Below are 72,089 nucleotides of genomic sequence, written 5' to 3'. Positions count from 1 at the left end.
GTTGCTCCTGTAGATTTGATATTTCTCTAGTCCGCTTCTCTTCGTTGCCTTTAAGAGTGGCTTTCAAATTTGAAACTTCCATCTTAAGAGCTTGTTTTTCAGCTGTGTGTTGATCTTGTTCGTCAACACGCACAGTTTGAATACCAGGCAACCTATAGAAAGGTGCGGATCCTCACGAGACGATACATATTTGTTGTATGGGTCCGGAGACCACTCAATCTTGAGAGTTTATCATTGTGAAAAGATGTTTTCTCCTTAAATAGGATAAAAAAACCTCATAATCACTTTATCTGTTACTGCCAAAAAAAAATGTTTAGGAAAACTGTACTCTTCCGTAGAACTAAAATCACTTGATTTTGGTGCAGTATGGATGGACAATTTGATGTTTAACCTTGTAACACGTAAATCCGAGTTAAAGGAATATATAAACAACTGAGGATCTGTATACCAAGACATGGTATAAAATCTAATTTTGATAGAAATCTGGGGTGGAAGGAAGAGCAAAAAGAGATGTTAATTAATAAAAAAGGGTGCGACTGAATTGAAATAATGAGTGTTATATGAAGATTTCCTTAACAATGATCAAATATTACGAGATATGTATATAGATAGAGTTGGAATAATTCATATTGGATTTATATCCAGAAGATAGTGTTTATAGTTTTCACAACTGTGAATATCTTGTTTATTCTTATTGATATATATAGTGAAGTTACAACAAAATAGGTTACAACAAAATAGAGATATTCTAGGAAAGAACTATATTTACCTAAGACTAAGTTTAGGAAAGACCTAGTAAACTGGGAAACCTAATAGACTAAGGAAACATGAGTAACAAGAATATATTTTCTCTAACACCCCCCCCCCCCCCAAGTTGGAGGATTCGAGCCGAATACCTAACTTGCTAACCAAATGTTGAAATTGCTTGACACCTAAAGGTTTTGTGAATAAATATGCAAGCTGTTCAGAAGACGGTAGATGTTGTGGTTTAATTAAGCCGTTGAGCAGTTTCTCCCGTACGAAATAACAATCAATTTCGATGTGCTTCGTCCTCTCGTGAAATACTTGATTTTGAGCAATGTGAATAGCTGCCTGACTGTCACAGGAAACAACTATTGGAAGAATACAAGGAATTCTTAAATCCTGAAACAAATAACGAAGCCATTGTAGTTCTGCAGTTAAATGTGCAAGAGCACGATATTCAGCCTCCGCCGAAGAACGAGCAACCGTGGGTTGCTTTTGATTTCCAGGAAACTGGGCTGTTACCTATAGTAACAAGGTATCCAGTAGTGGATCGGCGGGTCATTGGGCAGCCTGCCCAATCAGAGTCGGTATATCCTTTGAGTATCAAAGGAGTGGAAGAGGCCAGAAAAATTCCATGACCAATAATACCTTTAAGGTATCGTAAAACATGATTAGCAGCATCCAGATGTGAAGAATGAGGACGTTGCATAAATTGGCTTAAATAATTCACTGCATAAGTGATATCTGGTCGTGTGACTGTAAGGTATAAAAGACGACCAATTAAGCGCCGATAAATACTAGGATCTGGCAAAGGTGTACCAGCCTCGGATGTCAGTTTTAGATGTGCATCCATAGGAAAAAAAGAGGTGCGCGTTCCAGTGAGTCCAGAATCCTTTAGGATATCCAGAATGTACTTTCTTTGACAAAGAAAAATTCCTTTAGAAGAACGAGAAACTTCGATGCCCAAGAAGTATTGTAATTTTCCCAAATCTTTGATTGAGAAATAGGACGCAAGTCTGGATTTGAGAGAGTTGATGAAAATATTATCAGTAACGGTGATAATGATATCATCAACATAAATGAGGACAAAAATGGATTTATTTCCTTTATGATATGTGAAGAGAGAATTATCACATAATGATTTTTGGAAACCTTCAGCAAGTAATACCGAAGAAAAATTGGCAAACCATTTCCTTGAAGCTTGTTTCAGCTCATATAAAGATTTTTTTAATCTTAGAACTTTGGAGGGACCCTCAGAACCTAAACCAGGGGGTAATTTCATGTATATTTCTTCATCAAGATCGCCTTGAAGGAATGCATTATTGACATCAAGTTGATGAAGGGACCATCCTCGAATGGCGGCAATGGATAATAGCACACGCATAGTGACGAGTTTAGCAACCGGAGCAAAAGTATCACAAAAATCAATTCCTTCTTGTTGAGTATATCCTTTTGCCACTAGGCGAGCCTTATATCGTTCCACTGTACCATCGGCATGAAATTTAATTTTAAACACCCATTTACAGCCTATTGCCACTTTACCCGGTGGAAGATCAACCTGAATCCAAGTGTCGTTGGCTTGCAGAGCGAGAATTTCTTTGGCCATAGTGCTCTCCATTTAGGGCATAGTTTGGCCTGGGAGTATGTTTTGGGTTCCTCCGTAAGAAGCACCTGAGCTAGGAAAGCTTTATGAGCTGGAGAAAATTTATCAAACGATAAATATTCAGTCATTGGATAAACTGAAGTGGAATTGCATTTCGGAAGATTGCAGTGATAATCCTTCAAGTACGAAGGTGCGGACTTTGTACGAATTGGCCGTGAGGATGATATATCCGGCACAGGAGAAGCTGGTGATGATGGAGTAGAAGAATGATGGCAGTGTGCGAATTAGAGGAATTGGTTTGCATCACAGAATTATCTTGCGATGGCATTTCGGCGGAAGAGAAGTGATGTTGAGAATTTATAAGGGGGTCCTGCGCCCTGGGGCCGGGGATGTTTGTGAAATAGTAGAGTGTTGAGTAGAGTTATCTCCATGTGGAAGTAGAATGGAGTCATAGAACGCAAGATCAGAGTCGCGTGCATGATTGGCGATAGTTGAATGCGGAAGAGAGCCAATATCATGAAAGGGAAAAATTGTTTCATGAAACACAACATCTCTGGATATGTAAATTGTCTTGGAATCAAGGTCATATATTTTGTAGCCTTTCTGGTTGTAAGGATAGCCAACAAAAATGCCCGGTCTAGCACGAGCATCGAATTTGTGAGACGGACGTGGATTGCGGCCAAAACAAAGGCAACCAAAAACCCGTAAATGAGAATAAGACGGTAATGTGGACAATAGCATTTCATGAGGAGATTTGTGGGATAAGACTGGGGTCGGCATTTTGTTGATTAAATATGCCGCAGTCAATATGCATTCACCCCAAAATTGTAAAGGAACATTAGATGAAAACGTAAAGCACGAGCTACATTAAGGAGATGTCTATGTTTACGTTCGACAATTCCATTTTGTTGAGGTGTGTATACACAACTTGTTTGATGTAAAATACCATTCTGATGAAACCAAGACTGGAGTTCTTTAGATTTAAATTCAGAACCATTATCAGAACGAAAAGTTTGAAGTTGAGGAATGAATGTAGTATGAGTACCAGAAGTTATGGTAGCAATTTTGTGACCATATTGTCGAATCCCAAATTGGAAATTTTTTGTAAACATATTAGAGTTTCTGATTTGGCAACCATGAGATAAACCCAAGTGCATCTAGTATAATCATCAACTAAAGTGAGAAAATATCTGGCACCCGTAGAGGATGCCACGGAAAATGGTCCCCAAAGATCAGCATGAATTAGCTGGAAAGCATAAGAAGAAGAAGAAGTACTTTTATTAAATGGTAACCTTGTTTGTTTAGCCAAGGGACACACAATACAAGAGTGAATATTCTTGGAGTCAATGCAATTAAAAGTGCGAGATAAGAAACGAAAACAATCCTCACTGGGATGGCCTAAACGGCAATGCCACATATCCATTGGCCTCTTATTTGCAATAAAAGAAAAAACAGAAGGACGGAAGCTAAAATGATATAGGCCTGCAATGCGCCTACTCCATCCAATCTCCTTGTTCGTTTGAAGGTCCTGGAAGACACACGAATCATGAGAGAATTTAATACAACAATTGGTTGTTTTTGTTAATTGACTGACCGATATGAGATTGAACTTAAAACTGGGAACATGAAGAACGTTTAGTAATTTGATTTGAGGTGATAAATCAATATTACCAACATGACTCACAGAGGTAAACGATCCATCTGGCAATTGAACTTCAATTGGTTTATCAACCAACGCATAAGTAGTGAAATACGATAAAGAAGAGCATATATGGTGCGTAGCACCACTGTCGACAATCCAAGTAGATAAAGAACAAGCAAATAGTCTTGGCAAAGAAGAAATAGACGGTAAAGTGGAGGCACAGCTGCAAATTGTAGCAATATGTGGAAATAATGAAGCACAGTCACCAGCGAAATTGGCAGAGAACAAAGAAGGAATTTTGGCAGAGAACTCATCCACGAAATTGGCTGCTGGAGAGGAAATATCGCCGCTGTTTGGAGGGGCTAGCAGGTTGATAAGTTGCTGGTACTGTTCGGCAGTGATGGTGGGTGCAGCTGGGAGCGTGTCAGAGACGTTGCAGTGCTGTCCAGGAGGAGCGACAGCAGCCAGGGCATGACTGGCAGCAACAGCAGCAGCTTTGGAGGGTTCGTTGCCGCTGCTGTTAGGGTAACCATGAAGCTTCCATCACACCGGACGTGTATGGCCATGCTGATTACAATGATCGCAAAAGGGTCGTGGACGTTTGTTGCTGTTGGAGTGGCTGTTGACAAAGCGAAACTGGGACGAAGTGCGATAGCTCTTATTGTCTGTGCGAGCAGCAGACAAGGCCGCAGAGTCAAGAAGAGGAACAGCAGCAGAGTTGAGGCCTTGTTGCTCTTTCTCTTGCCTGACGAGATAGTTTCGCTGCTGACGGCAATGGCTCGATGACCAGAAGTTGACTGCGCAAGGAAGAGAAGCGCTCCTGAAGACCCTGTAAAAACTCCATAACACGATCTTGGTTATGGTGTTCAAGGATGGACTTACCAGCATTACAGATGCAAGAAGTGGGAGGCCGAAAGGAATCCAATCGATCCCAAAGAGTTTTGAGTTGTGTGTAATATTGAGCAACATTTTGGTGTTCTTGTTTCAAGGTTGAAATGGACTGTTTGATGGCATATAACTTTGTTGCATTGGACTGAGCAAAACGGCTCTGTAAATCCATCCACATCTCATGAGCAGTTTCGAAAGACATCACACTACGACCAATTGCTGGTTCACAAGAATTGCAAACCCAACCGCCAACAAGATCATCGCAGCGTTGCCAGTACGGTATATCGGCTGAAATTTCTGGCTTAACAATTGTCCCATCGATGTAGCCAAGCTTGGCCTTGGCACTTAAGGCCTTACGAAAACCACGAACCCAAGTGACATAGTTTTCACTTGTGAGAACGGGTTGATAAAGAATAGTTGTAGGATTGTCTGCTGGATGAACATAATAAGGACTAGAAGGATGAAGGTGAGGATTAGAATCAATACCAGTGTTGTTGTTGCCTGTCGATGAATCATTGTTGTCTCCAATTGATGCTGTTGGAAGAAGAACGAAGGTGCTCGGTAAAGAAGAAAAAAAAAATAACGTCTGGGAAGAATTTTTTTTTTTTTTTTGTTTTTGATTTGATAAAACCTAGCACGAAGATACCATATTGGATTTATATCCAGAAGACAGTGTTTATAGTTTTCACAACTGTGAATATCTTGTTTATTCTTATTGATATATATAGTGAAGTTACAACAAAATAGGTTACAACAAAATAGAGATATTCTAGGAAAGAACTATATTTACGTAAGACTAAGTTTAGGAAAGACTTAGTAAACTGGGAAACCTAATAGACTAAGGAAACATGAGTAACAAGAATATATTTTCTCTAACAATTCACCAAATGATCTTTTTAATCTACCTCTAGTAGATCTTTTGTACATTCCTCTATCTTTAATACATCTTCTCTTCTTATCAAAAAAAGTTGGAATAATTCACCAAATGAAGGCACCAGCTATGCAGCTCAATAGTTAATAAAAATAATGTGATTACCTAATAATTATGTGAAGTCTACCAAAAGATTTTATGTATTCAGATGGAGCGTTGTAACAATATGTATATAGATAAATATTGTTGACATTGTATAGGTATACTTTATTTGGTTGTTGAGCAGTATATATAACGTGGTGATGACTAAGCTTGTCGACTATGGTACACCAACTTCTCATATATCTAAATTCTAGTCCAAGATCGTACGTACGCCTTGATATAACTCAGACAGGATTAGTGTTGACCCAAGCCGCTACCAACTGAAACATGTAAAAGTTAAACAGTCCAGTTTTATTCAATGTGCCATTGTATAATAGATCACATGTAGTTAGTTGACTTGGTATCCTGAGTTTCCTTTTTCATATTTTTACCGAAAATTAAATGTTTTATCTGCCATCTCCTTTAGAGCTGTAAATCCGGCTGTACCAGCACGAGCACAATCCACACCCATTAAAATTTAAGTACATCCCAGCACCATAAATGACTTAGCCCAATACATCCTAGCAGTTAGTTTAGTGGGATGCTTTGGACTAGTCTAAATGGGACAGTAGCATAACACATGAACACATGACACACCACGTCACATCACGACACGTTAAGAAAGCGCGTCGTAATATGCATGAAATGTTACAAAATACATCGCATTTTGTGTATATGTTTCATAGTGTTTATTCTAATTGACTTCTGATATTTTATCATTGTTATATCGACTTATTTTTATAACAACTCATAGAATACCTAAATTTTAAAAATATTTATCTTGAAAAATATAATATTGCCGACCAACATAGCATGGCATAGTATATTTATTTTTTCGGCACATCACAGTATAACACGTTATCTGACACGACACCACACAATTCGGGTTGGGTTGTGTTGTCCGACATGTTTTACACCTTTAATCTCCTAATTACGACTTTTTTTTTATTAGGAGATGAGACCGAGAAAGGTAAAGAAATTAATTTATTGCTCTTTTAAATGATAGATGATGGCTGTCCACGTAGTAACACAGTAGTGTACATAAACTATTATTGTTGACGTTATGCAGAAAAGTATACTTTATTCGGGTGTTGAGATCTATATAATTAGATACATCTTCCTGAAATATCAAGATTACGGAGTTGCGGGATTAAACTAAGATCCATCTTGTTGATGTCTAAGCTTCCTGACAGTTGTATTACATCTAAGGCCTTCAATATTAAAGATTATTATTGTTGACGTCGGATATGTTGGTATACTTTATTTTGATTGTGGAAGGTCACTAACGCGGTAAGATGCTGACAACATGGGATGAGTAAGCTTGCTGACACAAATTTTCATATTCTTTATTGTTACTCAAAGGAAAGCATATTGTAAAGTTCAAACTCCGAAGCAAGCCTCTAGATATATTTTTGAAATGATCGCTGAGACTAAATAATGAATTCGTCAAATCCTATTTTGTGCTACTCAACACAATTATAGTAAAGGAAACAAAACAATAGACGAGCTAGCAAACTATGCGATAGATGGTAGACAATTCGGAAACTGCTCAACAACGATATGGACCACGCGAACCCATCTTTTATAAACCAAATTCTTTTAAGCGATTCCAGGGGAGTCACCTTTTAACGTGTTATAACAACTAGAGAATGTAAGTGCGACAATTGTTAGAGCATAGCTCGGTTGAACCCACCAAGCGTTGGTATGTCAAGTTTGGTTGTCATAATTTAGTGAATCAAAACTCATCTGAGAGTCACTTGATTATATACTAGAGACAACTTCGTATAAGTTAGACTAGAAAGTCTAAAAATATTGAGACATACAGGTAATAATCGAAGACCTAAAGAACGTAAAGAAGTAACGAGCTACAACGACGATATCATCCTTCCTCTTGAGGTTAGTAATATTAACTTGAACTGTTTCATTCCTAAAACATCTTTCAAGTCGTGCTATATTGAAAACATAATTGCAAATCTGTGAATGGATATTTTACTCTAGTAGTGAGACATGATCATTTAATCATAGTATGAAGGAATTAGACTACAAAGTATAACTTTATGTTTTGAACTTTGTTAATATGACATCGACATAATCTTATAAATGTTGTTTAATGGATAAAGGTGAAGATTTCATCTTAGGAAACAATGTTTTACATTCGCTTAAAGGAAGTACATTAATGAACTTGTTTTATGAATCAAATGGGAAATCACTAGGCTTATTGGTATTGTTATTCATTGCATATCTTTGGATTACCAACATGTGTGAGTTGGTAGAACCGATCATAACTTTGTTATGTATCTTGGTACAACTAATCACAATGCTTGACTTATGATTTGGTATGACTAGTTTTTACTAGTTTAACCGATCTTAAGCAATCACCTGAGATGGTATGATCAATATTTGTAATTGTTGTGGCCGATCCTAGTAATTGGTGTGACTGATCACAAAAGAGTTGTGTAGTCGATCCTTGTAATTGGGGTAACCGGCCCTAGTAATTAGTGTAACCGAAACTAGTGACAGGTGTGGCCAATCACAAGTATTCCATATTAAGGTATAACTGATCCCTGTGATTGGTAGAACCGTGAACCCATAGTTGTCGTGGAATAAACATGAACCAATTGTAAAATGGTTTGGAAGTGTGGTAAAATTTATTCCAAGATTGTAAATGTAAAAGGGGATTTACAAAGAAAAAATGTCAATATACTTTAAACACAATCAGTAACTCTTATCTTTTATTGTTCAAAGATATTCCTTATTACTCAAGGAGATCCTATTCCGAAATAAATTAAGAATATTTTAATTAAGGTTGATAGTTTTATATGCTTTAATTAACATCAATAAATGCATATCTCTAGAGAATATAAATTAGTAATGTTCATTTACTAATTAGAGATTTTCTATTGAGAAATTTCGAAAATTTTGGACAAACATTTATTGGAATTAGGAAAACCGAATTTTGTTATTCATTGCATATCTTGAGAATATTTTTGTTTTTGGAAATTCCTTGGTGTCCAAACATACTTGGCCTATACGTACCTAAGTTTGTATTTCTAGCAAACTAATCTAATATCCAGGAAAACTTCATCTTTTTGTTGTTTCTGGTGGATCCATCTATCCGGAGAGGAAAATACCCTAATTAGGCGAAATCTCTTATGACCGTTCGTTCCGTGGGATCAATAAGCTCTACGAATACCTTTGGTGGGAACCTAGATAATTGCAGTGCTATTAATTTCCAATTTGATTTGATTTACTAACAATTGTTGAACTTTGATTGCAACAAGTTTTTTTATTCTTGAGAATCTTCTCTTCTGATATAAGATTTACTCAAACTAGATCGACACGTTGACGGGATATTTAGAATTGTTTGTAGATCAAAAGACACCTTATGATAATCCATAGTTAACAGACTCCGTTATGTGCATGATTGATCACGATAGATTCAAATGGTGTTGTTCAGGTATAATTCAAAATTAAATTTTTTTTGAAGACAAAGAAGATTTCTTATTGGTTTCTCATATCTTTGTGTTGCATAAACCTTGATCGGTTGGGATCCAACTAATATCAGGTTTATTGGATTGATTAGTTGCGTGATACCGGTAACACATAATAGTTTCTTTCTAGATCTATTTTGATTGTTATAAATCCAAATCTTATTACTTTGGGAATAGAGATTGTATTGATCTTAATAGGCAATGGAGTTTATTAGATTAAATGGAAGAGCCTTTTCATATGACTTGAGATATCTTATCTTAAAGAGTCAATAGAGTTGTTACCAAAAAAAATTGTTGTTCCTTTACTCTTTGGAATACAATCCAAAGGAATTGTTCCAGTGCGTGCAATCATTCAACTTCATAAGCGCATGGATATTGAGGAAACTAAGTGAACTAGGGGTAGTTGTATGGTCTCAACTAAAATAAGTTGGTTTAGATTTTGTATAGCGGCTTAATTATGAGAGTATTCAATTCTTGACTAGGTCCCGAAGTTTTACTTCATTTGCGGTTTCCTCATTAAGAAAATCTTCCCGTGTCATTTACTTTTACTTTCAGCAATTATAACTGTTGTTATTATAATTTAAAGTAAAATACACAAACGTTAACTGCACTTTACTTGATAGTGATTATATAGAGTTTGGTTAAGTCCGAACCTATTATAAAGGAAACATACTTTGATTGTTGTATTGTGTAGATCTCTTATCCATAGACAATCAAACAAAGTTTCAATACCGATTTTTCGTATTGTCTCGACTTTGTACATACACAATCACTTTCGGTAAGAGGACTTATAGGTGGATATTTTAAATATTGTGGTGTATTTTGGTACCCTCATCATTTCAATTGGTATCAGAGCAGGCAAACACGAAAATATCTACCGATCTGTGTTTGGTGCGATCCAACCTATAAGAATTGAATCAAAGAATGGATGCAGCCGAGCCTGTAAATGTTTCAGTTAAAATTTCCATGATGAAGAACCAACATCTAATAATGCCATATCTTGTGAATCTACTGAACAACTTGTCTATATAATAAGATTTTGATCACGGGATGACTTTCCTAGAAAAAAAACTTGATGAAATTTCTGAAGATGGTGACTCAAAAATTGAGTGCAGTTTCTACAAAAAGGATGTGTACTCAGATGTGGTTGGGCTTCTTGCTCCTCTTTACAGAGAAAATAGAAAATTCAGAAAAATATTCTTTGGTTTCTACCTAACAAGAGCAACAACACTAAAACATGATTATGTTCAACAATATCACTACTATGCTACATGCCTAATTGCTAACTCAAGTTGACTAAAATTTTGACTCAAGAGTGTGACCCTTCATTTGCACTAAACCACTTCAAATCAAACTAACACCTCTAATCAAAACCAAGGTAGCCAACGAAAAAGCAAGCTTTCGGCCAGCAGTGAGCAGACTAGCTAGTCAGTACTCACTGTTGCCGAGTAGTAAATTTCTTTAGATTAGGACAAGTTATGATCAAAATCAACTACTCCATCATAAAGCATATCACTGACTCAATGTACATGAACACAATTTAATTTCTCAGTAGACCATCTGATGATATATGATACCCATAAATATCAGTCATTTCTTTTGCTAAATCAGACCATAACTAATCCTAACTCTAATACATGATCCATAGACTAGATTCTAACTCAAACCCAAAAATTATCATGCAAATCAAATAAAATCAGATATACATGATGAAATTTCTGAACTACAACTTAAGCTGTTGAGATCTACCTGAAATCAACCAATAAAGCAGTAATGGTTAAACCCCATGAACAAATTTGACCAGTAAAAGAAACAAAATAAAACTTGAATCCAAAATCCTAACTTTACCTGAGGAAGATATGAACTACAACTAAAGATCTTGAGATTTACCTGTAATCCACCAATAAAACAATTATTGTTAAACCCCCATGAAGAAAATCAACAAGTAAAAGAAAAGAAGAAAAATAAAACTTCAATTAAAAACCCTAATTGTACCTGTGATGATTTCGAAAAATTAAACCCAACGAGAGATGTAAAAGGTTAATCTTAGTTAGGGTTTGTGATTTAAATGCTTAATTAAGTTTCCATGGTGGAGTTCTGAGAGAGGAGAAGAAATTTGGGTGGTCTGTAATTTTTCTCTTCTGTGAATGAACTTATGGAGAGAGAGAGGATGCGAAGGAGATAATATAGCACTGATAATAAGGAGGTGGTAAATGGAGGGAAACAAGTGAGATATCCCGCCAAAAAAAAATAACATTGATTCAACTAGGTTCATCAGTCGCGGTGTGGGTTAATGAATCGAGACATAATCGTAATTAATTTTTTATATACAATGATTGTTTTAACATTCTGGAATGTGCGCCGAAAATTTATCACAACTATGAACGTCTTGACCGGTCTACGGTCCGTTGACCATTAATGAGGGTCGAGGCTATGGGTCATTTTAACCCCCATTTCCACTAGTGAGTGGATGATTCTAAGATAAAAGAAATTGTTGATTAGACGGTTCCAACTTCTTTACGTGAAATCCGCAGTATTCATGGATTTACATCTTTCTACAGAAGATTTATGAGAAATTGTAGTACTATCACAGCTGGTTTTTTGGAAGATTATTTTAGAGCTGTCAATTTATAACCCGGCTTGCGGGTTGACCCTAACCCGGCTTGTTTCAACCCTAACCCGGCTTGTTTCAACCCGACCCTACTAGAAAACAAGCCGGGCTAGGTCCAACCCGCGGGTTACCCGTCAACCCGTCAAAATTAATAAATATATCCCTTAATCCCACCAACTCTTTAAAATCCATGATTTGCAAACATATATTAGAATTAGTTAATTTTAAATCAATAAATAAAGCTAATTTTGGATCTACCCAAACAAATATAACAATTTTTAGATTTTAAATAATCAATCAATTAATTAAATTACAACTTAGATTCATCAATCACATATTTATTCGGGATGTCCTAAATTGATAAAAGGACTAGCATAATTTAAACATTGAGTTAGTCTTACTCACATTAATTTAAACTTATAAAATGATAAAAAAAAATAAAAATGCTTAGTTGATGTCAGGGTTCTCTGCCTAAGAAAACTAAAGCGCCGTAACCGGCTATATCGTTGATTAACTAGCAATAAAAACGTCCACTTTACAACTCAGTGGTGGGGCTTCTAGTTAAACACCAAATTGACCTAGGTTCGACCTTTACTAAATGAATAATCCTAAACAATCCTAAATTTTAAATTTAATTTTTAAATTGATAACATTAACAAGACAACCCGCCAACCCGTCAGGGTTGACCCGTCTAGGGCTAGGGTTGGGGTTTTGAGCTTGTTCGTGAATAGTACTAGGGCTAGGGTTGACCCTAACCCTAGTACGGGTTGGCAAGCTAGGGCCAGGTTGACCCTAGCTTGCCCGTTTGACAGCTCTAGATTATTTGAAGCGTGAAACTTTTGAATGGACTAAAGAAGTTGATAAAAGCTTCTGATAAGTCTTCATATCTTAGTTTGATAACTTCTGATGATGATATGCATGTTATATTTATCGTTGATAATCATCAAGCTTTTGATCAAGTGGATACACGAATGGTATTGCATGCAAACCCTGACAAGGTTCAACTGATGGAACTAGCTCAGCAGAATTCTTTTGTGTTATCTGATATATCTATCCATGTGTGTGACCAATTATCTTCGAAATATATTTATATAGAAGGTTATACGGGTAGACAATCTTTAGCTAAAAAGCTACTTTGGGATTTTGAGAACTCAAGTTTACAGCATAGCATATCCAAATGCTGATATTCACATTAAAAAAACGTTTGTGCTATGGTCCACACCAAAAGGTATTGGGTGGAGGAATATATCTCTTTCACCTGTAGTTGAAGACCTAGGAACCACAAGAGATCCACCATATTTTATTATGTCAATAAAACATATGTCCTATCATATGATTTATGGAACTGTACTTCACATCACTATATGGATGAGTAAACACCTGAGAATAGAGTTTGAGTGAGCACTTGTTGGGACGAATGTGCCAGTTGCTGATGTTACGATAGATCGACAAGATATTTTCCTGACTATTGATAATACCATACTTACATAAATTGTTCAGTCAAGTCACTTTGATGCAGCATCATTATCCTTCCTTGAGTATTTTCATTCGTGTGGCATGAAGTACGCTGTTCTCTCTGACCATGGAGTCGGTATTCATGAATCATATGGTGTATTACAACGAGAAACGGCTGATGATGTTTTTATGAAGTTCAACGACAAATCTTTCTTTGCTTTGATATGCCTGGGTCCTGTATATTTCTCACATTATGGTAAATCTTTGCTCGGCACGGAGACTGCTGTTTGGTGGTCTAATGCATTCAAGCGTTTCGGTGAAGTTGTACAGGTAGTTGGACATTGGACTGAAAAGGTAGCTATCATGGCGTGGACTGATATGAGGTGTTACTTGAGTTACGCACTTCCAAAGATAATTGGAAGGGAAGATTCTCTTTCCAAGATATTTGGAGTTCAGATGGCTTTTATAGAATGTGTGATGCTTTATGGCTTTTTCGAGCTCTCTTCGTCAATCCTTGTGCACGCAGAGAATATTCTACTCTTCTTCATGACTAGAATATGGTATTTCTTCTTAGAGTTGCTGTGTACATACCAAAATTGGAAGAAAAGTTCCACGAATTTGCGTGTGGATACCAACAATTAATGGTCGTGGAAACCTGGTGGACATGCATTCAGTACTCTATTTTACATTTTGGACAGGTATTGATAAAGTTCATCAGTACTGGACTTCGATGAATGAATATTCAAAAGAGGCTATGGAAATATTTAGAGTGTTTCTGAGACCACGTATGAAAGATGTTGTTTTACTGTATAATGCATGGCCAGTTTTCTTTAGAAAAAATAGTACGGTGGAGTTTCTTGAATCCTTACGAATTAACTGAAGGTTATCGATACAACATTGTCACTTATGATTCAGTGATTGCTAGCAGTAGAAGTTGGAATTTTAGTGTATATGGAGATGCAGTGGTAATGGGCCCATGGTGCCGAGCTGAATGTCATACCGATTTCAAAGTTAACCTGGTTTCTACTCCTCTTACACATGACATTCTCATACGTCTTGGAAAAGATTATTGGTATTTTGGTTTTGTAGTTACTTTACTGGTCATTAAACTCTTATTTTATTATCAAAACTTAAGTTATTTTACAAGATGATAGAAATATTGCAACACTATTAATTGCTCTTAGATTTATTTTTTCTCTCCTGATTTCTTGTCTAACACTCACTAAAAAATGGTATGACTCGAGTTTTTATTATTGGTATGACTTCCGTTCATCTCTTTTTTAGACGGAGCCAGTAACAATGGTAATTATTACGAGAGAGGCAAAGGTATGTAAAAAATCAAAGTTAAGTGTGAAATATTATTGGCTTGGTATCTTAGCTCATCAACAAGTGTTGTAGTTGCTGGAAATCCTACAACCATATCCATATAGTAATTCAAGCGGTTATCTAAGTAATCATAGTAGAAATCATAAAATCATTCATTAAGATCCTCTAATTGGATATAAAGTGATATGAAAATCCTAACTTGCTCTCCAATTAAACTTTCTCTCTCCTAAATTTCTTATCTCAACTCTCCCAAAAGATCCCTCTCTTTACATGGTTGCTCTGCCCCTTATAGTGGATGACAGCTAATAAAGCCCTATTTTCGGATCTGGCATGCGTTACTAACGCACACTTACATTGATTCTTCACGCACACACTCTAAGCTTCACACTTTACTCATGACTAATATGGCGTCATCTGGTACATCATCGCAAATAAGCTAAATGCGAAATCCTTCGCTCATGCTTGATTACCGTTACTTCGCTCATTTGATGAACGTGCTATTTTTTACCTACAATTGCACTCCAAGTGAGAGGTGCATCAGAAGAGCTTGGCCTTGGTCCATTTTATTCGTTAAGGGCAGAGAAGTTCTATTACTCTCTACGGCAGCTGTAGCTAGAGAAAATTGAACACTCGTTGGTGAATATTTTGGTGGCTACCGCAACTGGTGAACAAGTACTTGGCAAATAACCTGAGCGAAACCATGTAGATGGATTTATATAAATTGCGATTTTGATTAGTAAAGTCAATCAAATAAACCAAATAAGTTCCGAAGTCCTTGATTCCTCCTGGCTAGTTCATACCCCTACCTTTAACTTAGAGAACACCAAAGAAAGGATTAATGATGGCTGAATTGAGCTCCGATCCAGCTGAATTCAACACTACCATGTCCCCCTTGTCCCTGGGAAGAAACATAACCCTCCCCCCCCTCTTCAATCTTCTCAAATCCCCCAACACCTCGACAAATTAAACTCCTCCTATCAAGCTACCTACCCTATCCTGGAAAGATTGATCAGTGAGTCGAATTTTTCGGAATTTCTCCACATCTGTTTTTTTTGCAACATTTCCCACATAGGTAAGGAGAGTTTGGAATGCTCTCTTAACTTTAGCATCGTCATCCTTGTGATTTTGCTTCAGAGCTCGCAACCACTCCCTCCTTTTCTCTACCTTTGTAACAGGGTTGATAGGAAGAAAAGTATTCTTTTCCTCACCACAGGAACTGCTGCTGGCCTTGAGACTGTAGGGTCTTCTGGGAGAAATCCGAGCCCACGCCTTCTTCGTGCCTTATCTTCCTCCACTTTCTGACAAATATTTTCCCTAGCTCTTTTCTCTTCTTCCTTCTCTACTTTTCGCAATGCAATTATACGTTTTCTTTTGTTATCTCCTCGATTCTCTTTGCTTCAAGGAGTTCCTTACCTGATCGAATTATTTCCTTCTCCTTTTCTCGTTCCATTCCATTCTCTTCTCTTCCTCTTCTTTTTTCTTACGGGCTCGTTCTCTTAGTTCTTGTGCTTTGATTTTCATTTCCTCTGGAGTGAGAGATGGCTTGCGGCATTGTTGTTCACAGGTACCATGGGAATTTCATCAATATCTGGGTCATTCTCATGTTCCACAATCCAATTTACAGCAGCCTCGAGGCCAGCATTAGCAGCATTACCAATTTACGGCTTCAGTAGATTCAGCGAAATTCGAATGAGATGTTAATTTATCGTGTTCTTGAGCTTCTTCTACGGATTTCAATAGTACTCCACAATCTCCACATTCTAGAGATATCCCCGCCATTTACGATTTGATTTTTAATTCACTCCGATTGAACTGTTTAACTCCGACGGATTTTGAATTGACAGGTAGCACAGATAAGTTGGAAGCAAATTAGTTGCTGTAGGTTAAGGATAGGTTTAACTTTCTGACGTAACTTAATAAAGTTTGATTCAAGGACCAAGACTTTAGGGTATGATAATAAACCTGATTGATTAATAAAATTGATAATAATATCTGTTCTTGTAAACAAGAGACCTAGCCGTTATATAGACTTACATGAAACGATAAAAGAAAAGAGTTTTACGTATAAACAAGAGATCTAGATTTTATATAGGCTTACATGAAACGATAAAAGGAAAAACTTTTACGTATAAACAAGAGACCTAGCCTTTATATAGGCTTACATGAAATGATAAAAGGAAAGAATTTTATGTAAACTAGAAAAGGAAAGACTTGCAAAATAAATAAACTTAAACAGACGTAAGGGATCACTTGTTTGAGTTGATACGTACGTAAGGGATCCTGTTACAGTAAAAAGATGTCCTACATTATTGGAATATATGACACATATATTGGAGTGCTCATGTGCAGTGAGCGTGTGTGCACGTGAAGAATAAATCAAACATCTAGAAGATATGTGTAATCTTTTAATTTCCTAGATAAGTATATTCTGATATTAATTAGGAATATATTTTTCATCTTCTCAACTCTATAAATAGAGTACATATGTAACTGTAAAACCATCTCAGAATGTTCTGACGATCATCAATATAATTCACCCTTATGGGTTTCTCCGTGGATGTAGGTCGAGATGACCGAACCACGTAATATCGTTGTCTCCATTATCATTTCGGTATGTAGTTCAATTTCTTTATGTTTTCCTTATTTTATCATTGAGTAATAATTTTATTGTTTGTCAAATCAATGATATCCATGTTAGCTTTGATCTACATATCAAAATTTAACATGGTATCAGAGCAGAAATGCTCTTGATCCAATCGCTTCCGCTTTCTTATTTTTTAAATTTTGAAAATCTTTATCATTTCCGTTTTCGATTTGATATCTGCAAGACCGATCCAAGTTTTCATCATCAAACTTTTGGTCTTTATAGAAATCCTTTTCTTTTTAATTTTTCAATTTTGAAAATCCCTATCATTTTTGTTTTCCATTTGATATCTGCAAGACCGATCCAAGGTTTCATCGTCAAACTTTTGGTCTTTATATAAATCTTTTTAGTTTCAGATAGAAAGAAAATCAACTTTTGGTCTTTAACAAATTTTCAATCTTTGTTTTTCTTGTATCTGATCTGGTTTCATCAATATGCTCTTGTTAGTCTCCAAGAGTAAGCACTTTCTCTATTGATGACTTTTAGCTCGGTTTATTTGGGTTCCTATCATATGACTCATTCTAGACCTATTATGCTTGTGAATAATATTGTTGTCTGTTTATTCACGTACAAGACTTGGTTCTTACCTCAGGCTCATATCACCATGTCCATGGTTTATGAAAATTTGTCCTTCTATCAAAAGATGTATCTCAAGTCAACTGTTTTTATCGTTGTACTGGATCACAAGAGATTTTTTTCATTTGATTTCCTTATATCTTATCCAAAATAAAGGATTTATGCATCAAAATCGGTTCGCATGAGCTAACCGGAGATCTTTCTGCCATATCCGGCATTTTTCTGTTCACTGTATCACATCAGCGTGAACTCGTCAACAATGTTTACCATTTTCTCAATTTTCTGTTCCTTCCTTTTGTGGAGGACATTCACTGCAATTCAATTCCGAAAATACATCCAATTTTCATTCAATAAATATGTTTTAAGAAAATATTTTCATTTCCAAATGATAAACGTCCTTTTGGATTTCATTTCCAAAATTAGTTTCATTCCAGAAAACTATCTTTCACGTCTATATATGTTTTTCAATTTAGACGATTTCTATAAAAATCACGTTATATATATATATATTGTTATTTGTTGACAAGGCTCATTCCATGCAGCAAATTGCATTTGTTATCTTTGTGCCATGTTCATTCGGCACTTTCGCTTAATCAATCAAATTGATCTCATTTGATTCAATTCGAAAATTCATTTTGAATTTCTGCCAATTAATCCTGTTAAACATGAAACAAACTTCCTTGTTTCCCTCCATTTTTTTTCTTATCCGAGTTGTTGACTCTAAGTTATCATTTATGATGTAAATCAAATACAATTTCTTGATCACTACATCGTTTGTGTCCATGAGGTTTAATCAGAATCTATTTTCTTAGAGTTTTTGTCCCAGTCCATATGGTTCCCATCTTGCTCCAATATTTATGAGCTTTATGGATTTCACCATTTTATTCTCTACATCTTTATTGTTTATCAAAGATGTTTCATTCTTGTCATTAAGAATATTCAATCAAATAGAATGATGTCTCCCATTCTAAATATCTTGCCATTTTCGGTAATCAAATATTTTCCATAAATCTGAAAATATTTTCCATAAATCTGAAAATATTTTCAGTTAAATAAATCTGAAAATATTTTCCATAATATACGACACGTAATCCAATATTGGAATAATATTTTCTATCAAAATATTTTCTTTCTAATCAAATATTTTCCATATTTCGGAATCCATAATATCGATCTATTTTCCATCTTTATCAATGTTAATTAAAGATGAATTCTTCCATTTCTGATAACATTCCCCCCCCCCCCCCGAAAACATCAACCAGTTACAGTCTATATGGAAGACTGTTTGTTCCACATCGTTCTTTTTACACAAGTGTACGTATCTTGATGCTACGAAGTCTGCTATGAAGATCATTTTGATGCTTCATTTACTATGTCTCACGAGTTTATTCATCTATCGTTGTAATTGAAGTTCAAGTGCTTGCAGTAAGAAATTAAGTTCATGTTACAAGATTATTCTCAAGAGATTGGTCAAGTTGAACACTTCAAATGTTTTTCGTGTCCAACTTGAGGGGGGGGGTATTGGAATATGTGGCACGTATATTGGAGTGATCATGTGCAGTGAGCGTGTGCGTACGTGAAAAATAAATGAAACATCTATAAGATATGTGTAATCTTTTAATTTCCTAGATAAGTATATTTTGATATTAATTAGGAATATATTTTTCATCTTCTCAACTCTATAAATAGAGTACATATGTAACTGTAAAACCATCTCAGAGTGTTCCGACGATCATCAATATAATTCACCCTTATGGGTTTCTCCGTGGATGTAGGTCGAGATGACCGAACCACGTAATATCGTTGTCTCCATTATCATTTTGGTATGTAGTTCAATTTCTTTATGTTTTCCTTATTTTATCATTAAGTAATAATTTTATTGTTTGTCAAATCAATGATATCCATGTTAGCTTTGATCTACATATCAAAATTTAACATACATCACCTAAATTAGTCATAGAACAGGAAATGGTGCGATTAATATTGTTGCTTGCACTGGTTTGTCTCAGGTTTCTCTTGAGTGCAAAGGAAACTCTTATACGAACCAGATTCAGAAAAACTAGTTGGTCAGGTTGAGTAATAAAAAAAGATATATTTTTACATTGTGTTCATACTACCCCGTGGAATCGAATTAAAATATAAATTGTCCATCTTCGTTGTGCATTGGTAACTGCTGGTAATAAGTTCAGTGTGTGAAATCTATATGCATCACCTGCCGAAGTGATGGATTTTACTTGTCAAGTGTCCATTGTGGAAATTTGGGTAACACAGGTATTGGTTTCTCACACAACAGTGTGAAGGTTGATGATTTTATTTTGTATATATACTGATTGTTGTTACATAACACGAGTAAAGATCCTAATACTATAAATATATCAAAGGAATTAAATATAATTACAACATATTCTTAATCACATATAATCTTCTCTGCATGCATTGATCTGCTTTCTATATTCTTATTTGCATGACATTAATCACGTATTACCTTGCATGTACTACTCTTCCTTCTATGTTTAGGTTGCATGTACTAATCTTCTTTCCCTGTTTAGAGCATTGAGTAATGGTAGTGATTGATATTATCTTTCTTTCTATAAATATGTATAGTGAACAAATTTATCAAGGGACTGATAAATCTAATATCCATTCTGTCAAGATATCGCTCGTACCTCTGTTCCGAATTTCAGAGCAGAAAACCTATACACCCTGGAAATCACCATATGTCTGCATCCCTGTCAGTATAGAGAGCTCCACCCAATTCCCTTAGAGTATCAAGCAACGAACATTTGGTTGTACAAACTTAATTATTCATTGACTTCAGATCCCAGTTGCTCCTCCGAACATTGTCTTCCATAATTACTAGGTACAGTTTTCCTATCATGATGTTATTCTATTGCTAAAATTTTTTTCCATCCCTTGAAAAGATTACATTTTTCCGTCCTTCATGATAATGTCTTATTACTACATGTTCCAGTGACATGAGTACTTGTTTTCATCCTAAATTAATTGGAGAAACCAATGCCTCTTAACTTCCCAATGTTGTCACTGAGAACTTCAAATAAAGATTTGACTAAGCTCTTTATTTTTCTTAATTGTTTTTGGTTTACATTACTCGTCTGTTCTTTGATTGTAGACTCATGACTTCGCTTGATTGTTCACCTCAAGTTTCGACTCAATCCAATAAACCATTAGGTGAGGAGGAATCTCCATGACTCTCCTCTACTGTGGTAGTGAATGTTGATTTGTATTGGTTCCAGTAAGATGATGAATTGAATACCACCGGATTAACCAGTGGCAAGGTCAACTCTTCATTTATTCAGTTTTTTGATTATAGATTTGTTAGTACTACCTATGCCCTTTATGGTTGAAATGATGTAGATCTTGAGCTTAAAATTAGATTGTTGTGTGAAATGTATAGGTATTTCGTCGTTTTTTTTAATTAATCCGCTGATTTTGTGTTCGAGTTTTTATTCAGTTGATGTTCTGATATGCGCAATTCTAAAAAGGTTTTAAGCACTTTAATATGATATTGTGATCGAAATTGTATGCCTTTTTCTTGATTGTTTAGTTTAGGGTAATCACTGAAGGATATGCATTTTGATTGACTAGTCTTTTCTCATTGACATAACATGTCTTAACATTTAGTTGGTGTAGTCAACAGCTTCCTGACAACCACATTCCACTACAACTATGATCAATGTTAAGTAATCATCATTAAACTCTTATTTTATTATCAAAATTTAAGTCGGTTTACAAGATGGATACAAGTATTATAACAATATTACTTGCTCCCAGATTTACTTTCTCTCTCCTGATTTCTTGTCTAACACTCACTAAAAGATCCCTCCCACATATGGAGACTTCCTCCTTTTAAAAAGGATTATTTATAATGGATGACAGCTAAGAGAACCATTATTTTCGGAATCACTGCGCGTTACATTCACTCATATATATTCACCCACTCTATCACAGATTATGCTTCACATAGAACATCATGCTTTACTCGTGACTTTGTTGAAGTCACCTAATTCGTCATCTTGAGTTTTGTTGTGCGCGATAGTCTTCGCACGGAACATTTCTATTTCGCATTCACATCGTTATGTGCGATATTATACTCCTACTTTTTTCCTGTTCTCATTTCGCTTATAATGTTGAGTGAGTGATATGAGAAATCTCTATTTTTTAATACCACACAAGCCTATCTCTTCGTATTCCATCTTGCCGACACTTCTCCAGAATTCCTGTTTTCTTTAATTACACGTGTATTCTTAACCACCTATTGTCTGACACGTCTTTTTAACTGCTTATTCTTATCCGTTTATGCTTCGCATTAATGAAATCAAATCTCGAAAAACGGGACTGATTTTTAATTTTCCCTTTATATTTTCGTTTTTCTTCTTCTTCTTTTCCTCTTTTTACTTTCTGCTTTTATCTTCTCTGTTACTGATCTTAATCTTCATTAGTCAATCAATCGATTTTATCTCAATCATCTTCATTTCCATTCTTTAATGTCTCATATTGGTAAAAAGATGGAAGCAGAATTTAACAGACTAAAGAATGAACTTCAAACAAAGGGTTACTCAATTTGTCTTCTTTCATCGTCTTCTTACTCATCCAAGCTCAATTTGGATCTGATCAATTCTGAACAGTGGAACAATCAAAAGATTATTGTTTCACCGGGTCAGATGCAAATTCTTCCAATTCCATTGTTTAATACAGAAACTCCTCTCTTTTATGAAATTCTTGCTGATAAAAGATTCGCACGGGGAGTTTTTCAGTTGAGTGGTGATGCGATTAGAATATTACTAGAATATTCTCTTCGTGTAACTGGATTAGGGACCTCTTACTCTTATGATGTGCGAAACAAACTGTACCGTGATAAAGCCATTGATTCTAGTGAGTATACTCTTGATAATTTCTTCAAGAATTACTACATTGCGATTATGAAAAACGTTCATTCAAAATGGGTTGTTCGTTTAAGAAGAAAAGATGGTGTTGCTGAAGATAACAGGATTACGCGAGATGTTGATTGGAATGATAAGTCCAATAATAGTTCTCGCGGATCTAATGATACAAGTTGGCTTAATTGCCCTGTTATTTTAGAAGGTCATTACATCTCTGGCGATGGCCTGATGTTCTTATTCCTGATAAATTTTCGTCCTATCAACCTTGGAAGCTCGCATTGTCTGAAGTTGAGATGAAAAAAGTTGTACGAGAATTTCGCACACTTACATTTATATTTCACATAAATTTCTTTCAAAAAATTCAATTCTGACTTGTTTACTTATTTCTTTTCAGGTTATTAAGAGAAGCAATACTTCGCACAACGCATCGTATTTGCATATTAATCAAGTAAGAAACATTCTTTCCGTTTTAACAATATTGTTGTCCCTGCTTCTTTTCTGTATTATTCGCGTAGGTGAAATCCCTGGGTGCCACGATTTCGGGTAAGGGTAAGAAACTGACATCTAAAATCTCATCTAAGAAGGCTACCGCGATGGATGAACTCTCAAAAAAGGGCAAAAGATGCGATTCTTATTCAAGTTCAGAGTCTGGTGAAGAGGACATTTAAAAGATTTATCCGATCTTTTTGCTGGAGATATTTTGGCTATTGCTGGCAATGACAACCTTAATCGTGCTTTTAAAATGGTTTCCAAGATCTGTGATGCCCCTATTTTGGATGATCCATCTCTTCGCGGGGATTGCTCTACGATAAGTCCGAATCTCCAGTTTACTCTTGGTTCTTTGGTGATATTTTTAACCTTTTGTTTTGTCTTTTCCTTTAGTTTTACTTTACTTCTAATTATAATATTTTGATTCTTCTTAGCAGGGTGTTCGTGTGGCTTATATAATCTCCTTAGATTACCAAAGGAAAATCTTTAAACTTGATCAAGAGAATGTCAAGTTTAAAGATGAAAGATCTTAACTTAAAGACGAGAATTCCAAGCTTAAGGATGAGAATTCCAAGCTTAAGGATGAAAACTCAATTAATCAAAAACTGGTTCGCAAAGCTCGAGAAAGAATAATGAACTTATTAGTATGTATTCCTTATCCTCCTTATTCTTATACTCGTATGCGATAATTTTCATTTCTTATTTTATTATATTTTCAGACCTTTACAATATTTGTGATGAAGCTTCTGATCTCCCTGCTGATGAAATCCTCCTTGAACATCTTAATTCTTCTTTAAATAATTACCTTGATCAAGGATTGGAAGATCTGAGCTTGGAAGACTTCAGATCAAGATATAGTACTCTTAGAAGAAGTAATAGATCCACATTAATTTCGTTTAATAACTTTAAACAACGCCTTCATAAAAGTCAAGAGGAAGTTCAGCCTTTAGAAGCGAAAAGGAATAAACTTATCTCTGAAAAAGATGACAGAGCTCTTAAGGGTGCGAAGGCACTAGAAAAATTCCAAGAATACATTCTTGAGGTTCAAAAAGAGCGCGATTTAGCCTTAAACTAGAAGAGTGCACTTGTCAAACAAAGAAACTTAATTCGCTCTCAATTTCTCATAGAGAGCGAAGATGAATTTAGCTGGGCTGCTAAGGTTTTGGATAATGCTAGAAATGAACTAGCTGTAAATGTTAGTCTTGACGGTGAACATTCTACAATTGTTAAGGTCATACGTTGCTCTGTTAATTCTTGTTTCTTATTTGGGAATAACATCTTCTTGTATTTTAACTTACTTGTTCAAACTTAGCAGAGAAAGGGAAGGATTATCTTAACCAGATTGACGATTTTAAGATTCGCTTGGCTTCTAAAGAAGAAGAATTGTCTGTCCATAACTCCAAATATATCCAAATGAAGAAGAGTTCGTTACAATGGTTCAAAATGACAGTAATTACGCTAATCGTGCTCGTGAGTCTTATTTTAAGAAGGTTTACCTTGAGAAGAATATCCCTCTTTCAAAGTATAAATTTCCAGAAATTACCAATAACGAGCCCATTCCTGAGATCTTGGATAGCAAAGGAGAGATTGAAGATTCTGAGGAAGAAATAAGCGACTCTGAAGTTGAGCGAGATTAATAATCTTCCTTGTTGTAATTTTCTTGTAATTATTTTGACCTTTTGCAATGAAAATTTTCTTTATATGCGCTCATGCTTAAGATGTCATTCTTTTTCGCATATGTTATCAGGCTATCAAATGAGCCAAGTAACGTTTCTTTTGCATTCCCATTCTTGGCTCTGTTAATTGACACATTTGATAGACTGAATATGATTTCATAATAAATCATTAGCTTCTATATTTACGTGAAGGACTTATTTTTCCTTCTTATGTAGAGGTGTTATGTTGCCTTATTTTTATGCGATGAGATTGCAGGCGGTCTTTACACCTTAATGTATCGACCCATTGATCTCATTTTATCTATTTATCGTGTTATTTCCTCGTCAGTATTTTTTTGCATAAATATGATAAGTCTTAATACTCCCATGAGTAAAAAGTCTTATGACATATACGTCTTTTGACACAATTAAGCTCCCTAATGGAGGATGTCGTCCTTATCTTACCCCTGGTTAAGATTATGTCTCTTCCCATCCGGAATTTCAACAACCAGTTGATTTTACAATCTCACATTCCACTACCGATATGGTTTATGTATGCGAGATCGCACCCTAAGTGGGGTATCTTCGGACCGAGTGCATCATAGTCAGGACTTGTCAATAGTGGTAAAGAAGATCCAACGCCTCCAGCACTCTTGAGTCAAACGTGTACTTCGGCGCCCTGATCGAGTTTTTGCACCCCTTAGGAGAGACTTTCTCACCTTAGTCTCTCAATCTAAGAGTTTTCACTTAGACTGAAAATTTAAGGCACCTCTCCCGGATGGGCATTATCGTTTTTTCTTACCGAAAATTCTCCATGACTCAAGTTCCAGGGTCGGTGTTTCTTTCCCTTGAGTCATGCACTATAGGTTTTTCCAGCTATGACGTGTGATAGGTCTTACTATTTTTCCTCTGTCACGTCATATTTGGATTCCTAGTCAATCTGATAATAAATATCATTTCTGGTGCCTTTTGTTAAGGTCTTATTTTTAATTTTTGCTATGTTTTCCACACATGAAATTTGAATGTTTCATTCTGTTTTTTCAATGTTTGAGTTGATATAGTTCTATTTCAGACAAGAGGAAACCTTAATCTTGTGATCCTATAATTTTTCTTTGACAGGCACTGCTTAATTTCTTTCATACTATTCCTTTACTCATTGTATATTTTTTATTTCCTTAAGCTCATAAATGCTTCTCAAGATGTTATCTCGCATGTATCTTGTTTGCGATTCAATAGTTCCTCTGTGTGATAACCATTGTATTCCTCATTAATTTTTCACTTACACTCCATCTGCCTCTACATTCATTCATTTTTTGTAGAATAAACATTTCTGGTTCTCTATCATTCGCATTGGACCTCCATATTCTGCTTATCTTTATTGTCGATCTTGTATACCTCATCCACCATTAATCTTTCTGCTCTTTGGTTGTATGTAATATGCTTCTTTCACTGTCTTCGTTTTCCTTCTCTTTCTTTGCATCAATCAACGTCGATTGCCTGAAAGTTTCTACCTTCAACTGTATCTCCTCTTATTATTCCAATACCTTGCGGTAAAGGAAATTTGATGCATTGGTAAAATATCCATTCCACACCCAAAATACTATGTGACAAAGTTCTTCCGATTAGAGAATTATAGGGCGACTCGACATCTACAACACGGAAAACAATTTCCATTGGCAAGTCTTGAAGAAGAATTCTTATTGTCACTTTCTCCCTTTGGCTTATGTGCAGTTTCATTGAATCCATAGATCTTATATTTTGAAGGAATTAATTCATCATCTCTTCCACCCATAATTTTGTATGTAGGATAGAACAGAATGTCAACAGAACTTCCCAGATATATAAATATTATGTTTACTGCGAAAGTGTTCGCTTCATCTTCTTCTTCATCCTCCACTTTTGGTTTTGGATTAATCCCTAGTTTCACAATTAATAGACATTCATGTGATTCTCCTCAACCTGGTGTTTCTTCCGCACTAAATGATATTACTTGTTTTTGTCAGTCCTTTAAACTGCTAAACTTTAGTAAGATTTAAAATTTCTTTTCCATCAACATCCCTCACATACACCCGACTTAAAGTTTTATCATGGAAATCCTCTATGTTCTTGAAGGAATGTATAATTGAATTACAACATAGATTCTTTGCTTTCGCACCTACCTCAATTACATGTACAGTTTTTTCCGTTTCCTTTTCATGTATTTTACCTTCTTGTGGGGGTGGTTTTTTTTTCGTGCTAAAAAATGGTCCAACTTTCCCTCTTCAATCATTCGCAAATATGATTTTCATTACATTTATGAAATTACTTGTTGTATGACCATGAAAACGATGATGAACACAAAATTCTTTACTTCTTATTCCTTGTGGTAGTTGTTGTCCTACATTGTGCGGCTCGGGGATTTCTTCCATTAAAATGATAGCTTCCCATACTTTATCTATCGTAGTGTTTTATATAGTATTAATTTTGCGGTAAATAAGAATTCGTTGCTCGGACTTGTAAAGATTTAAAAATAAAAATATATACACAATATTTGTCACAGGATCAAGAGACACTAGGACAAAGGATTCCACCATTAATCATTCACACAATTCATATATTTATTCGAAACAATTATAGCTCAAATCATAAGAACTCTCATTCTTTCCAAGGTATATTTTTAGAATATTTATTGTATATCATTAGCATGACGCATCAAAAGCACTACGACCATGCATACATCATCATACGATATCACAACCAATTAAGAAAAATCATGAATCGATTAATAAAAAGTGCAAGTAGTCAAAAAAGAATTAATGTAATTATCATATGCGTAAAGAAGGGCTTCCTCCATCATCCCAGTGTTGGGGTTTAGCTAATCATAATAATCATGTTCTCAAAATATATATTTGAAGCTCGAAGTATGATTAAAAGAGTCAAAAGTTATAAAACAGCGGTTCTGAGACTCATAAAACACGTCCAGAAAGAAACGATACCATAAAACTGCCGCTAAACTGCGACACTTCTCCACTGCTGTTGGAACTGTTGAAAAACGACGGTCTTTGGCCGTCCGTTCTTCGTGTTCTTGAGCTCCTCCTTCTTCTTCAGCAGCAGCAGGTGAACAATCCTGCAAGTCCCGATTTCTCGCTCCTCTCGGCTCTGGCTCGACCCCCATTCTTGATCACTAAAATCACTTGCATTCGGCCTGTTTAGCCTTAATAGTCTTAGCCCAATAATTTCCAGCGATTGAATCTCGCTCAAAGATGCCCAGAAATCAAATCAAAATCATGCAGACGTGCATGGAAAATTCCCACCAAAATTCTATTTTGAACTCGTGAAGAAAAGGGGTGCCCCTAATCCAAATGATGGGTGCCAAAATCAATTTCTCTTGGGTGCCTTTGGTAATTTTTTTGGGACATTTTTCGCACTTTTCGAGGTTCCTCCGGGGTATTTCTGGGGTACTTCCGGTGCACTTCCGGTACACTGTCAACGGAGCTCCAAACGCCGCATTTTTAACCAATTTCGCTGCAAAAGATTATTTTTCGAAAAACACCTATAAATAAATAAAACACCATAATAAGTACAAAAATGGACACTAACAGTATATACAAATGAGATATATTAGACCCATAAATGCGTCTATCAGTGTTCAACTTTGCTTCTGTTCCATTTATACATAGTTTCGTCCTTGATTTCCTTGCGAAACATTCCTAGTCGAATTTCGCATTCTTGGTAGTAAACTGGCATTTTCCCCTTTTGCATCTGTTGCCGCCATTCTTCAAGCGCTATGTAATCTTCTTGAAATTCGCCCAACTCCATCATTGTTGTTGTATCCTTTATTCTGAATATTTGTGTGTACAATAAATCTGTAAGGAAAAGAGCATTAATAAATGCCATAATCAAGTATCGTTCATCTACGCATCTTGCCATTTTACTACAAATTGTTCTCCAACGAGTTGTCAGATGCCGTAAAATTTCATTGACCATTCTGCGAAGTCCAAATATTGTTTCAATACCCGGTCTTGCCATATTATTGCTTATATATTATCCTAAGAAGATGTTTTGCAGCTGATGAAATGAATCAATGGTCTCTACTTGTAATTCTTCAAACCGTTTCAAAGCTTCTCCTGCGAAAATAGCAGCAAAATATTCACACATCACTGTATCATTGTTTTCCCACTGCAATAAGGATCGAGTGTAAGCTTTCAAATGTTGTATCGCACAGGCACTGCCATCTAATATGATGGTGAACACGGGTAAATTCCACTTTGGTGGTATGGATGTTATTTGAATTCTCCTTGTAAATGGAGTCTTTCCCGGTTTTCCACTGCTTCTTCTAATTGTTTCCTATCACCATTTTTTCTCGCAGTCATCATTTCCTCAACTCCGCCATTTCTTTGAGAAGTTCTACATTCAAAGCTTGTTCTGGTTCTTCTCGCATAGACCTCTCTAATATGGATTGCCTCAACCTATTCGCATGATTATTCTGACGGATTGCCTCTTGTATTTCATATCCTTCAACTTCTTCTCTTACGCATATCAATGTTCGCACCCGTCTATGCATCCTCATTTTTTCCTCTTTGAATGTGAGATGATATCGATGTCTTGTCCTTCCTCTTTCTTGTGGTATAATCCTACCCTTATTCGTATCATCTATGCGATAGTGCTATCGCTGCCTTAGTCGTTTATCATTTTGACGCAATGTTTCCTCCAATTCTCTTTCGTTAATGTCTTCTCTTCGTTGTCTATCTCTTTCTCTCAAAAGTTCTCCTCCATGAAATATCATTTGTCCCATCCTTGTTTCCTCTTCTTCTCTTTCAAAGTTATTTTGTGCGCGACGAAAAAGTTCACGCGGATGTACAAATCTGTTAGTTCCCAAATGCTGAGCTATATTTCTTCCCTCACGTTGGTCTTGTAGGTTGTCACCTTTTTGTAGATTTTCTTCCATATTTTCCATGCGATCTCTTCGTCTAACATCCCTTTGATTAGATCGGTTTGCTCTTGACCAAATTCTGCTTTCCGATCTCTGTTCTCTCAATCTAAGATTCTCCTCTCTTAATCCTTAATTATGACATATCAAATTTTCACGTTCTTCCTCCTATCTTTGACGTTATTCTATTAATCTTTTCCTAAATTCCGTGATTGTCATGTTCTCATCATTCTCAGTTCCTTGCACTTCCTCCTCAGTTGAATTTGATCTCTACGTATAAACACCCCCTCTATCAATATCATGATTTCACTCTTGTTCTGTTTAACATTCAATTGGAACCTAATTTTCTTGACTTTCTTCAATTGTTCTATCTTGTTCTTCTGGATCTGTATTTCTCCTTCGTGCCACAACTCTGTTACTCCTTCTTGCTGGTACTCCTTGTTCATCAATAGGTCCGAGTCTCACCATCTTTAATTTCTAGGTCTCAATTTCGTCAAGATCCTATGAATTATCTATTAGGATTTATCATCCAAAAGTTGTTTCTAGCGCCAAAAATGTAGTTACCAGTTTCCCGACAACCACATTCCACTATAACTATGACCAATGTTAAGTAATCATCATTAAAATCTTATTTTATTATCAAAACTTATGTCGGTTTACAAGATGGATACAAGTATTACAATAATATTACTTGCTTCCGGATTTACTTTCTCTCTCCTGATGTCTTGTCTAACACTCACTAAAAGATCCCTCACACATATGGTGACTTCCTCCTTTTATATAGGATCATGTATAATGAATGAAAGCTAAGAGACCCATTATTTTCGGAATCACCGTGCGTTACATTCGCTCATATACATTCACTCACTCTCGCACAAATTATGCTTTGCATAGAACATCATGCTTTACTCGTGACTTTGCTGAGGTCATCTAATTCGTCATCTTGAGTTTTGTTGTGCGCGATAGTCTTCGCACGGAACATTTCTATTTCGAATTCACATTGTTATGTGCGATATTATACTCCTACAGCTGGAATCATTTGAATTTGAATTCCAGAACCCTATAGTAATGAGTTTATCCCGAGATACCAAAGAAACTTTTGGATGTCAGCAACAGGGAGTGGGAGAAAAAATGATGGAGAATGTTTACAGTTTCATGTTGAACCTCTGCAGCCATTTTTCAAACAGTCTGATGAAACTTTTCAAACCAAAGCCAATTATGGTTAGTCTTCAAGCGGACTGAAAGAAACCAACGTTTGTTCAAGGGTAAATTATGAGAGTTGTGCTGTCACTAATGGTGCAAGGTCAATGCTTCTCTACTGGGTGGCTATTCTCAAACCATATACCACTGATACACTTGTTAGATACGCGTATTTATGAATTTGTTTCTTGGTTCTTTTTCTATCTTATCTCTTTGTTTCTTTTGCATTGCCTTTTTTATCTCCACGCTGATCGATCTATTCAGCCATATCCTTGTGGGATGTATCATGGTTGGCACCCTCGTGTAATTTTCACTAACATGGTATATGGCTTGGTATAGAGCTGCAGTAAATGCCTTAATTTCCCTACCTTAGGTAGTTTAGGCTTTCCTACGAGAAGCCATAATTTTTGTTGGATTAAACTCCATTCTAAATAGTAGGCAAGTTTCGGTGCAAAGATTCAAAGCCTCAGCGAATTCCTCAATGGTAAAACTGATGGTGGATCCATAATGACATTTTCTACTAGGGACAACCATTATAGACATAGTACCTTCTTCAGTGGTAAACACATGTCCCCTTATCATGTGTCAAGGTGTCTTAATGTAACTAGCTAGTACACTAATTAATTAATTCCGTGACAATATAATCGAGCAAAAAGGTGTTTAAAATTACCAGGATATAACCCAACAAATCCAGTTTTAGTGTGATATATTAATAACAGAGAACAAATTGATAGACTCCGCGTAAAGTTAATAGCAGATTCAAAGTATTAGTAGAATCCTCATAACTAAGATAAATAGATCGTGCTAACGGACAACTCCAAAACCAAAGAAGCAATACATAGAATAGAAGAAGAATAAGAAAAACAAACAAATAAACAAGAGACCCATAGCACATTCAAAATTCTCATTCTTTTCAACCTTGTTTGGGCTGCTCTTCTCATCTTTTAACTCGTCTTTCGCCGTACAAGTTATCTCAACTGTTATGACACAAGTATCATCCACGAGATATCCTTTGTCAGGGTCATGAAGTTCGCTAAGAAGCATAAACCGAGAGCAACCCCAACCTTTAATACAATCAACAGGGAATTCTTTTCTTAATTCTGCACATCCAAAGATATAATAAGTTAACAAACTGGGATTAATTAACTAATATTTTTTGTTAGCAATATACAATTAATGGTAGTGTAAGGTAATCAAGATTTTACCCCTTTTCACGTTGTTGTTGGGATCAGTTTGACTAGTAACTGTAAAACTATAATTTGTGTCCACCGATTCTGTCAAGTCGATAGGGCAAAGGAACAGTGATAATTGATCATACCCTCTGCGGTTTCCCTTTGGATAGATATGTGCTTTCCTATATAATCTATAATTTATTAAAACTTGAGGGTTTAACTGATCAAAACAACAATAAAGAAACTAATTTAAGTAAATCGTGTAGAACGGCTACGTACCACTCGAAATCACCAACGAAGAAAACATCAGAAAAAGTTCCACCTTGAGCATTCAACTTTGAGAAGTTTTCAATCCTCCAATTAAATTTACAAGAATCAGAAAAATCTGCAATTTTAGTTACCATATTTTACTAAAGATGGGAAGACTAACTTGTTTTTTTCTTTGAAAACAGTACACACAATTCGGGTATTTATAAGAAGCTTGGTCTATAACCCTTTCCTTAATTTAACTAGGATTCTTCACTTCGTAGCTAGCTAACCTTTTCCTTCCCAAAGAAGGAAAAAAAAAAAGAGTGGGAACTTGGGATACTTACAAGACATACATGTCTTTTGGAGGGCTAAAGCGCTTTTCTGATGCTACCGGTCTCGGATTCTAGGCCAACATGATTTTACGTACAAGGATTGAAATTCTTTCAATCTGTAAAATATTAAGGCTGTTCATGTCCGGATGTAAAAAACTAACGTTGATCATGTCGGGATGAATTTGTTAATTTACATTACTTAGATATACTTCGTCAAGTATGATTTATGTCAATATATTCGTTGATAAGCCGATAACTTTCAGGGTATTTTTTTTTTCCTAACAAGTGTTTGGAACCGAGCGCCACCTGACTTGGTATGAGGAAAATGACAGGTTGGCAACATCAAAGGAAACATGGTTAGAAACTGTCTGGAAACGGCTTATCAACGAAAGTGAATTATCGTTGGTCCTCAAGTGGACTGAAAGAAACCAACGTTTGCTCAAGGAAAAATCATGAGAGTTTTGTGCTGTTACTAATTGTGCAAGGAGGATACATCTCTCGTGGGTGGCTATTCTAAAACCTATAGATACCACCGATACACTTGCTAGATATGCCCATCTGATTGGCGTACTCTATTGTTGTAATCCAGGCTATTCCTGATTTCTTTCTTGGTTCTTTTTCTTTCTGATCTCTTTTACTTCTCGTTGAATTGTTATTTTTTGTACTTTCGCCTCTCTAGCCTCTTCTTTAATAATAAAAGGTCACGTGTCTCTTTCTGCATTGGCTTTTTTATTACCCCGCTCCATCCATTCAACCATATCCTTGTGGGGTGTAGCCGGTTTTTCAAGTATATGTGTATCATGGTACGTACCATCATCGTGTTATTTGCACCCACATGGTATGTGGCTTGGTATATAGCTCATGATGCAGTATGTGCCTTAATTTCCCGAGAAATTGGGTTAACTGACCAAATATTTTTAAAATATGGTTCTAATGGACGAGTAAAAATTAATATGGATGAAATTGACACCAAAAGAATATCAAGAATGAATATGGATTCATGCTGGTTTAAACTTAAAAGATATCGAGGACGAAACTGGATGCATCCTGATGATAATTAAAAATAAAAAAAATATTTGAAAATCGGTAGGATGAAACTGTTCACGCCCCGACTATCATTTAAATAGTATCAAATTTTACATGTCTTTTTTATCCAAAAAAATGTCTTTACTGGGTTATTTGACCAATTTTGGGTAATTTCCCTACTTTAGCAAGGTAGTTCAGACTTTCCCACGAGAAACCGTAAATTTTTCTTTCAAAAAAAAAAAAGAAACCATAATTTTTGTCGGATTGAAGTCCAGTCTAATAGCAAGCAAGTCTCGTGCAAAAATGCAAAGATGAATTTCAGCCCATGCGATATACGCATATTCCTTGCACCAAGTCCCTCTTCTACTCGGATTTATTTTTGGCGAAATTTCTTTAGGAAATTAATTCCAAAAATATTTTTTAAGAGTTTTATTTATGGGATTGCAAGCATCTTGTCCTGTAAATACAACTCGAAATTTTGTTTAAAAAAAAAGAAGAAAAAAAAAAGCTGACCATCTTTCCATCTTCTTTTTATCATCTTCTTTCTTTTGTGAGTTTGCGGTGTTTTACTTTCCATCCCCGTTGCTGAGTATGAAGAGAGGGTAACTTGCATTGTGCTAATTCAAGTTATATCAGGCAGTCTTATCCTGGACACATCTTTGTTGTGAGGGGTTTAGCATTACTGGACTCGAGTATACCCGCAAACTAATGTGTTAAGGACAACTTGTTGAACCTGTGATTCTGCCTTCGTCAAATTATTTCGGTAGAGTTGTTTCGGATTAGTTCTTTACATATTATTTTGATACGTCTAACGTGTTGTTCATTGTTGTAAGATTCCAACATACATTCCCAAATCCCAGAATAATGGTGGACAACCAAGGGATCCAGCATGTCCGTACGTTAAATGTTCAGAACATTGATATTGTTTTTCGGCATAAAAAATCCATCGGAAATGTGAAGCCGGAGACTAATATCTGAAGATATTCTTCATGAGCAAAAAAAAAACAAACAAATAGGTAATGAAGACTTTGAGATCCAGAATGAACAAATCAAAAACTTGCTTTTGATGGAAATAGAGAAATCAATGAACCTGATCAATGGGTATCCCAAAGAATTCCCAATGCTTCCTTAATTACCCACTTCGACAAAAAATGGAATAAAGGGAATCATCCATGAAGAATTATACTATAACACATAAAATCCCGACGGAGATTTCTTACGGCTTCACAATTAATGGATTGAACGTTGCCTACGTCTGTGAAAGAGGCAGTTAAAGGGAAAAAAGAGGGAGCATTTTTCGTATTTTGAAGTAGCGGGACGAGAAAAACTCATTTATTCAATATGTTCGCAGCGGGATTAAGATCGAGGCCAAAATATGTTTTAGCAGTGGCTTCGTCAAGAATAGCACCACTTTCAATGTCCGGGGGGAGGAAAGCACATTTAGGATAACTAGATTTTGTACCCGTGTTACACACAGGGCGGACCCTAGAACCATCTACCATCATTTTTTACTTTTAATCATATTTTTGGAGTGGTGTGATGTGGCTTTGCTTCACCCATCGTACATTTTATTTGGTGTCGCGGGCCTTCGCTCCGCCCAATCATTTAGGATTTTTGATTTGCTGTGACTCGGCTTCGCCTCGCCCTGTTCCGATGCATGCCTAGGATATTAGATTGGTGTGGTCCCATCCTGATGCATACTTAAGAGTTTTGATTTGGTGTGGATTGGTTTCACCTCCTCCGTCGTGATGCAACTTTTATTCGTGTGGTGTGGCTTTGCCTCGCCCCATCGCTTAGGATTTTTTATTTGGTGTGCCTCGGCCTCGAGATGCATGTCCTATGCATCGGGCATATTTAACCTGTGATACGAACTGGTTTGATGAGAATTTTTATTTGGTGTGGCGGAGCTTCGCACCGCCCAGTCTCGTCTATGTATACGTGCCTATCAATATGTCCTCTACGAAGAAACTTGATAAGATTTATGGACGTAAGAGTTAGTATTGCCACTTTCTTATTTCCAGCAAAACTTTTCCCATCCATTTCTTTGGAAATTTCTTCCCCGGGAAAATTTTCATATTCTGACATAGTTTCTGGGATTGGTTTAACAAGGTTTGAACCCCCGAAATCCACGCAGCAATCATGCGATGACTTGACTTGCTAGCATTGCTCGCAACCTACCAAAAGAAAATTTCACTTGGATGCGTTAGCTTACTCTGGCACACATCGATAGGCGAATATATATAGCATTTAGCAAATATCAAGGATTACTCTGGCACTAACATTCAATAGTATTTTCCTCTCTCAAAATTCCAAGAGCTTTAGACTTCAGAGTTACTGTATCACCAAGTCCACCAGATGCCACAACACCACCACCACTCTTCCTTCTTTTTCACGTTCTCAATTTACTCTTCAGTAGTTTTATTCAGCCATGGAAAACAACACTACATAGCAATATGCCTAAACAATCAATACATTAGAATTTCAGGGTTTCAAAATTATGGATGAGATCTTGGTACTACAGAGAATAAAGCATAATTAAGTTATTGTTATAAAATCATTTTGATACTAAAGGAACGTGTTATGTGAAGCTGATGTAAGAACTAAATTAGTAGATAGTGGAACCGTAGTTATAAAGCATACCAAGTGTAAGTATTTGGTGAAAACATATAAGAGCATCTCCAAGAGAACTCTCTTCCACAATAGTATCTCCAGGAGAGGCCTCTTTTCTAGAGAGTATCTTTTTAACGTAGATAGACTCTCTAGTGAAGTTTAAATTAGAGTGCTGAATTCGGGTGACAATTAACAGGCTACAATGTTTACCAAGTTATATCTATTATGCATTTTCCAATTAAGTTTGGATGCCTATGATTGAACATTTATTTATTAGTATACGTTGAACAAAAATTAATGAAAAATCCACTACTAACTGATGGGAGTATTATTTGCACATATTTCAGTTGATAGTGTAGCTGCCAAACCCTGCAACTCTGGTTGATCATGCTGCATAACCATTCAATGTTATGTTAAATCCCTATACAACCTACACTTGTTCTTCTATTAACAAACCATATAATTAGTAGCAATGAGAACACTTACAAAGGCGAGAAAGAAAGTGAAATCACACAAAACTTCCAAATGCATGGTTTCATTTTTTCTATGCTACACAAAAACAACAATTCATACATTTTTTGTCCTTTTAGAAGTAAAGAACATCACGCTTTACCTGAATATGTGGCAAGTAAAATCTCGTACCACAATAAGCGTTGTTATATAGGAAAACATTTCGTGTTTTAACTTATTCGGTGTGAAGAGATCTTGCATATTGTTTCCTTTTACTAACCAAAGATACCAAAGGACCTAATCTAATTATAATCATCTCTATGGATCTAACCAATATTTCAATATTTAAACCTGAATTACGTGCAAGTCCAAAATGTTACTGATTTTTTTCATGATCTTCATAAAACCACAGTTAATAAAACAACGTAGTAGTTGCAACAAACACATGAAAATTGATATTTGGGAATATGGGGATTACCGGAGTAAGCCCCTTTGGATTCCGGTATTCGTCATCTCAACAGTACTGGCATTTAGAAACCACACCTGTTATTGAAATCTAGAACTCTTATACAAATACAAAATTTAAACTCAATCGACCTAAATATGTACAAATTTTTGCAAGCTAAAGTTGTGGAGGGAAGATTAAATGAACCTGCATCAAGCATGCTTTCTTTTCTCAGTACAAAGGTTCTTTTCTTCTCATGGTCTATGATGGCAATCTTTGTAGGCGTGCTCAAATACACTCGATCAACCTGTTTCATGGTAAATTATTCATAAAATATTCTAATACGAAAGACTTGAAATGCCTCGGAGTAGTCAAAATATAAGAAATGGGAAAGCTTAAACACTTAAACAGAATGCTAAGTGACACAAAAAGGATTTCATCACAACTTAACTAATTAAGCCTTGCATAAAAACTGACACAAAAAGGATGCTAGTAAAGTAGTACCTCGCCAACAAAAATTATGACATCTGCCTGCTCAGTAAGCATTCTCTCTGCCAAAAACAACTCCGCCTACTACCCATACCATGTCCTCCAACTGATGAAAACATTTGACACCATCAGAACCCATTAAACCCCTCATTCAATCGGTAACAGCAGCCTTACAGTAGCACAAAAGCTAACCAATTCATTTAGGCATTTTAGCAAACACCGCTTCTGTACTCTGTTGGTTCTGATTTTTGAAGCATTACAACTCCTTCCCTGCACAGCAATCAAATTCACATAAACCCATATTGAATCCTAATTCATTACAGAGACCAAATCAACCATCAATCATTCAGCGCCATTTATCACCACAGTCAAACAACGAAACCAAATTTCCTCCTATTTAATCAACCAACCTATCAGGTGTAACTCCTCTTCTTCGAACCCGCGATAAATTGAAACTCTATAGTCGACTGGAAGATATAGAGAGCAAAAATTCAGAAGTTTCTTTAAAATACTAAGCAGGGAGTATGTTACCTGTGAAATCACAGGAAGAACCATGGTTTGTTTAAGAAGAAAAATACCGCAGTTGTTTCTTTTTTTTGAAGCATACCGCAGCTGTTTTTGTTCGATTATGATTAACCTATATAGCAGAAGAAAAAAAGCGCTTGGAGCAGACGGCTGTGTTGTACACCTATGTGGCGTTTGTAACGTATTTGGTGTAAACCAAGTGTAAGTATGGAATTAGCTGTAAATACTCATATAAGTATCGTGTACTCATGTTTTTGCCAACGGTGTTTCTAAAGGCCAGTTAAATACAGGATATAAACGAAGTGTAATTCAAATTTTAATGCTCACGACTAATAGAATCCCGCCACTTGTCCTCCCCAGAATTGCTATAGTTCAAAGATTTTATCTCATTTAATTTGTGGGGATGTCATACTCACCGTGTGACGTGGGGCTCATCCGACTTAGTGTTTTAAATGAGGGGAGATACCCCTATAGCTTAATAACGACTCAATTAATGGAATATGAACATGAACATATTTGGCGAAGATGATGCGTAGGGTTGACCTAGTAATATGGGGTTAGGCGACTCTGATGCACGAACATGCCATCCAAAGCACTGGATAGGATTCAAGGATCTGATGCGCATTTCGATAAAGATATTTGGAGGCGAAATCAGGGAGGAACTCAGAACTAAACCTAGGTAGGGATATTTATGCATTCTAAACATGAGGGCCGAAGGCCGTCCTCATTTTTTTGGTAGTAAAAAATATGATTAAGATGTTGATATGTTCAATAACTGTACTGGTTGAAAGTTATATTAAACAAAGGGTTAATCAAGAGTTTGAACATTTGCTTGTAAGTTTAAGCACTATATTATGATAACTCTTGTATAAAAGATCAATATCAGTCTACTACTTGCTATTTGGCTAAAGCAACGATACGTTACATCTCCGCTGTCACGGTGGGAGGGCCCACCGAAGAAAAACGAAAAATCTTTATGCGTGATGGTGTTATAATGCTAAATTTGTTATGCATCTTCTGTGGTAGTTTGCATTAATTTACTCCATGTGTTATGTATTTTTTGTGGTGGTTTGCATCAATTTCTCCATGTATTATGCGTCCTTTGTGGTGCTTTGCATAATGTCTATGCATTAAATTTTAAGAATCATCATCGATTTTTTCGCAAAAACACTGAATTTTATATTGTTGTTTGTACTCATTGCTTAGATTTATTAAAATCCTTTCCAATGATATAATATTTGTGAAATTCCAAGGCACTGTTATATTTCGATATGTTATATTAAAGTTTGGTTACCAATTGTACCCCTGAAAAATAGGATGTATAAGGAGTTATGATAATTAGACTAAAAGGGAAGGACACTTTAGGTTTTTCATGTTCCAAAAACTACCACCAAATTTCCAATCTTTTTATCAAAATGGCCATAAAAGGGACTCCCTCCCTACGTGCCCTTCGGACCCTCTGGTCGGTCGGCCCAATTATTTTTGCTCTTGGCAGAATAATATGGGCCTTCACCTATTTACCCAGTGGGCTAATCATAAAAAGTAGCTAACTGCATGTACTAAAAAAATCTACCAAATTAAGGATGGTCTATAACCCAGGTTAGCCCCTTGTTAGGCCCGTCCCTGGGCGAAATTATAGTCTTGGGTTGAGATTTTAAGAAGATATTACAGATGACTCCCTAAAAAACCAGGATCGAAATTTTCAAGATATTTCAGAATCTTCCGCGTTGATGATAATATGCGAATAATTTCCGGAGTTTATCCCAACAAACGAAAAAGAAAATTTCGGTAAATAAGTAGTACTTGATCTTGGAAATGGAGGTATTCCGCCAATTGCACTTACTATATGAAAGACCAAACTTGGATCAGAATACCCGATGAGTACCTGATCGTTCCAGATAAGGATTGCGTGAAACAAATCGTATCCATCATATAATCAACCATGCTCGACAGATATGGAGATAGAAAGTAATTAAGTGAATGATGTATATATTCACTGTTGGAAAACGATTAATAAAAAAATAATTTTTTAAAGTTTTAATAAAAAATTATAATTTATTGTTTTATTTTGTGAATGAAACTTTTTAGTCCCACATCGTGGAGTTTCCAATTTTTAATAGTTTTAAGAAACTATATAAACCTTTTAGTCCCACATCGGGGAGTTTTTCTTCTTAAGTTGTATTTGTCAATTATATAAAGAAATTCACTACTTTTGTAAAATCTATGGGAAAAGGGTTGCTCTATATTTTAGAGGGACCCCTAAGGGAAAATATTTTATAGCGGTTTTTAAGCATTCGCGATTTTCCTTAACGGTTTTTTCGGAGTTGCCAAGCTCAAGTTGAGCATCTACTACATATGCTAGTAGTAGGTGTATTAGGGTGTTTTATCCTGGAGATATCCGTCCTGTGAGGGCTATAGCATCACTCTTGAGTGTAGCCGGGCGCTAATGTATTAAGGACAGCGTGTTGAACACGTGACTCACTCTATTTTCCAAAGTTTTGCCTTGTTGCTGTTGCGGAGATACGGGGAGCTTGTTCGTTTCGTCAAAGCAATCACTTCCATTATAAAGGAGCTAAGTATCAATAACTTTTGCTTATTTGATTTTTCTTTGTTTTTGATTATTGCACCCAACAATCTTAAGACATTAGCATTTGTAATAATCGAAAACGATTGATTGGTTTGTGAATCATGGATGTTAATTGTGGAGTGAAAAACAAAAACGAATTTCTGGTCAGATGTAGAGTTTCAATTTTATCTTTTAATCTAGAAGGAATTTCGATGAACCCTTTTGACACAACGTAGTAGACATTCTGATAGTTACCCGCGTAAAATTTCAGAATTTGTAGAGTTGTAAAAGTATTTTTTTGATATTTTACAAAACATAAAAACGTTTCTGAAAAATTTTGACGAGCAGAAAATTGTCGTTAACTAAATTAATTTTTGTGGGGTAACCATGAGTTTTTTGAAACGCTGATTCAAACGAAGTTTGTATATATAGATGTTATCTTCAAAACTCATATTTTACTTTCTGATTTGGAATTGTGATTTGTGAATAAAGGTGTCATCTCCGAGGGACATGGCTAATACCCGCATGTGGTTGGAAACAAATCTTCCAAAGATGGCAAAGGTGAGAACATCGAACGCAACTCTAAGCATGGTCTTCATGATAAAGGTATATTTCGTAAACCTGAATCCGGAATTACTTTAGTTAAGGGTGAGTGTTATGTTTGTAAAATTTTTGGCCACACAGCAGTAAATTGTAGACAACATAAAAACCTAAATAAGTAGAAAGTTAATGCTAATTTAGTTGAAACAAACTAGAACGAGTTTGGTGGCATGATGTCGGAAGTTATTTTAATAACCAATGTGAGAGACCAGTAGGTGGACTCTGGAGCCACCAAGAATGTTTGTTGAAACAGAGACCTGTTCACCTCCTATCATAGGATAGGGGATGTCGAGAAACTCTTATTGAGTAACTCATATGCAATAGAGGTTGCATAAAAGGAAAAGGTCGAGCAGAAGTTCATATCTGTAATATTCTCACATTGAATGAAGTTTTCATGTTCCGAGCGTATGCGAAAATCTTGTATCTTGTTCTGTTGTAGATGGAAAAATATTTAAGATCTTAATTGAATCTGGAAAACTTGTTGTAACTAGGCAGTGATTTTTTAAGCAAGAGTTATAAGACTTTGGGTCTATATAAGCTTAACGGAAAAACTGATGATGTGAACGTAGTTGATTCTTGTGATATCTTTGTGTGATTGATTGTTTTACGTGGTAGACTTGGAACCGTAAACTTATAAGTCAATGCTTAACTGGCTAGCATAGGCTTCGTACCCAAATTTAGTTTGGATTTTGAACACAAAAGTGAAATCTGTGAAGAATCAAAATATGCTATAAAATCTTTTAGCACAAATGTTCAGAGTAATTCTAAGCCTTTAGAATTAATTCAGTTAGGCCTAGTTGACATGAGTTCAACCCAAAACCATTGTGGTAAAAGATGGTTATAACTTCCGTAGATGATTGTACGAGGTACTATCTTGTATACTTGCTTAGGATAAGGATGACGCCTTAGAAGCCTTAAGATGTATAAACTTGAAGTTGGAAACCAATTAGAAGCCTTGAACATAACAACTGTATCCTTAAGGAGATGATAATTTCCATGTTGATTAGTTCAGGATTACCTGCGGCCTTGTGGGGGGAGGCAGTCCTCTTAACTAGTATATCCTGAATAAAGTACCCTTTTAAGAATTAGATAAAACTCCATATGGTTTATGGAACGGTAGATGACCTTCTTATGAATGTGTCAAAGTGTGGGGGCGTTTGACTAAGATTGTAATTCCTCTTCCTAAAAGAACTAGATTGAAACCAAAAATGTTGATTGTGTTTTCGTATAGGGTATATTGAGTATACTTCTACAAATAGATTTTTGGTTGTGTGTTCTGATTTTTTCTGACATTGGTGTGAATATTATTACGGAATCTAGGGATGCTGAGTTCTTTGAACATGTTTATTCTAAACTTGTACCTCATTAGAGATGTGTTGTTGATCCCCTAGATTTATCTTCAAATAGTCAGAACTTATTTTAAAGGAAGATGAAATTGATGTTGAGCCTAGAGAAGTAAAATAATTAGACTTGAGAATTCTTATGAAACCGACTTCATAACATGCCTAGCTTAGTCTGAGCCACAGACTTGTAAAGAAGCCTTAATATCTACTGAAACCCCATTCTGGTAAGAAGCTTCATTTAGTGAAATGGACTCAGTCCGTTGGAACCAGACTTGGGAGCTTGCTAGTTTACCTCCAGGTTGTAATACCATGGGATGTAACTGAGTCTTTAAGAGGAAACGATAGGTAGATGAAACTGTGGAAAAATATTAAGCTAAGTTGGTAGCTAAAGGCTATAAACTAAAAGAAGGTGTAGATTTCCTTGATTCTAATTCAATTGTGATGGAAATTACTTCCGTTGAGATACTAATTGTTATTGCTGCCATAAAGAACGTAGAGATACATCAGATGGATGTTAAGACAGCTTTTTCTAAAACCGTGAATTAGGTAAAGAAATTTACATAGATCAACCTGAAGACTTTGTAGTGAAAGGTTGTGAATACAAAGTTTGTAATTTGAAAAATCTTTGTATGGTTTTCAAATAAGCACGTAAACAGTGACATGGAAAATTTAATCATGTGATAATGGATAGTGGATTTAAATTAATGAATCTGGCAAGTATGTCTACAAGTAACTTGTTAAGGATGTCTGTGTAATTGTATGCTTGTATGTTGATGATATGCTTGATACAAACATAGATGTGATCAATTCCACTAAAAACATGCAGTGAATGAGAACATTGACTTGAAATACTTGGGCCCTTTTGATGTAATCTTAGGGATGAGGATTAGAAGATAATCAAACATTTATAAGTCTTAGTCGTTCTCATTATGTTGAGTTGTGCTTAAGAGATACAATCAGTCTGATTGTAAACCTGCTTGTACTTCGTACGATTATTCTTGTAGTCTCAAGAAAAATAAGGGTAGTGGAGTATCTTAACTTGAATACTCAAAAGTTATAGGATGTCTGATGAATTTAATGAACTGTAAGAGTCCAGACATTGCCTATATTGTGAGTAAGTTAAGTGGATATAATTGTAGTCCAGAGCAAGAGAATTCAGATGCACTGAGTAGAGTATTATGGTACCTAAAATACTCTTTTGATTTATGAAAGGTATCTTGTTGTCCTTGGGACTTTATGATGCAAACTGGATAGTTGACTCAGAGGAGTCTAAGTCTACGAGTGGATATGGTTTCACTCTAACATGTGGGTTTGTTGTTGGAAGATTTCCAAACAAACATATCGCTCAATTCATTATGGAATCTGAGAGTATTGCGTTAGATAAAGCATGAGAGGGGGCCGAGTGCCTAAGATGTTTTTAGAAGACATTCCTCTTTGGCATAGGCCTGTGCCAGCTATATCTATACATTGTGTTAGCCAAGCTATAATAGTTAAAGCTAAGAAATAACTAATCTCAATCGGCGTTATTTCCATTGATTGGATAAAGTCCAAGGAGAATATCGCGCAATCTTTGACGAAAGGTTTGTACAAAGAGATAGTTAAAAATGCATCGAGGGGGTTGGGGCTTAAGCTCATATATTAAACTTGCCATGAAGGATACTCAACCTTGCTGACTGGAGATCCCATGATCAAGGTTTCGAATGAGACAACTAATTTGTGGTGGGTAAAGGTAAACACTATCAGAGATTTTCATTCTCTGTCCCTTCCCTATGGTGTAGACGTGATAGTGTGACTGCATGTGGAGGATGACTTTTTAATAAGTCTTAATGAGTTCTATAGTTTCAATTTAAGATTGAAGTGGGGTGTAGCAGTAACACTCTTTATGGAAACTCACCTATCTGAATGAGGAAGTGGGTCGCTTCCTGTGAGAATATGAGCTGATTCTCTAGAGCATTCGGAGAAACAGGATACGTCCAGGGCCAAAACGGACAAAATGGCACGAGCTTGGCAGCAATCTTGGAGATATCACCCGTGGTTGTTATCACGAATTACATCAAATGCTAGCAGTTCAAGACATAGTTCACTGTCTCTAGCAAGTAATTCTGGTAATATCTCACTAAGCAAAGGTTCAAGACCTCATGGACACCTCTGCCTAAAATGGTATTTCCTGCGTTTTTTATGTGATTTTCATTTTGATGGTTTTGGTATTACTGGAACTTAGGACCTAAAGGTCACTAAGGGTTCACTAGTTCATGCTTTTTCACTTTGGTGAAAGATACCTATAGTGTCACCATGTGAGAATTAAAGATGAAAGCTCTCAATACTAGTATGATTTATGCAATCCATAGTATGACCCTGGGGTCAACACACTTTTGTGTGAGGGAGAGGACGTAGAAATGACTAGTATGATTTCAACACTTGCACGATCAGTCTGTTTGGATCGTGAGGTTGGGATGTTTATTTACCAAGATCTATCTGTGTTTTCATGTTTTATTGAGTTTTCATTCATGTGGGGGATTGTTGGAAAACGATTAATAAAAAAATAATTTTTTAAAGTTTTAATAAAAAATTATAATTTATTGTTTTTTTTTGTGAATGAAACTTTTTAGTCCCACATCGTGGAGTTTCCAATTTTTAATAGTTTTAAGAAACTATATAAACCTTTTAGTCCCACATCGGGGAGTTTTTCTTCTTAAGTTGTATTTTTCAATTATATAAAGAAATTCACTACTTTTGTAAAATCTATGGGAAAGGGGTTACTCTATATTTTAGAGGGACCCCTAAGGGAAAATATTTTATAGCGGTTTTTAAGCATTCGCGATTTTCCTTAACGGTTTTTTCGGAGTTGCCAAGCTCAAGTTGAGCATCTACTACATATGCTAGTAGTAGGTGTATTAGGGTGTTTTATCCTGGAGATATCCGTCCTGTGAGGGCTATAGCATCACTCTTGAGTGTAGCCGGGCGCTAATGTCTTAAGGACAGCGTGTTGAACACGTGACTCACTCTATTTTCCAAAGTTTTGCCTTGTTGCTGTTGCGGAGATACGGGGAGCTTGTTCGTTTCGTCAAAGCAATCACTTCCATTATAAAGGAGCTAAGTATCAATAACTTTTGCTTATTTAATTTTTCTTTGTTTTTGATTATTGCACCCAACATTCACACCAACCAACAATTAGTTGGATGAAATTAACTAATAACTACATTGTTTCGACATTCCTAAGAGAAACACGTCCTTTGTTGAGTTCAGACAGCTTCACCCCGTTGACACGATCCATTCAACTTCAAGATTTTCAGGAATTGGAGTTCCATTTATGCTACTGTATAATATGAATGAGAGCATAGGTCTTTGTAACGGAATACGGTTAATTGTAGAACGTATTGGTAAAAGAGCTATTGAAGCACATATCATAACAGGGAATTGCATCGGGTTACATGTGTACATTACAAGGATGATATTTCTCCTACTGGCGCAAATTAACCTTTTGTATTAAGAAGATGACAATTCCCTGTAAAAGTATGTTTTGCTATGGCAATCAACAAGAGCAAGGGTCAAACCCAACAGCATGAGGGCATCTATTTTCCAACACCACTTTTTACTTACTACGGACAGTTATATATGGCAGTGTCTAGAATGGCATCAAGAAAAGGTTTGAAAATTATGATAAAGCAAAGTGATAAACAACCAATAGGTTTCACACATAATATTGTGTATAAAGAGGTCTGTAATAATTTGCACCCAGGAAACATCAATTATAATAGACAATTTCACTAGGCAGAATTTATAATATTAGCTAATATGGAGTTCTATCTAATCCAGGTGTCATACAAGTTGCAGACACTCCAATTCGAATGACAGTTTCAGTAACTACAAAATCTAATGTTTTCGATGTTTTAGAAATTCCATTACCAGATGCAATTTCATAAATTCCAACGGAAACCCCAGCAAGGAAGAATCATGACCAATATAAAGTAGCTGAATTCCACAATAATAATGCCTTGGATGATGACAGCGACCCAACAAGAATTTTCCATGTACATCCAACTTCTGGTGGGTGTTCCACCAACGAATTTTATTTGATGCAGATAAAGAACCCGCCGTGAATTATTCCAAAATAAAAGATAACTACAACTGCGACCAATCTATTTATGGTGTCTGGGTGCGTTAAGTTATATATGGTTGGTAATTATTATTGGCTGAGTTTTGGTTGGATGATATGTAATGTTTAACACTGGAATCTATGTATTATGTAATTTTATTATATGATTTCAGAAACAATAATGTATTTGTCAACAGATGAATAATCCCTTTAGTTTCTATGTAAACTGATTAATTATTACCTATACCGAAAAAGAGGAAAAAGAATACTTAGGGAAAAAACTAAATCTCCTGATTGAATGATTGAACACATATCTTATGCATCCTACTCCTTAATTGGTTGCAACTTTTTTCCCAATATGGTGATTATATTATGTTTCCCAACTATATTTTTCATATGCATTTTTAATAACGCCCGTTGAGAATACTACGTCTACCGACCCAATTGTAAGCGCCTGTGTAGACACCCTCGAACCAGCCGGTGCGTATGCACCGGGTTAGATGCTTGTACATGGAATAGAAGAAGAATAAGAAAAACAAATGGAGATGAGAAACAGAAGAAAATTATCTTCTAGAAAGATGAAAGATTTACTTTGGCAAGTGGAAAAGAAAAGTTAGTACTGTGTCTTTTAATTTGTCTCTAGACCAGAATATAACGTGGAAGAAAGCACACCAACTCACTAGACCAGGTCACCCAACCACCTCAGCATGCGGGTTAGTGGCGAGCAAGTAGCGATGCGCCTAGCGCCATCGAACACATAAACAAGAGAGCCATAGCATTAATAGCAAAATCAAAATTCTCATCCTTTTCAACCTTGTCTGGGCTGCTCTTCTTATCTTTTAACTCGTCTTTCGCCGTACAAGTTATCTCAACTGTTATGACACAAGTATCATCCACGAGATATCCATTGTCAGGGTCATGAAGCTCACTAAGAAGCATGAACTTTTTCCATCCCCAGCCTTTAGAACACTCAACATGGAATTCTTTTGTTAATTCTGCACCATCCAAAGATATAAGTTAACAAATTGCGATTAATTAACTTTTTTTTTTTAAGAATATACAATTAATGGTAGTGTAAGGTAATCAAGATTTTACCCTTTTTCACTTTGTTTTTGGGATCAGTTCGACTAGTAACTGTAAAACTATACTTTGTGTCCACCGATTCTGTCAAGTCGATAGGGCAAAGGAACAATGATAATTGATCATACACTCTGCGGTTTCCCTTCGGATAGATATGTGCTTTCCTATAATTTATTAAAACTTGAGGGTTTAGTTGATCAAAACAAAAATAAAGAAACTAATTTAAGTATATCGTGTAGAACCAGGTACGATCCAGTCGAAATCACCAACGGAGAAAACATCAGAAAGAGTTCCACCTTGAGCGTTCAACTTTGAGAAGTTTTCGATCCTCCAATTGAATTTACAAGACGAAGAAAAATCTGCAATTTTAGTTGCCATATTTTAGTAAAAGGGGCGAAGGACTAGCCTTTTTTTCTTTGAAAACAGTACATAATTTGGGTATTTATAAGAAGCTTGGTCTATAAACCTTCCCTTAATAAAATTAGGATTCCTCACCTTGTAGCTCTTTAACCTAATGAAGGAAAAAAACCAAGAATTAGGATATTTATTAGAAACTAGATTTTGTGCCCGTGCTACGCACCGGGTGAACCGAAACCATCTACCATCATATTTTTACTTGCAACCATATATTTGGTTTGGTGTGATTTGTCTTCGCCTCGTCCCGTCGTGCATTCTTATTTGGTGTAGGTCGGCTTCGTCTCGCCCCGTCCCAATGAATGGTTGGCTCGGCTTCGCCTCGCCCCGATGCATGTTTGGCTCAGCTTCGCCTGGCCCCGTTGTGATGCATTCTTAGGATTTTTGATTTGGTGTGATTTGTCGTCGCCTCGTTCCATCGTGCGTTTTTATTTGGTGTTGCTCGGCTTCGTCTTGCCTCGTCCCAATGGAAGCTTTGCTCGGCTTCTCCTCACCCCGCCCCGATGCATGTTTGGCTAGGCTTTGCCTCGCCCCTTCCTGATGCATTCTTTGGATTTTTGATTTGGTGTCTCTCGGCTTCTCCTCGCCACATCCCGATGCGTACTTAGGATTTTTGATTTGGTTTAGCTCGGCTTCGCCTCTCCCCGTCCCGATGCATTTTTTGTTTGTGCCCATGCATTTTAATATGAGGAATTCTAATATTTACCCTAGGTCCCTTTGTTCGTCTTTATTTTTTACCACGATATAAATCTAACTCTGCCGAATATAGTTCTTCCAAAAATAAGTTTATTACTAAGACATAATCTTATGTGAGACATCTGATATGATTCAAACCCGACAGACTGGAATGTTCGCATGTTACTCTGGACAGTGGATTTGTGACGTTGCACATCCTACTCTATTTCTTATTATAGTTCTTCTTAGAACTTCCTATCATATTTCTTTATTTCGGATTTCCTTTCCTAGTTCTAGTGTGTTTCGTAGTTTGGTTGATTTCTTTTTCACTCCTAATTATATTTCAGAATCCTTGAAGGCATAGGCATAGTAGATATACAATTCTAGAACCAATATTGTTATTTGATTAATATCAAGCTTATCTTTTATTTTTATCTTTATTTTATCATTACTTTTGTGAATCTATTGATGTCACACTAGTTTTATCTTTGATCCAAAAATCATACGCTTCTGCTACGTCAAGTGGTATCAGAGCAAAGGTTGACATTCTCTATTATTGAGTTTCTTGGCTTTGTTTCTATCCACGATTAAGACCCTCCATTGAATGCCTTAATTTCTTCGTCATGGAAAAGGAAATTCATACTACTTTTAATGTAGATGGAATGATCACTGACTTTATTCTTGATCCATCAAGTCCGAAAACTATATATCTATTGGAGCAGAAAGTTACTTCAGGGAAAGGAATTGTGGTGAATTGGATTTATTTGGCGGTTTTCTTGATTTAAGCTTCCGAATTGCACTTTTTCTTATTGCGAACTATCTTATATGAATAATTGTCATGTGTTATTGAGCGAACCATGGCTATCGATTTTAGGCGCTGTGTGTAATCAAAGTATGCATAGTTTTGATATTCTTCATGGTAATAAATTGCTTCGTTTAATGGGATTACATAAACAAACACCACTACAACATAGCATTGAGAAAAAAGAGTCAGATTTTTGGAAAGAATTCCATGAGATTATTGCTGGTTCTAAAGATAAGCTTTTGGAAGACATCAGGATAACATTCGATGAGATTATCTCACAAGAAGAAGAAGAAAATAACGACAATGAAGAAAGTTCTAGTGTTGTTTAAATCGAGCACCCACAATCATCTGATTTTTCTGTTCCAATCACTTCTGCTTTTATCCCTAAGAATGTGCATATTCAAGAAAAACCCGATAACGACGTCAAGAATCTACCTCAATATTCTGAGATTTTTGATGTTTCTAATACTCCCATCGATCTTGTTATGCCAATTCCAAGCTTCAATTACCTCAGCTGTTATGTGAAATTTCTGAATTTTCCTGCTTATTGGCCTAAACAATTCAAGTCATAGAAGGAGTCAAAGTACATCCTTCATTGGGATGGATACTCGCAGTACTTACTAGATTTGAAGGTGAGCCCTTCAAAAGATGGCGGGCATGTTCCTTCCTATAAATCACTTGAACTGATTCCAAAGCAATAGTCTATCTCCATACGAATTTCGTAGGATACCATAGTTGACGACCTAGAGCTGTACAAGAGAAAAGAGAATTCTGGTTTTCTGTGCTCAGTACTTGGGATTTCTAAGGATGGTGACCTTATCAGTTATGAAGTGTATTGGATTGGCACAACTAATAAGTCTCAAATAGCCGATGATAATGGTTTCACTGATCATACTCCTCCGACAAGGGATTTTGGTGTTCTGAAGAAGCATGTTTCCGCTTATTCGTGCTTCTCGAAAGTTTTAACTATCTACCTGAGTAAGGATTCAATATTTGCTGGTAATATTAACAAGCTTATACAAGTAAAACCCCTCTCAGCTGGATACTTGCACTTGGTTACTGATTCAAAATCTAGTTTTTATTTTAACTCTTCAAACTGGACGAATGGTTATGAAGTTTCATCTAAGACGTTTAAAATTTCAAAAAGTATGCTAGGAAGTTTATCCTAGTCTTCAGGGTGTTCTCAGCCAATATTTTGATATCCCACGAAAGCCTCCGTGGCTTGTGCCGTGTAAACTTTAAGGAAAAGAAAAAAAGAGGATACAACTACTAAGTCTAATCCATTCTCGGTGGCTGCAATCTTGGGAAAATTCTTGTGTCAAAAAGAAAAGCAAAGGCCTGTTGTGACGACTGCACTGATTAACCTGTTAGTTAAGTGTAATGCAAATCTTCCGATAGTTGTCGCCTCAATCGCAGGTGCTTCAGTTAGTGTTTGTTATCACCTCAAAAGAAATGAAGATTCCACTGTGTCTTGTTGTCTCTCAAGGACTCGCGTCTTTCAGCAACTTACAACTGTGAAAACTCTAGATGAATCTGAAGTTAAGGTTAAAAATGAATATATTGTCACGGAATCGCAATCGACATTGAACTTAACTGGATATTCTGCACTAAGTCCTATGCTTAGGGTTCTTCTGAATTCTGGTTTGAAATCTTGTTGTGTCTTTATACCCATCATGGAACTCTTGGTCAAATTAACTTTCAACCCTGTCTTATCTTTAAATCTCTCTAAAACCACTAAGAGTTTCCGAACCTCTTCTGCCTTTGAATCTAACAAAACAATTGTATCATCGGCAAATTGAAGATGCCAAATTTCCATAATGAGAAAGCCAAATATTGAGTCTCACCCCTTTTTTGTACTCGGTATCACTCTTGGTTTCTTTTCGTTTTTGCGTGCTTTCATATATCATGGTAGAAGGCCCCTCGTACTCCTTGTTCTCCTAAGTTCATTCGATCTCATTGTAACCTCTAAAGAGTCTCTTTCCTTCTCTTCCACACATAAATAGTTTTTTCTTGGAGCAAACCTGCCTTTTTTATCCTCACCAGTAATCCAACCAATTATGCCTTCTATAGGAATATCTCTCTGCTCAAAACAACTGACTATGCAATGACCCTAGCTGGACCATTGTCAGTAATCAATTTCGAAGAATTTGTACCCAAAGGCACAATTGTTTCTCATCTGGTGTCAACATATCACTATACTCTTCACTTTCTTATGTACCATTCTCGGTAGAAGACGAAAATGACAACTCTTCGTCTGTCATAACTCCATGGACACTCCTAGATTTGATGCTCACGACCACGTTGTGCATATCGTAAACCTTGGCTTTCCAGGGTCGAACCATTTCCGTTTTCTCCTACCTTCTCCATGTTAATTGTGGGAAGAGCATTGCTTCAGTCACATCAATCCCAGGCCTAAAGATTTTGGTTTTAGTCATCGCTGCTATTTCCTCTTGAACTTCTGTTTCTGTAGATTAGGATAATGAAATATGGGAACTATCGGCTGCAATCCCGAGCATTGTCGCTAGTTACAGATAAATCTTACAAAAAAATGGCAAGAACCCACTGATACTCCCTGACCTGGGAGTTGGAAATATCTTCACTTTCTTCATGAATTTCCTTCCAAAGTCTCCGCCATAGAGAGAATATATATCAGTGCTTGCGATTCAACATAGTCCTAATTAAGTGACATGTAAATCAAAAAGGTTAAAATCAACACCCAATGCATAAAATGCTTTATAACGTACAATGAAATTTATAACAATAATGAAAATGCAAGAAACTCATAAATTGTAGATCAGAGTTAAATAAGTCACAAGTGATCCATGTTTTTCGTGTGTATTTTATTCCAACTTCCTAAACAACATTTTATCGTTAATCCCCATGTAACAACACCATGAATTCAATGGAAAAAGTCTAACCGTGCAACATAACAAACATGCAAACAGACCTATGAAAAGAACATCCGGAAAAAAATGATACACAACAAACACACAAAATAATCATCAGATCCATGAGACTCTGACTTGGGAGGCCTAGGCTCACGGTGCTTTCGTTTCTATTTCGAGTCCAAAACCTAAACTCATGTCTTTGCCTCACTCCAAATGTAACATGTCCGTCCACTGCCTTGGCAAAATAAAATATTGTATATGACAGTTTGAATAAATAGGGTAAAAATAAAATTCACCATACCTCTTGTTGCTTACTCGTCCTTGACCACTGCCTTGGCAAAGCTGCATATGAATAAAGCAACCTCAATGAAGTATATAGATGAAGTTATTTACAGCAAAACATCGAACCTAAACAGCCCCCAGATTTGTTGTTGTTAACTGCCATCTTCATACCCCTCAACATGAACCTATTCCGCCATCTTCAATGGCACTTCCTCTGATTTCAAGTAATTTATGTGTTCTCAAGAAGAAATTGTAAACCACTTAGATATTGGTAGAAAAGTTCAAATCCAAAGGTGTACAGGAGAATATACATACCTTCCCAACTTTAAGACATATATAAAATCCCACGCTTTTCACCGAAAATGGAATTAACATTGTGATTGAAATCCTGGAAGAGGCAATGTCATTATAGAGTAGTGTAGAACTATAAACCAATTCAGTATAATTTCAATTAAAATGCTGTAATAGATTTGATTTTTTGAATAAAAAAAAAAAAAAACAAACAGAAACAAACCAAAATTAAATATTAGAAAAGAAAGAAAAGAGAATACGGTTAGGGATTATCATTTACATAAATACTTCTGAATTGAACCCTACATATTGGGCTTAAAGCAAGCTTCACGTATTCTTCTCTGAAATAGCAGAAATAAAATCAAACCTTAAAAGTATACAAAGCCATTTTTAATTGAACCAAATTGCTGTTGAGCTTCAAACCCTAAAAATCAAACTTAAAAACCCATTACTGAAACCTAATTGAATTAAAAAAAAAAAAAAAGCAAAAACACTACGGACAAACCTTAGAAAGTCTGTGATTTGGAGCCCCAAATTTCAGATTGTATTACTAATTTTAGGACTAATCAAATGATAGAAAAACCATAACTCAAAAGAATTAGATAATCAATTCAGAAGTAGGACTATATGAAACAGAAAACACATAGAAACTAAATTATCAATTAAAAATGGATACCTTAAGAAGTCGTTTGAAACTCTCATTGAAACTCGTCTGAAATCGTTTCATACCATCATATGGTTTTCTTAGTTCAGAAGAAGAAGAAGATTATGGTTCTGAAAAGAGAGAAAGAAGTAGAAGGATCAAGGAGACACTTGACCGTTTTTTTTTAGAGTTTTTCTGCTAGAGGGGTAACAAAATCAATACAAAAAAGAAGTACATCAATGGAGAATAAGAAGACGTAAATGGAAATACATAGAATACCCGACAAATGACCAAAACACAGTAACACGTAACAGAGACAAAATATTGACCGTAGAAACAGACGGTGCCATTTTCCTTCTGCAGAGTTTTGGTAGGGTCTCTCAGTGTACAAAAAGGTTAAATCGTTGTTGATTCAACCAGGGTGGTGCTTGAGGAAGTCAATTTCAGTTTTATAGCTCATGAGAATTTATCATTTTTTCTATGGAATTTTTTATAGATGATGAAAATTTATAACTATTCTTCACGGTTACCATTCAAAAATTCAAAAAACAAACAATATTATCCTGATATGATGAGGATGTTCGTTTTCAAATGGTAGTGATTTTCTGTCGGACTTTACGAACATGATTGCACAATAGCTTATCCATTTATTTGCGTGGACTTATATGGATTCATTTTCTTGTATATATGCAGAAAAATAACTTTGGCATTTTTGTGATTACAATGGCAAGGCTAGCATTCGCCTCCATGAATGGTAGCTAGGGTTAGAAAGAAGGACAGAAGGGTAGGGAACTAGGTTTTAATTTGAGCACATGAAATTTCATGTTGCTAGAAAGGGTAATCTCGTTGAAATGTATTAAATCGGTCCTCATTAGTGAGCTAGCTAAGGTTTTTGTTCTCCCCGAATCTATTTTTGCTCTTCCTTTAACAAAAATCATGCACTACAATCTGACGATGGTTTATGGGTCTTGGGACATTTGAATGTGCATGAAACTCCCATTTGTTTGTGAACAATTAGGGGCGGTGTGGGGTACTAATTTTAAATACCGGTCACAACCATAGTTTAATTGAATTAACTTTTGGGGACTACTCATAAATGGGGGACTACTAAGTGATAAAATGTCCATCCTATAATTATAAGGGGTGTCCTAAAATGTTGAAATGACTAACCTATCCTTAATCTTTATATATATAACCACCTCCTCCCATCAACACCACCTATATGTATATAACCACCTCCTCCCATCACCACCACCTAACACCACCACCCATCTTGAACCACCACCGCAGCCACCTTCTATATATAGCTTAATTTAAATCATTAACAAAACAAAATCAAAATCAAAATTATAACAAACCCGTTACTTTTCATTCGTTCTTAGTTGAAAAAATGAGAAGTAATCATCAAAATTATAACATACCCATTATTTTCAATTCGTTATTTGTGGAACAAATTGATTAGGAATCATCAAAACCCATTGAAAATAGCAGTTACATTAGATATTTTGGTTAGGAGAATTTTGTTTCTAACCATAGAACTGGTAACCGAACTTCCAAAATAAGAACAGTTGGGTGTTCTCGCAACTCTTAGGCCAATATCTGTTTACTGAACTTACAAATAAGAACAGTTCGGCATGCTCACAAAAAAATTTCTCGTAACCGAACTATATTTTTCCTTTGAAATAATGAGTTCGGTTTTGTCGATAATTTCACTGGGTAACCGAACCGTTGAAATAATTTGTTCGGTGTGCTCGCAAAAAAAGTTCTCGAAACCGAACTCTATTTTTTCCTTTGAAAGAATGAGTTCGGTTTTGCCGATAATTTCACTAGGTAATCGAACTGTTGAAATAGTTTGTTCGGTATGCTCGCAAAAAAAATTCTCTTAACCGAACTCCATTTTTCCTTGTAAACAACGAGGTTGTTCAGGTGAAGAAAAATGGCTACATCGAAATATGATGTTGGGGCCATAAAATCTGAACAACACTTGTTTACAAATATATTTGGGCCTTACCGAACTCTGTATTTATATTTTCTTTGTGAAAGTTCGGCCATGAAACTGAAGAACTCGACAAAACCGAACTCAATATTTATATTGATATCGACTAAACCGAACTATGCAGTGTAAACTCTATAAAAATAGTTCGGTTACATGTTCTGGGGATTGCATAACCGAACTCTAGAAAACCACCATTAACATGTATTTCGGTTACCTGCGTGTGCTAAATTTAGTAACCGAACTACACATTAAGAACAGTTCGGTTACCTCGCAAGCTAAATTTCGTTACTGAACTAGGTTGACGTAACCGAAGTTTTTCCAGAAATTTTGAGTTTGGCCAAATTTTTGCACAATTCAACCATGAATCACTTAAATCATAATTACTAAACTCAAAAAAATATTTTTGGGTTCACCCATCTTCTTCTTCATATCTTCTTATCTCAATAATAATGTTATAACAAAACAATCCCACTAATATAACTCACTAATCACTTACTAATCATTACACTAACACTAGTCATTTATCACACTAATTAAGTTTGTCATCAAGGATAAAGTAGATATTTAAAAGTAAAGTAAGTTTGTCCCAAAATTTCGTTCTTTTAATTGTAGTCTATAGTGAACATGAACTATGGACTAGTCTCTCGAAAAAACAAGAGAGGCACTCCGAACCAAAAACACAAAAAAAATATGGAATGCTATAATTTAAGTGGCCTACTTTATCATATTGTACAAAGTCATTAACACTACGATAACTCCTCGTGCATTTTCGTCGAAGTTACACATTTATTGTTGATCCGAAAATTATTAAGTGGTATTCTTGCTGGAAAAAAAAGATTTAATTTATTCTCAGTTTCAAAAAAAGTATACCTAGCTCTGTTTTCACTCACGCAAAGCAATTGTTTCCTTTTTTGCTTTTGTGGAGTCGTCGACCTTTTTCTTATTATTTTACTTTTGATCCGAGAATGGTTTATATCCCGCGGGCGGGTTGTCTCCTGGAAAAAACAGTGAAAGTGTGGAGATCAAACCTATACTAAACCCATTCCCTACTAAACCACTGTACCAGAGGGACCACACACGGTTCATATCGTGGGATCCAATTCACGGTGACTTTCGCTTTTGATCAGGATCTTGCAACATCATGGGTTCATTGGAAATTGTGAAAAAAAAGTTTAAAAGGATAGATTTTAATGAAAGAGCAGAATATTTGGGAGACTGATTTATCATTTACAATTGCATTTGGTCTTTTATGTTTTTTCATGAAAAACAATCTCTAAATGACTGATTAGTCTAATTTGGTGTTACCTGTGGAGGACGTTGATGCTTTTTTAAGAAAAGAAGAGTGTTAATTGGTATTAGTGATCTTACACCTTCAGCGTAGAAAAATTATTGCTCCACAATTTCCACTATCACTCCTCTCAACTCACCTGCAGTACCTTCTACTTTTGAGAATTCTCAGACCGTGGTTGATCCAAGTAAGTCATTAATAGCCTGATGTAGGAAATAAATTAACCTGGGTTATTAAGTCCCTTCATTCATTCTCACCATTTCATTATGTTTCTTTTTTCTTATCACTTTGTTGTATGGTGAATACGATTGGCAACCTGAAGCAAAGCATCAAGATCTGTATACAAGACAATTTACCAAAACTAAATTAAATTAAAGTATTTTATATTTCATTTTTATGGATGCACAAACATGTATTTTTCTTTTTTTGGAATTCGAAAAAAATTTAAGAAGTTTTGGTAGACGTACCTTTGAGAACTATCAGATTTGATGACCATTAAACATTTTAACCATCACCTATATACCTTTGTGAAGACAATTGCTACTCGAATTGACCAAAAATTTAAACACCTACGATATCAAGATGTATCAGATTGTCCTAATTGAATAACCCATGTTTTCAAGTTGAGAAAAGATGATTTGATGAAATAAATTGAGGAAGATATTCTTTGGGTAAAATAGTTATATTTCATGTATGTACAAGATTGAAGTTTAAAAATGTTTATCAATAACTTTTTCCTTTTTAGTTCTTGAATAATTACGAAATAAATCTGAGTGGTAGAACAAATTCACCGATTTATTTGTGCTAATCTTTAGATGAGAAAATGACTCAGTTCTTTTTCAAACACGAAGAAATGTGTGGTTTGGGTAAATAGGGTTGTAGGAACTGAAATTCCATGTATGGAAACTGGACTAAAGCAATAGGATACCTAGATATGTATATTACTGGTTTTTAACGTACTTTCATAAAATACATATACCAAACTAAAAACTATGTGTTGAATACCAAAGACTACGCTTCACATGACACTAACCAGAGGTTGAGCCGGGGCCGTAAAATCCCGGTGATACCTAGTGTAAGAGAAATACTTGACAGTAAAACATACTTATGAAATTGTAACAAAATTGTTCTTTTTCAAACTACATTTACTTATGAAATCGACTTTCACTTTCTAAAACAATCCATTAAGTACAAAATTCTCGCCTATTTCTAGATACATTTCCATATAGGATTCAGAGAGTAATCCACATGTGTTCTCTCGCACATGAGCGTTTGCCTCAATCAGATGAACCTCTATCTTTTTCATTACATCTCTGAGTATCTTCACTTTTTCTTTCCCAGCACGTAAAGGCTGCCCATGTTCTAGTAATTCGGTCTTAGCATTCTGCATCCCACCCATCCCTTTTTTCACAGTCTCAAATCTTTCTCGAAGCCATCCGATGTTAAATTCAAGTTTCTTGGCATTTTTAATCTTTTCTTCCCAGTTAGGAATCGTTTCAGAAGACAAATCCACATAACGGCATTGATACATATCTATGATAGAAGTCATCAAGTCCTTAACCACCATAACAAGAATAGGATATGACGAGATTGGCAAAACTTCTGTGGATGGACAATAGTCTCACATCGTTATAATCCGCTTAATTAACTTAAAATGTGATATAGAAGGGCCTCTCCACTCATTTCCAATTGGTTTTGAGTTGGATGCCCGTACTTTAACATGGTATCAGAGCTAAGCCCTAGACCCAGACCCAGACCTGCGTACGTCTTAGGCCGAGTTACTGTCCGAAGTGTTTAACCGATTTTGTCACTTGTACGAAGGGCCGCTCCACTCATTTCCAATTGATTTTGAGTTGGATGCCCATACTTTAACAGAATATGTCCATATTTCAACCATATTTGCTTGTAAATAGGTGCTTGATTTTTCAAAATGCTGAAACCACCAACATCTTCACATTCTTTGTCATCGCATGCAAGAACGAACTTTGTTGTCATGTCTTCCTTCACCAAAGGGTTCTCCTGCACCAGGATATTCTCCTGATTCTGAACTACTATCTTCATTTTATTTATTTTTTGACTGTTTCACATTTTCCGTCTTTACAATCTCGTTTAATCACCATAAACTTTTTCTCATCATGCAACATTTTTAGTGCTTCCACTAGTACAAAGAATTCCTTTAGCCACAGTTTATTACCGTGACCAAAGATCCATGGTCATGGTATTTCATTTTCGAAAACCGTGACCAAAGCCTCAAAAAAAAATCGTGGGCTCTTCCTAAAAGATATTTGTAGATTTTGCCGCTAATCTGAAAGTTCAAATTTCATATTCTATTAAAATTAACAGCCACGAAATGTAAAGGGGCTAACTCTTATTTTAGTCAGCAGCGAGAGTTTCATTGACCGGCCAATGGGAGGGGAGGTTTTTACAACTCTCGACGTGGTGTTAGAGATGTGATTGGGTGTTTAGATTGTTGATAGAAAATAACTAAATTTAACAATCACATCAAGTGTCTAAATTGTAATCGTCATTTAAGTGTGTAAATCTTATAACCCAAAACAAATTAGTTGACCGATCTGTACGGTCTTTTATATAACCCAACTATAGATAGGCGTTAATGCATGAAAATATATCATTCTAAATTGTAACATAACCCAAAACACATTAGATGATTGATCTGGACCATTCTTTATGTGTCCATACTATAAATAATCGTCGATGTAGGAAAACATCATTGTTATTAGGTGATTATCACACAAAGTCCAAATAAACCTTTAAAATTCTTGATATGTAAAGGAAGTTCTTGTATTATTTTGGGGTAACATCAATTCATACAGGACAAATAAATATTGATAGAACCCCACAGTTCAATAGTTGGTATCACCCCATTAATAGTAGTATCCCTTTTAAAATTAATCTTCTGCAGCCAATTTCAAAAATCATTCAGAAGCTGGAGATATGAGGACTACTTTTTGGTCAATGAAACAAAATGGTTTTCACTAGAATATTCTTAAAATGTTTGGATTGAAAAGTACTCATTGAGTTCTTTGGGGACGATTTTATTTTCTTGAAGCATTTTTTGGGGACCATGATTTTTTTGGGAATCATGGTTTTATTTTGAGTAAAGATATTAGAAGTAAATCTAGGTCACCGCATATCTATATATTTATTTAATGCCTAAACTATCCTCATATTTAATTTTAGGTTATGATTAGTGGTTAGTATGATTAATAATAATTAGTTACTTTATTACAAAAAATTAGTTAATGATTAGTATGATTAATTACTCTATTACAAAAAATTATTTAATGATTAGTAATGATTAGTATGATTAGTAATGATTAGTTACCAGTAAGAAGTTCGGTAACAAAAAATTAAAAAAATTTCTTGCGATCAAACTAAACTATATAGTTGGGTTACAAAAAAAATTTAAGACTTTTTACATCAAACTGAACTTAAAGTTTGGTTTCCCAAATTTATTATCAAGAACGAACTTAATGATTAGTAATGATTAGCTACCAGTAAGAAGTTCGGTTACAAAAAATTAAAAAAAAATTCTTGCGATCAAACCGAACTATGTAGTTCCGTTACAAAAGAAATTTAAGACTTTTTACATCAAAGTTCGGTTTCCCAAATTTATTACCAAGAACCGAACTTAATGATTAGTAATGATTAGATACCAGTGAGAAGTTCGGTTACAAAATAAATTTAAGACTTTTTACATCAAACCAAACTTAAAGTTCGGTTTTCCAAATTTATTATCAAGAACAGAACTTAATGATTAGTAATGAATAGTTACCAATAAGAAGTTCAGTTACAACAAATTAAAAAAAATTCTTGCGGTCAAACCGAACAATGTAGTTCGATTACAAAAAAAATTTAAGACTTTTTACATCAAACCGAACTTAAAGTTCGGTTTCCAAATTTATTACCAAGAACCGAACTTAATGACTAGTAATGATTAGTTACTAGTAAGAAGTTCGGCTACAAAAAAATTAAAAACTTCCTTGCGATCAAACCGAACTATATAGTTCGGTTACAAGAAAAATTTAAGACATTTTACATCAAACTGAACTTGAAGTTCGGTTACCCAAATGTATTACCAAGAACCGAACTTAATGATTAGTAATGATTAGTTACTAGTAAGAAGTTCGGTTACAAAAATTTGAAAATTTTCCTTCCGATCAAGCCAAACTATATAGTTCGGTTACAAAAAAAAATTTAAAACTTTTTACAATCAAACCGAACATAAAGTTTGGTTTCCCAAATTTATTACCAAGAACTCGAATATAATGATTAGTAATGATTAGTGATGATTAGGTACCACTAAAAACTTTCCCAAAATTTTGACAACTTAATGATTCCTATGATTAGTGATGATTAGTTACCAAAAATTGAAAATTTTCTCTCGGTCGTGTATATATATATGGTTATTAGGTTAGTTTTAAATTAAATGAGGTTAAGGATAGGTTAGTCATTTCCACACTTTAGGTCACTCCTTATAATTATGGGGAAGGTGACCTAATAAGACCATGGTCCCTCCAAAAAACCATGGTCCCAAAAAAATGCTTCATTTTCTTTTGATTGTAAATCTAGTAATAAATGTTAGTATAAACTCTATTTAATTCATAAGGTAGATTAAAGAGGACTAACTAATGTGCAAAGAAACGAGACATCCTCAATAATAGTCTATCGGATATGTAATGAGAAATAAATTTTTGATTTTTAAAAATAAAATGTTTAGATATTGGATTGAATATAAACCTAAAAGAATGATTTTTAGAAATAAAAAAAACTTGTACACAAAAAAAAGGAGTCTCACCTAATTTCCACCCACACTTTCCCTATTTGGCACCCATCTAAGAATTGCTACAACAATTTTAGTTTTCAATTATACTACTCCCTCCATTTTTATAAAAGAGATACTTTCATTTTTTCAATTTGGTCTATTTTTAGACTAAAATAAAAAAGTAAAAGTATCATTTTTCCAAAAACAGAGGTAGTACTTTTTTTCCTATTTACCACCTATAAACATTTTGTGCCTGAAGTCAAACTCTTTAAAGCCTTTCTCATATTTATTTCTCTTCTCCCCAAATATAGATGTTTATACTTCTTCAATTTGTTGAATAACTCAATTCAAGCAGGTCAAACTGAAAATAATAAACTGAGTAGCTTCGCAAATTGTCATTTATTGTATGACAGACGAATTAGTCGAGGGACCATCATATATGACAAAGTTCTTTGTGTTCTGAACTAAGAATATCTAGGACTAACTCGGGACTTAGTTGATCAAAGAAAACGAACCAAGAACTTGATCAGGGAACTGTCTGACATTCAGGTAATATACACATGGATTTTTTATGATAATAATCTGTACTTCATCTCTCACACTGCTTCATACCTTACATTCAAAGGTCTGTGGTTGCTGTAAGATGCAGAGGAGCACTGGAGAAGTATTGGACCATAGTGGTTTTGCTGTTGGATACGGCACATGGATAGTAAGAAACTCTTGGGGACTTAAAATGCGGAGAAAAAGTTAACATCTAAACGGGATGTAATTTGGAAAATCTTAACAAAGACAAGTGAGGCACATTGCAATGTAAGTCTCTTAAGTCTTTTCCCTTTAAGAAGATCTGTAATCTCCCTAAACGTACCCAATCCTTCCCCTTGTCCCTCCATGCCCAAGTCTTGGATCATCTATAAGTGGGACACAAACGGCCGGGGGATCGATAACTATTTGCAATCATTAATCCATTACATTAACAAACACTTACGTTATTTTCATTTCCTAAAGCACTATAATGATCATACGATTAACGTTAATCCGAATACTATGACCAGGCAGACAAAACACTAGAGCCGTTCCTAACGGACAACACCAGGACTGCAAGATCCCACAAATTTACTGAAAGGATCCAAAATTGGCTACTCAGAAAAATAATACCTAGTTAGAATATAAGATAGAAAGTCCACAACTTACATCCGTAAACATAACCGAAAACGTTAAGAAAAAAAGAACATAACCAAAAGCATTAAGAAAATTGTGTCATAATATTAATAAAAAAATTTCAAAATATAAATTCAATTAAGAAAAAGAAAAACATAACCGAACCAGGTAAAGTTATTTTTTTCTGAGCGCCTAGGGTGCCTTATTAGCGCTCGGCGAGGCGCCAGCGTCTTTTACAACATAGCCCTATAGTACAAAGGACGGTTCCAAGGAAGTAGCATGAGATTGATGAAGTCAGTTGTGGTGGGGGAACTGGTGCTTTATAAAACCCATAGTACTTTAAACACTAAAAGAAGAACCATCAGTACTAAACGTTTCAATTGTTCTGTATCACTATTATATTGTTGTCCTTGTTGCCCCTATTGGAGACATAAACAATCTTGTGGAGCCTCTTCGTGTTTTTATAGAATAATATGTAGGTGGTATTTCATACCATTGAACTGACTTTCAACTGCACCAATTTTAGTCCTATTTACTGTCATTCGTGCCTCCATATTAACTATTAATCATGTTCGGGTTTTAAATGGAACCATTCACTAGGTATGTATAACTGCAACAATGCACTTGAATACTGCGCAGGAAACGACATTCCCAATTAGCTTAATAGAACTAATTCAGTTGTTAAATTTGGCTGGTTATATACAGTTGTTATGATGTATCAGTGGGAGGCAGTATCTTTTATAAATTCAGTTCTTTTGCATGCTTATTTCTTGGTACACTGAAATTTCATTTCTTCCATGTTGCCTGAACTCAGGTTGAGGCAGTTATTCGAAAAAAAAAGATAGAAAGTCCACAATATACATCCCTAAACATAACCAAAAACATTAAGAATTAAAAGAAAAAAGAAAAACATAACCGAAAACATTAAGAGGACAGGATATCATTGAACACCAGCATACCATGATTTGTTTCTGCCTGGCCTGTTGTGGATTAATTCAAACGCAAATATAAATTTTAAGTTTCTATATCTATCCAAGAAGGCGACGGAAGTATTGTTGGCCTTGGCTTTAGCACAATCGGATTGCGCACCAAAGAACCTGAATAATTGTTGGAAAAGAAAATAGAAGGATGACATAGCTTCTCCAATCTTCTTGTCCGTATATCGATCCCCCAGATGTACTTGTGGCAACTGAGCAAAACAACATAACAGTCTACTGGGTTAAAACCTACAATCTGTATTGTTTTAATAGAAATCAACCTAGGACTTCCACTCCCTATCCGTGAATCCATTTCTAGTAAAATATCTTGTAATTCAAACCCGCCGCACAATAATTGCCAGTTGTCTTCCTTGAGCACCCAAACACTCAAAGTACTTCCTGTAATTCTAGCGTAACAGATCAGGCCTTCTGACTCACCAAGAATATGATTTTGATAACTGGTACGATAATCATCTGGCAAGTAAATAAAATTACACTGGTAGCCATCAGTTCCAACGTTATTGATGTTGTAAGCTGCGATTCTGTTTCCCCCTTCAATCCAATAAAGGACACCGTGATTGGTAACAGCATTATAACACACACAACGATACGTGCACGAAAAACTTTTAGGGTAAGAAACTGGGGAAGTTTTCCATTCTCCCAAATTAGAACAAAATACGTCAGCTTCAAATATCTTTGAAGATCTCCTGATTGATACAACCTTGTAAGAACTTGCTTCATAGGATGATGATGAATACTCACAAAAGAAACCAACAACAAATTGATAACCAGGGCGGGGTGGTAAAGGAATCCATACCGATTTCCGTGTCAGTGGATTACAAACACGAAACCTTCCCTTATTATTATCATCTGAATAACAAAGTACCAGACCGTTACTAGAACCTACAAGGCGTAATCCTTTATCTGGTTTCAAATTTAGAAAGCTAAACGAAAAGCCAAGATCATGTGCAGATATGAACTGTGAATGTAAACTAGGACATGCGTAATTATTGAACCTTCGAATGTATCCTTGACTTACATTAATGTCACTTATTGAATGAAAATGTACCCATGGGAGAGATTTGTTTGTGTTGTTAAACTGAAACCATTTTGTTATGAAATAAGGATTAGAGAGAATAGATAACCATACCTTTGAAACAGACTTGAACTTATATATTGATGTCAGAGGAAGATATGTAAAGATCAAAATCAAAATATCCTCGGTGATGAGAAAAGTACCCGCCATCACAATCTTTGTGATTGAAGGAGTTCAATCGGATTTGTGGTGTTGGTTTCCCTTCTGCATTCTTCCTTGTTCTTCTTATATATATACATATATATGATAGAGATAAAAAGCAGAGTCCGGGTAGAATAAGTAAAACCTATCGCAATGACTCCGTCTTCTTGTTGAACAAGTTTGTGTCACGAACTAAACCCTAGGAGTTTAAAGTTACAAATTTGTCCTTTGTATAAATATGCAAAGCATACTAATGGTTGAACTGCCTGGATCTATTAGCCCGTGTCAATAAAAAGCAGAGTCCGGATAGAATAAGTAAAACCTAACGCAATGACTCCGTCTTCTTGTCGAACAAGCTTGAGTCACGAACTAACCCCTAGGAATTTAAAGTTACAAATTTTTTCTTTGTTTATTTAAAACTAGTTGCACGGGCTTTTTTATTTTATTTTATTTTATTTTATTTTTTATTTATTTATTTTTTTGTTTGTACACAGATATCACTTTTTAAATGGAATTCGCGACCCCTCTCTCCGGTAACCATAAAAAGAAGAAAAAAACTCTCATCATATTCGTCGTTTTTCTATCTTGATTTGCCTGGAGTTGATCTGATTTTTCGGAACTTCCAGGAAGATCAGGGTTTACTAGTTTGTATAGCTTTTAATAAAATAAATAAATAAAATTGTTGTTCCAACAATCTTTTAGGGTTTCTTTTATTTCTGATCAATGAGATGGCTCATGCATGCTATTTTGATTTCTTATTATATGTTTGTAAAACAATTTCATATGGCCTTCAAGGCCGTTCTACGGGTTACTGCAATTGTTTCAAATACATCTTCGAGTATGAATCACATTGGATTGACGTTGATTTACATTATTATGAAGATCTACGGCTACCGGATGTGATCGCGTTTTCTATACACAGCGCATATTATTCCTCTGTTCTTGGAGCATCAAATTTTAAAGAAGAATATAAATTTGTTCTCAGTGAAGAACAATAATTCAAATGGTGGAATCAGAAATTTCACACCATCCCTCAAGCATCGATTTCCTTAAGGAACTACATAAATTTAGTACTTTTGTTGTATTTTAGAATACATAAAATTTGTATGCAAAATGGGACATTTGTCCAAATGTTTTTAAAACATTGTTCAAATGGACGAGTAAAAATTAGTATGGGTGAAATGGACACCAAAAAAATAGCAAGGATGAAACTGGATTCATCCAGAATTAAACTTAAAAAATAGTAAGGATGAAACTGGATGCATCCTGATGTAAATTAAAAATAAGAAAAAGTATTTGAAAATGGGTAGGATGAAACTGTTTACATCCTAACTATTTTTACATTTTTGTCCATTTAAACAGTATCAAAATCTTAATGTTCTTTCCACCCAGAATTTTTTGATTTTGATCTTTTTAAACAATTTTGTGAAATTTGTATTTGTCCATGTATTTCAATGAAGATGTATTTGATCCTTGTAAGAATTCTTATGAATATATGAAATTGGGAGCATTTGCTCCTGTTCCTTAAAAAAAATGGAATTCGCTAAAGAATTTGGGGCATAGTAAATAAAAAATTTAGTTATAGGTAGGCAAGAGATATATACTTTTTTTTTTAAATTTACGAAAGAAATGTTAGCATACTAAGATTTGATTATAGGGCTGCACAAAACCGAACCACAACTATGGAACCGAACCGAAGCCGAAGAATTTAAACTGTACAGAACCGAAATCATATAAGAATGGTTCATATATGGTTGTCAATCCCAGATAACCAACACTATCGATTTTGGTTTAGGTTTCCTCCCAAAACCAAACCGAAAACCATATGGTTAAACGATTGTTACAGGTGAAAGAGAAGATGTACAGATAAGAGTAGTTGATGTATATATATGAATGCCATTCACGATGCTATGTTAACTGTTTGAAAAGCTTATGATACTGGTTGAACCACGATGAAACACAAAATCCATAGCTCTAGAGATTATAAACCGAAGTATTCGAGAAATGTGTCTCAAAGCATCATAAGAGTTGTGCTTAAATTTCCCACCATCAAAGATAAAAATCACATCAGTAGATTTGGTGATGGAGCTAATCATGTGGGTTTTGATTCCGATCACAGAAAATGCTTCTCTCAGATTCTGATCGATACCTTTGAACGGAAAATTTATGTTTTGGGATGTAATCCACCAACCAAGTCTTTTATCTTCGACATAATGTCTGGTGTCCACGGTGTTTTCTAAAACTGTCGCAAATGGCAAAGCATAAATAAGAAAAGAATGTGGAATAAATTATGTTGTTGAACCGTGTACCATTAACTGGTCCAAACAAACTCAAATTGTGTCCATCATTGTGGAGTTCTTCTCTTGGTTCCATTAAACTGATGTTCTCATCCATATTTTCTAACCATGAATCGGTAAATCCAATAAGAATAACGGAAGAAAACAAGTCAGGAACTTCCAGTCCGAATTTGTTTGTTGTGGCTAGGAAAAGTGGCACATATTGTTGCGCCAAAGCCTGCGAAAGCGTTAGGTTTTCTCTACTACGAGGTATCTCAATATCACCAAGAACGCAATCACATACACAAGAAGAACAAGTATTTAAAGAGGTTTAATCCTGGGGAAGGAATAAGCAATTTTATATATCACCGTATAGGTTGGAATATACATAGCATTTGTACGAGAAGAAGAGAACTCTTACTTAGTTCCCGTGTGTATTACTTTTCCTCCAAAGCTCATTCATATCAATCTTATGACCAACGACGGACAAAACCTTTCGTAAACGTTTGTAGTCATCTGTCCTCCATGCAGCGATATTTTCTGGGAAGCATATATTTTTGACGGTCTTGACCAAGGAAAACTTCAGAGCCATACTTAATGAAAACATTTTCTGCCCTGCCATGAGATTCATTCTTACTAATTCCAAGGGTAATATGACCAGCAAACAAAGATACATCAAACTCCACCAGGCCTGTCACCTTACGAACACAAGAGAAGAGATATCCTCCTCGACCTTTTCTCCCAAGGTTAGTATGTACAAAACAACTCCAGGAAACTGTATATACTTACTCTTACCGATAACATCAAATTTCTCATAGCGAAAGCTCGTTCAAAACAATTTTGTGTCAGCACTGTAACTATCAAATGGTGTTAATAACTCTGGCTCAAAATGAGATGAATGAAAGCCATATGAAACTGCATAAATTATATGTGCATCTGTCCGCAGTGTCGTATAGTCTCTTGATCCAACGAAAGTTGATGACTGTGATATCACTTTTCCTCTTTCGTAGTAATTACCAACGTTATCACCTTCATTGCATGTCTTCTGAGGTGACCAAGTAATTGAACCATAGCAATACCAAACTTGTCAAGAGCATGACCAAGTAACTTATCATAAAGAACATGCATGTTTCCACTAAGTAGAAGAAGTATTTTTTGTTCTTTCATTTCAGTACCTACCAAGTACCAGAGGTAACCACTACCTCATATGAATATATATGCTTAATTAGGCCTTGTTTTGCGAAAGCATCAGACTTTGATAAACTTCTTGTTGAACTGAGATACTGCTCAAACGATATATTGCACATAATCCTTGATATTTTTTTTTCCCCTCTCAAAGTAATTACCTAAAGTATCTGGAAAAGCAAAATCGAACAACGCAGTTCGATTTATTTCGAAAGTTACTAACAGAAAATCATTCAGTTGATCCTCAAATGGTGCCGGTTTGGGCTTTTCTTTCTCCCGTAGTGCCATTTTGTTGTTGTTGTACGAACATCTAAAAACATTCTTACTTGCATCATCTGTAGTTGCAAGAAATCCCACAACTACATCCCTACTAATAATATGTGTATCTAACTATGAGATCGTCATGAAGCACACTAAAATATTTTTATTAAGTTTAGAAATCAATACAGAGGGATGATATGAAACCCTAGTTTGGGAAGCAAATAACTTTCTCTCTCCTAAATTCTCTATCTCAACTACCAAAAAGATCTACATATATATAATGGTGGTTGGCTCCTTATATAGGGGTATACGTAGTGGAGGACAGCTAATAAAGCTCCTATTTTCGGATCTGACGTGCGTTGATTACGCACACTTATATTGACACTTCTCACATATGCTCTATAACATCGCATAACTCTTCACACTTTTCTCATGACTTGGTGATATCATAGTATTCTTCATCTGGGATATGTTGCGTGCGATTACATTCGCGTAATAATAAGGAGACAATTTCGTATGATAACCAAGTGTGCCATATTTTTCCTCTTCTCTTGGCGTTTTTGATGAAAAAAAGTGCGGCAAGAAAAATATTAACAAGTCGTTTTGCCGCGCCCTCTTAGATTTCCGTATTCCTTAATCGACAGTAATTTGGGATCTCGGCCTTAATTATTCCACGTGTTACCTTTCCTGGCTAATTGTTCAACACGTCATTATTGATCCTGACAACTGTCTCTTCACATCTTTCTTTCCATTAATGCGTCCGTAGTGAGGGATATTGAGAATAGGAAATAAAGATCCTTTATAAACCCTCTTCTACCTTTCATACGCCTTATTTTCTTCTCTTTTACCCTTTCTCCCTCTTATACCTTCTGAAACTTTTTATCTTTTACTGCAGCTGTTGTTTATCTTCTTCATTAATCACTTATCACTTTTCTTCGTCTTCTTCTTCGCATTTTTAATCATATCATTCGTTAAGATCTCCTATTTGTTTTCACATTGTGAACTCTCACATTATTCTGGTCATCATCATCATTATTTTGATCATCTCTGATCATCTTAATCTTGTTTATTTTTTCTTTTTTGTTCATATTCCGGTTCCTCTGAGTAAGATGGTACTCAAGGAAGGATTGAAGGTTCAGAGAGACTTTGAGATGATTCAAAAAGAATGTGAAGATAAGGGTTTTACTTTATCCATTTCTTCCGGATCAGAACCAACTTCTACTCTTAAACCCATGTGGTTTTCGCTCAATCAATGGAGTGATCGGAAGATCATCGTTTCAGTTGGGAAAATTCTCGCTGGTCTTCCGATTCCCCTTTATGATCCTCAAATCCCTTTATTTTATAAAATTCTTTATGACGCGATATTTTTGCGTGCTATCTTCTAGCTGAGTGGTGATGGAACTAGAATACTGGTAGAGTATGCTCGTCGTGCGACTGGATTAGAGTCTCTCTATCCCATAAAAGTAAGGAAGGAGGAGTATGCATATATAGAAATTGACCTTACGGAGTATACAATTGATAATTTCTTTACCAACTACGATATTTTTATTATAAAGAATGAGTTATCTCGTTGGAGTATTCTCTTGCGAACGAAGGACGGTATTGCAGAAGAGGAAAGGATTATGCAAGATGTCAATTTCCATGATTCAACTAACCATACCGCATGCACATCGAATGATAATCGCTGGGACGTTTATCCTGTCATTCTAGAAGGTCCTTACATCACTGCTTTTAATTCTGACAGATCAATCATCCCTCTCCCTGAGGACTTTCCCTCTTATAATCCTTGGGAGTTCAAATGGATTGAGAGAGAGTCTGTGGTATGTTATTCATAATTTTGTTTTTTTACTTTTCTTTATTCACTCCTTTCCTTGCTTCGCTAAATTTCTTGATATCATATTACCAAGATGAAGAAGGATCTGAAGATTCATGGGAAGAAAAGCACATTGGAAGCGTTACGCTCGATCATTGATGAAGTAAGAAATATTTTCTCTCAAATTTTAACAATATTGTTGCCTCTACTTCCTATGTTTATCTGTGTTCGAAGGTTGAACCTGGAGATGCTAGTGGTTCTGGTGACGGGGATTCCTTTTTGATGGATGAGATTGTTCTTTCACAGGCGAAGGTCAAGGGAAAAACTGGCGCTTCTGAATCCTCTGTGAATAATCCTCCCAACAAGAGAAATCCTCACTAGAAAAGAAAAATGTCTTCTCTAACTCCCGTAATGAAATGCTCTCTCTGGATGATTTTTACGCTGCATGGCCTATGGCTCAATTGTCAAGTATCTTTTCTAAATCGTTTTCTGCCATTAATGATGAAGAGTTGACCCGCGCATGCAAAGCGGTTTCCACAATTTGTGATGCTCCCTCTTTGCATCACGACTCTTATCAAGGAACTTCCTCAGCTTTAACTCCAGAATTTAAATTCACGCTTGTATCTTTAGTGAGTTTTTCTTCTTGTGAGTCTGAATGCTCCCTGGTTTGCATTTTCTTTATACGTTATTAATTTGGTTTCCTTTTATTCCATGCTACTGCATAATGCTCGCATGTCTCATGCGGTATCCACTGATCTACATAGAAAGTTCCCCATCTTTGAAGCTGAGAATGCTACTCTTAAAACCGATAATCAGAAAGCCCGGAGTGATCCAATTATAAGCAGGGTGTGGTTGACTTTCGTGAAAAAAACAACCTTGTATGTATGTGAAAATTTTCCTTATTCCACTGTTATTTTGATACGTTATCTTCACCCTTGTTTAATGGTCTGTGCTCGCAGAGATCTACAACATGTCTGATGAAGCC

General features: G+C 35.6%; 1 protein-coding gene and 1 pseudogene across 1 annotated transcript; both read right to left on the bottom strand.

Annotated features, from left to right (window-relative positions):
* Positions 1 to 15,585: 15,585 nt before the first annotated feature.
* LOC113343498 lies at positions 15,586 to 16,430 on the bottom strand (annotated as a pseudogene).
* A 12,228-nt stretch (positions 16,431 to 28,658) lies between these two features.
* Positions 28,659 to 32,722, bottom strand: LOC113343497 (ubiquitin carboxyl-terminal hydrolase 12-like). Its single transcript, XM_026587658.1, has 4 exons — positions 32,598 to 32,722; positions 32,352 to 32,500; positions 32,031 to 32,246; positions 28,659 to 28,882 (listed from the first exon to the last, which is right to left on the bottom strand). The coding sequence occupies exons 1-4, from the start codon at positions 32,720 to 32,722 to the stop codon at positions 28,659 to 28,661; spliced, it is 714 nt and encodes a 237-aa protein (XP_026443443.1).
* Between the last annotated feature and the right edge of the window lie 39,367 nt (positions 32,723 to 72,089).

The sequence above is a fragment of the Papaver somniferum genome, unplaced genomic scaffold (genome assembly GCF_003573695.1).
Source record: "Papaver somniferum cultivar HN1 unplaced genomic scaffold, ASM357369v1 unplaced-scaffold_6, whole genome shotgun sequence".
NCBI classification, from domain to species: Eukaryota; Viridiplantae; Streptophyta; class Magnoliopsida; order Ranunculales; family Papaveraceae; genus Papaver; species Papaver somniferum.
Note: the sequence above shows the minus strand (reverse complement) of the source record. Positions and strands in the feature narration are given on the sequence as shown.

What these genes read in the sequence shown, in the direction of transcription:
- LOC113343497 (XM_026587658.1), bottom strand. Translation starts at nt 32,722, where the DNA reads ATGGTAACTAAAATTGCAGATTTTTCTGATTCTTGTAAATTTAATTGG. An exon ending in TTCGTTGGTGATTTCGAGTG is followed by an intron (nt 32,501 to 32,597) that starts GTACGTAGCCGT and finishes TAGATTATATAG; the next exon opens with GAAAGCACATATCTATCCAA. An exon ending in GAATTTTGAATGTGCTATGG is followed by an intron (nt 28,883 to 32,030) that starts GTCTCTTGTTTA and finishes TTTTCCTTACAG; the next exon opens with ATTTATTGTACACACAAATA.